The sequence below is a fragment of the Manis pentadactyla genome, chromosome 9, assembly GCF_030020395.1.
Source record: "Manis pentadactyla isolate mManPen7 chromosome 9, mManPen7.hap1, whole genome shotgun sequence".
Classification (NCBI taxonomy): Eukaryota; Metazoa; Chordata; class Mammalia; order Pholidota; family Manidae; genus Manis; species Manis pentadactyla.
In genome coordinates this window covers 43,430,775-43,502,863 of record NC_080027.1, presented here as the reverse complement: position 1 = coordinate 43,502,863, position 72,089 = coordinate 43,430,775, and the positions used below count along the sequence as shown (strand labels likewise).

The following is a 72,089-nucleotide window of genomic DNA, read 5'->3' as shown; positions in this document are numbered from 1 at the left end:
AGCTTCTACTGGAATGGGGGAACAAGACCCACCCAGGTACAAGTAAGTCATATTCAGATTAAAGCACATACTGCAGTGTCAATGCATTATGTAAAACATTCTGCCTCTCCTGTCCTTTCCACCCCTTTTTCTAATCAGTATCTTACAAGATGTTGAGTCAGAGTCTGAGGACATAATAATTAATACAGAATCAATGCAAAATGCGAATTATTTGATTCCCCAAAAAGGATGTCGTTCCTACGCACCACCCTCCTTATGCCCAGAATGCTCATGAAGGCAGTGGGTCATGCATCTAGGGCAGGGATGGAAATGCCCGGTACACATGCTTATGCTTCTGTTATGAGTACGACCCTCCTTCATTTCTCCTAAGCCCAGATGAATCAATCAGAATTAGTCTCAGTGTAGGAACCTCAGATATCATTTCTAATCATAGAAAATGAAATATATTTATCATCTCTAATCTAGTAAAATCTTAATAGAAGGGGGGGAAATTATACCTAGGAAAGCAACAATTGCAGTTCTTTCTTTTTTAGAACAATTCATTTTTTTCTAAAATGAAGTGAGAACACCCACACCTGGGGCTTACTTGAAAACTTTTTCAGGATCAGGATCATCTGGCAATTTCCTATTGATAAGGCATAGTAACCATTTGTAATTGGTTACACTCTGATTGAGGAAGCCAGTATAGAGACCTTTGTGGAGTTCTGGAAGACATGCTCATATTGCCAGAATCAGTAACTAATATTTATTCCAAAGGACACCCTGAGGGGGTCATTCAGCTTTAGACATGAACACAAGTAGGAGTAACTATACTCTCTTTGAGAAGCTCTCACCCTTAAGATACCCATTAGTTGCCTCATCAATTGACTGGCATCAAGCTAAGGAACAATGTAGTATTCAGGACATGGACTCTAGGTCTACACATCTTGTATTCAGATTCTCCCATACCTCAGAAGAGTCCTACATGTATAATACTGGGCAGTAAATACCTACCCCACAGTGGCAATGTGAAGATTAAGAGTGGAAAGGTCTTAGCAAAATGTATGCTTTTTATTATGATTACTTGGAATAAGAAGTTCTCTTCGTATGTTCTCAGTGTTGATACTGAGTTTTTTCATTTGTTTCTTTCTTACTTTTTGTTTGATTGTTTTGGATTTTTTACTCTAAGTTCTTTTCAGTTGGTAGAAGTAAAAACCACCAGATCTCTTCTCTCAGCAAAGAATCACATGTACTTTTCTAGCTCTTGTAATTTTTTAGTAATTTACCCTCTCTTCTGCAATTATTGAATATCTTATCCCCAGGCTATGTAAACCTTTCTGGCTGCTCATGCACATGATGAATCAAAAAACATTAATGTTTCTGAAATCTTCCAAAATACCCTTTTTGAAAGATTTCTGATTCATATTTCCCCAGCCTTAGCCTATTTTCTCTATTTCTGTAAAATATCCATTTTTTTCCCCATGGCATTATAAAAAACAGCCAAATATTGGTTCAAATATCTGGCTTATTAGATTGCCAGCATACATTTCTTTCCAGTAAACTGTTGTTTTAGTTTCTGTGAGTTGTATTGATTTTTGAGAAAGAGTTTATTAAGTTTTTTGAATAATTGTAATAAAAAGTGTAAATGAGAAAAAGTTTAAGAGGTAGACAAATAAGAGGGGAGAAGAAAATGAGGTGGGGGCAGGGAGAAGGAGAAGAAGATAGGAATAAGAAGAGAAAAACAAGATCCAAAGACCAGCAGAAGTAAAAGCTGATCTATTTCACATTTTACTAATACAGAAACTAAAGCCTCCGAAAAGAAAATAACTTGCCATGAATTAATGCATAGTTAGTAGCAAAACACATCAGAGCAGGGAGAAAGAACAGCCTTGCTGAGGAAAATTACAAGTAAGTGCAGTGGGAACTTGAGGGTTCAATTAGAGAACACCAAGTAAAATTGCATCCTGCAGCCAAGAGGCTTACTCCCTAATATGTGTCCTTAGCTTGTATTCTTTATCTATATTGCCCAAGATCTAGAAAACTGGAGGAGTTCCAGTCTATCCCTGAAGATTAGGCAGTTAGATCCCAAATTCTTCTTTTGAAACTTTCATCTAGTCCTGACCGTCTGCTGTCCATGCTGCTACATTTATGGAAAAACAGAGTAAGTGTTCTGTATCTGTCCCCAGACTATCACAAACTATAGAGTTTCATCATAGATCCTCGATTGTAGAGCAAGTGAAAAATTTTTTTTAATTACATTTCTCTAGTGGACAGCAGCAAGCAGACAAGTGAAAACCATACTTCCATTTGCTGTGAGTACTATAGAGGTTTCCAGATTTCTAGGCATTCTAGGGTATTTGTAGATGACAGAAAAAGATTGGGATGTCCTTAAAAGGAGAAGTTTACTCTTCATCATATCAGGATGTAAGATAGGCAAGGAGGGCCTGAGGAAACAGGAAGAAAACCCCTCCTGATGTAGACATTAACTTTGACCACCCCTCACCTGATAGGAGAGTCACAGATCCCTTTCTCAAGGGGAAAATTCCCAAACTCCAATCCTTCTAGGGTTTTAGATGAAAGGAATTTTTAAAGTCCAAAGCCTAACCAATACAGAAACAGCCATGCAGTGTTCTGAAGGCAACACTTAATTGTCTGCCTACATCACTTCCAGTGACTAGGAGGTCCCTACTTTCTAAGGCAATGAATTTACCGTGGAGGATCAGATATGTATCCATCTCTTAGAAAAGGTGACCTATTCACTATAAAGTCAGGGACGTTGTCCTTCTCTAATGGGTGTGAATGAGAATGAGGTGTGAGTGGAAAGACGGCAGGAATGCAAGGCCTTGGAGTGCTGGGGTTGGAGAATGAAGGACAAAGGAAAGATAAGGCGACTCAGAGAGAAGTGATTGGGAGACAATCAGCAACTTCAGTGACAATACCCTAAAATATTCTGTTGCAAGGCCAACCTTATCCTCTGGTTTTGCTCTAAAACTTACCTGGTTACTAGAATATCCCTAGCTGGAAGACAGTTCTTAAGCAGCCTGGCAAAACCATTGCTATTGCCCACATGAGGACTTTATTTGCTGAACTGCTGCAAAACACTCCCCATGGAGAGCTTCACAGACCAATGAACAGTGTTCCTCAGGAGATTCCCAGGCAGAGGAGCTCTCTCTCCAGGGCTGCAAAATCACCCTTGAGATTCTCACGTCTGGGAAATGAGATAGTATTGGAGAGACTATTAGGAAAAGGTGGGCTTGTTTATGTGTAAGTGTTTGGGAGGCAGGGAGTTTCAAAGGCTTGTTAGTGCTTAATCCCAGTCTCTCGAGGCCATCCTAGCCACCTCACTCTTTTCATGCCCTGAAATGAACAATAGTTGCCTTTATTTTTCTCAAAACACAGCAAAACTATCAAAAATATCCCAAGGAAAAGTGACTCCATGATTTTCCAATTTAAAAAGGATTAGAAAGTTGAAATGAATCCCTAATGACTTTTTCCTTACATTTCACCTGGATTTTTCAGTTTTCAATGTCATACTAATACACTGAATCATGTTCTGAGGAAAAGGAAAGCAAGAGGCCCTTCAGAGAGTCCTTAATAAATGCACCAATCAATCAGAAGCCAATGAATATTCCACAGTATCCAATTGCCACCTTCAGATAATGCTGTCCCTACTTGGCCTCTGAAGAATAACACCAGCAGCAATATAATTAATAACAATAATATCTAATATTAATTCTGAGCTTTATCAGTTATCTGACTTATCACACTTGATTTGTACTTAAAACATTATAACCCTTGCAAATTCTCATGATTTTAATACTCCTGTGAACTGGATATTGTTGAAAATTATCATCTTCATGTTCCAAAGAGAAAAGAGGACCACATTGGGAAGTGGCCCAGATTCTTGGTATAATTATAAGAATATAACTGTAGAAATTACTCAGGAAGGAAATAATAGAGCAGGGGCTCCTTCCTGCCCCAGGTGTGTTCTGGACTTCTGGGTCTTGAAGATCACCTTGACTAGGTAAAGAAGAAATGCTCATGTAGAATGAGGCTGATACACTAAAGCACTATAATTCACCTGCCATTTATCTACATGATCATCCTACTCTTCCAAAACTATAGACTGTCAGAGTGTGAAAATTCCTTTTCTCAAATAAAATTCATCTCAATTTCATATAACCAGTTTTTAATACTGTTTGAAGAAATCAACATGTGGAATTGCTCATCTTGCAGTATCTTAACCCCTATATTCCACTACTTACTATAAATGTGTCATTTTGTAGCACAGCTGTGCTCTAATTCACATTTTTCTTCTACACTGACAAATCAGGTTTTTGAGTAGTTGAATCACTGTGATTTTATTTCAATCTCTCAGCTTCCATTTATTTTTGTAATTTGCACAGGTTGATGTTTTGTATCTCACATGTATTCTGATTTCTTTTATATTAATTTTCTGTCATATACTGCCAGCACAAATACAGAACTAAACAAATGTTACTGTCTCTCTCTTTTTTAACACCTTCAAAGCTGAAAATGGATACATATTGGTCAGGGAGTATGAAGATAATTTTTTAAGTTCATTTCTGACCTAAAGAAGAATCTAAACCTTATTTAAGTGTATAATTGTAAATATAAATGTAGAACTATATATCTTAAGAAGCATCTTAAATCACTTTTCCTCTACTCAGACCTGTTTTGAAAGTTGTCCCTTAAATGGTCTTCCATGTTATGTTCTTCCTGCTTCCATGTTAATCTTCTGAACTCCATTCTTACTCCAAATGGTAGGTGGAAGGAACTTTTTAAAACCACTATTTGCATCTTTATATTCTCTGCTTTTAAAACATCTTAGGGTCTTTCCCTGCACTTAGAATAAAAACTCTTAACCATGTCTGGGTGTAATGTAACCATGACACTATAGGACATAACCCTGTAAGTATCTCCGACCTCTTCCTTTTTTAATCTCCTTCTCCTTCTGTGCCAAGTATACTGGCCACCTTCATGCTCCTTGGCAGTGCCAAGCTTAGCCCCGCCTCATCGCCTGAGTGTACCTGCCTGGGACACATTTCTTCCCTATCTCCACAGGCTAGTCATTCTCAATATTTAGGTCTTAGCTTATATATCGCCCTCAGAAATGTTACCCTTTCTATGGTATTCATCCACTCTCCATTTATTATCCCATGACTATTTTCTGTTTGATTCATAGATCTACTATATAGCCATCTAGAATTGTTATAATTGTTTACTCATGCATTGTCTATCATTCCCTACTGGAAGGTAAGATGGAGAGAAGAAGGGGTCTTACCTCCCTTATTTATGATTGTAGCCTAGAATACCTGGCATAAGTCAGGTGCTCAAAATTATCTGTTTCGAGAAAGCCTCTTTAGACAACAAAATGGGGAGATTAGAGAGCTGAGATTGATGCACAAATACAGTGCACAATAAGAGTTAGGCATTGTTCTGGACACTTCACTCGCCTTGTATCTAAACTCTTTCTACTAGTAAGGAAACTGAAGCTCAGAGATGTAAGGGAGCTTGTCCACAGCCTTATAGCTAGAAAGCGGTATAGTGAGGATCTTTCCCCACATGACCTAAATCTGAAAGCCATAGCACCATCCTGTGGGCTCCGGAAATATAATGTCCAATGACACACATGTTAATCTGAGGAAAGGAGGGAACCAGGGAAGGTTTAATTCTGTCCCTCCCTCCAACCCTTTTAGGCCATATTCATCCATCACATTAATAAATCGCTATACTGAACATCAAGGAGATGAGTGCTAAGAGCTGTGCAGCCCATTCTGTGGTTTAGAAGCCAGGGGAGAGAAAGCTCTGGGCCCCAGGTGATGAGAGGAGAGGGGATGGTGCACGCAGCTCAACAGCAGGCCTGAGACAGGACTTGATTTGGGGTTGTGGGTGGTCTGAGGAGCCAGGGCTCCCTTAGTCAGTGTCCTCAGCTCCCTTCACCATGGGGTCAAACTTCAGTTGGAGAGTCTGAGGAAAGCTTTCAGGTCCAATGGATCACATGTGCTAGAATTGTGTGGAAGGCAATGAAAGGAGGGATGCAGTAACCCGAGTGCAGGAGAAGTTTAGCTGGACCCTGGGGATAGAGATTAATGCACCATCTCCTGCAAGGGAGTAGAAGTTACAAGGATGAGCCAGGGTAATCCCAAATTGGGATCTGGTTACATAGGTCTGCTGCAGGGATTACAGGAACAAAAACACCACTGAACGATCTCAGGGAGGGGAGGGGCAAGAGATGGCCTGGCACACAATGAGTGCACAGGCTGTTTACCAGGATTTGGGCTGCTTGGGTGTGAAGGAAAAGCCACAAGCTGGCATGGGGATTAGGGGTGCCTGATGATACTTGATCCATCAGAAAACAGGGCATCTATAAAGAACAAGAAATGTCAGGGAGAACGACAAATATACAAAGTACAGGGAAGAAAGAATAAAGGAGTGAGCTACAATGACTGGGTCAGAGCAGCAGGGGTCTCGTCAAGCTGGCTGTCTTCGTTCAGGGAGCTCCGACAGAGTGTGTGTGCGGCCAAGGGCGAGGGAGCAGACCACAAGGATAACAGGCCATCCTACAGCCCAGGTAATCTCTGAATTCGTTCAAGCCTTAGCATGAGGATGCAAAGCAAAATGACAGATGATCTCTGCAGAGATGGGACCCATGACCTCAGAGCCGTTAGCACCATGTGGTACTCCACCTAGCTGAAGGCAATTACACAAAACAAAGAGCGACAGAGCGAAGGCGTCCCTGTGGACTGAGCCTGGGGCACTCTCTGGGGCTCATTATCTGCTCTCTGGAAGAAAAGGCTGGGGAGAGGTCATGGTAAGGACCAAAGAGCAGACAGGCCAGGACGAACCAGGACATCAGGAACTATCCGGCTCTGAACCCAGGATCAGTGTGGCTAGAGAGGACTTGCTTCATGGGCTGTGAGCGAAGGACGGGTGACAGAGATGGAGGGATTCTTCTTTTCCTGCTGTGGTTCAAAGGTCACCACGGTGCTTCCTCTGGGCAGAACAACAGCCCTCAACTAACCACAGCATTCTCACTGAGACTCCCTATGGGGCTGTGGCAACAAGGGGCTGGACACCTGCGCTCACCTTTCCTGTACCCACATTCCACCCACTCCCCCAGAAGGGGTTCAACAGGCTGCATAAAGAATACACCTGAAGCACTGCACTAGAGCAGCAAAGTGCATTAGGGTCACTGGGAGCACCAAGGGTGGTGAGTGAGCTGCAGCAAGGGAGGAGCAGGTGCGGGAGGGAGGCACTGTAAGACAGAGGTAAGAGTGATAAGGGAAATGGGGAGAGTAGAGTAAGTGGGGAGAGGAAACAAGGAAGAGAGGAAAAAGGAGGAGAAATAGGGGTGGAAGCTACTGTTTCTTTCTGGAAAGACAGAAAAGAAATAGGGCAGAGAATTTGAACATTCTCAGAAAGTCATTTCAATTTTGGAAGAGTTGAATATGAGATTGGGACTGGGGATGCGGGCTGCCAGAGTGGAGAGATCAGAAAGGTGCCACGACCTTTGTAGAGCATAGGGAACGTGGCGCTCAGAAACTGGATGAGAGAAACTTTTATACAAGCTGACTCTTTAAGGCAGCTCAGGAAATTCATCAAACTCATTTCATGTGTAATTGAAGGATACTGTTGCAGGAGGAAAAAATATAAAAGATAGTCTTTGCCTTCAAATAGCTCACAGAGTAGTAGAAAGGCATGGGAAGAGTAATAATAATGCACCAGTTATGCTAAAGGGATGCAGAGAGGTTCAAAAAAAGGGAGAGATTCTTTGAAGGGAGTAATATATTAGAAAGACTACGGGAGCTGGTAGCGTCTGAGTTCTAGTAAGGATGAATGCCTCCTGTGAGGGAAAATGGAGAGAAGGCAGAGATAACTAAAGGCACTAAGGCAAGAATTAATTATGACCAAGTGTGTAGTATTTGGAGTTGGGACCCAACAATTAAAATCAAAACTTCAGCACTAGGAAGTCACGTGGAAGACTTTGATAACCGAATATGTCACTGAGGATGTCTTAAAGCTGTAGAGTGCTATTCTAAGTTTACCAGTGACCAAAACCTCCGGAGGGTGGAATGTAGGGCCCTTGAAACCCCAGTGGTGCATCTTCTGTCCCCTCCATGTGGGCTGGCTTTCTGCCTATCTTGCCCAGTGATAATCTGCTGGAGTCCTTGTCCCTAGGTTCTCCAGGGCCAGGCTAAATCCCATAGGCATCCCAAATAAAGATACAGCATGAGAAATAATCTGAATATAGGGAGTAGCAGAACTGATTATTGCCACAAATATTTGAGACTAAGAATATGGGAGGTTATGATCTAAATTTGGGCTCTAAAACTTACCTAATCATTTCTCTTCCCTAGATCGCTTTATTCCTCCATCCCATATGCTATGCTTGTTGATTTTTATGATTCCTATATGTATCAGTCTCTTACAATATCCACATTTCATAATGTGCCTGATTTGATCTCACACTACCTGTCTCCAGCAGATTGCTTGGTGCTCAGCACTGTGCTTTCAGTACAGTCAGGGTTAAAGTGGAGACAGATGGGGGTCTCTCAGGGTATGAGGGACAATCATTGCCTTGGAGATAAGTTCACTCTCTTAGCCATTTCTTCCTAGTCTGGTTTATCCCCTATGGTCCAACTCCTGCAGAATTGCTGCTACAAATTTTCTTACATTGGCCACTTCTTGAAGCCACAGTCATCTGCAACCAAAGGTCCTGTCTGACACACACTCTTCAGTGCTGGTCTGGTAAGTAGCAGGGATGATTGTGGTGAGGGTCCCAATAGCCAGGACTAGGTCTGAACGCAAATGTAAAGTGAGAAAATTTGTTGAGAGTACTCTGTCCTCTCTATTGTGGCTGCTCAGATCTCTCCACTACACCAACATCAAATCTCCCCTATAAACAAATATCCCATGTTCCATCCCTTTAGTAATCTTAGCCGTTTGTCTTTCAGATGGCAGGGAATTAATCTGATAATGAGTGAAATTTTTGTCCTCTCCCAGGAAACATCATTCAGTATTTATGAATGTCTTGGTGACAATACTTCCACTTTTGGTTTTGAATTGCAGAATTAAATCCATAGAAAGCAAGATTTCAGTTTGAGGAAAAGGGAGCTGAATATTTGATGTAAAATAAGAAACTGCCTGAATGAGTGATATGAGATGTGTGTTTATGATCCATGTGCTGCATATTGAAGGGATGTTGGTGAACATCTGATGAATATGTATATGTGTGAAGGGAAAAGCGTTACTCATTGGCTGAATATTTTCAGCTTTGGAAAAATGAATGCATCTTTGAATTTACCTGCCTGTGATTGTATGAGGTAATAAAAGATTGATTAAGAGCATTTTCCATTCACAGTTTGTGGGGATGAGTGTATATATGGAAACAACATAAGTGTGCACACAGGTGCTTTTGTCTCCACCTGCCTTTTCATGTGACTATAAGCATATATATTAGTATATATTCAGAATTGCTTGTACCTTTGGGAATGAGAATTTGAATATTTCTATATCCTTGAATGCATGTATGACTATGAGTTACATTTTTATTTTAATACTTGTTAATTTAATAGGCATGTGCCTCAAATATTTCTGTTCAGAAATAGAAACTTTCTTTACATGAGTGTGTGAATGCATACGTGTTTCTGTGTGTTAATATGGATGAGTGTGTGCATATATGCATGTGTGTGAGAGCATGCATAGATGTCTATGTTATAGGTGGGCGTGCACATTGATTACAAAACCTGAGAATCCTTTTGTGTGTGAATAGTGTAAAAGAGAGATGATATCTTTGCTAGTTAGGTATGTATAATAGCACTTCCACAATCCTGGGGAGGAATGAGCCTGTCAGATATGAGTTTCCATGGAGCGGCTTAAATACCCCACAAAAGCCTCACAGGCTTTTTTCAACAGGCACCTGTTCCAAATCTCTTTCTGCTTTACCTTCTATTAAGCATACCTGCTACCTCACTGTTTTTAACACACAGGAGTGTTCTGTGGAGTATATATCAAGTAGGGTATATATCAAGAACCTCTCTTCTCTGGATGGCAAGCCCAAGCACTCAGAAGCAGCTCCCCCTAGAGACACTTCAGGTGGAGAGACGGAGACTTTGAGAGTCATAGGAAAAGAGGGTGGGGACAGAAATATGTTGGGAAGAAAAGATTCCACTAGAGGAAAGAATAACACTTTGGAGAAACTTATATGAGATGTGCTTAAGGGGTGGATGGGAAAGTTTTGAGAAAGGTGGTCATTATGGAATAATAAAACTAAGTGGGATTTCAGAAAGATGGATCAAATCCAGCAGAGAATTTAGATAAATAGAAGTGCAAAAGTGCAAAATGGAAGTGTAAAAGATTTGTGAAATGTATTTATTTGAACCTTAATATAAACCAGGAACTGGACTCAGAGCAATGAATAAAATAAAGAATCATCTCTTGAGGCAGTAACAGTCCATTGAGAAGGAAGGCACAGAAAGGAATATTAATAAGTGGTCAGAGAAGAGAAGAACTGAGCAGTTGTAACTTCCTGACATAAGTGAGGTATGATGGTACAGAGACAGAGAAAGAAATTCCAAAATTAAATATATTTTTTTTGAAAGTGTAAAAGTCTGAGGAGTCACAGTAGTACTGGAAGACTAAAGTGCATGGGTAGAAATACAGTAGAAATGGGTTAAGCAAGAAAGGTTGTTTGGGGCCAGATGGTGAAGACAGTTCCATGACAAACAATGGTATGAACTTTATTTTAAAGCAGTGGAAAATCAGACGGTTTTAAGGAATTATACCACAGCCACATTATCAGATTTCAAATTAGAAGTAACATTGTGGGGTCTGTATGGAAAAAAAGGATTGGAAGGCAGAAGAATTGGCAGCAGGGAAACCAATCCAGACAACGCAAATGAAAGCCTCAGCAAAGACCGTGGTACTGTTGGTGGGTATACAGGAGAAAAAACTGAGATGAGCCAATGGAGTTTACTGAATAATAATTGAGAGTTACTCATTTGATATGAGAATATATCTTTCCAAGAAAAAATAAAGTATGAGGGTTAAGGCCAAAATCATCCTTGAATCCTGTCCTCAATTCAGTATTAGTCCTTCTCCTGGACTTTGCTACATTAATCAGATCCATTTAATGCAAATCCTTCTAGGTCTTCTAAGCAATTACATACAAACATAGTTTTCTGGGAGACAGGACACTTTAGGAGGATTTAAAAACATATATGATACCAAGAGGCATAAATAATTATATATTTTTAAACTCAACAATATATCTTCATTTTAACTGTTGAGACTATTATGCATCATGACAATCTCTCCACTTAGTTATCAGAATATTAAAAATTATAAAGAACTCTACTTATTTTCCTCTTCCAAAAAAAATATATTTTATCCCTCTGTGTGCATATGAGATATGAGAGTCTTTCTCTCTCATCAATATATCAAAAAACAGAATCGCCAAATCAAGTAAATTTCCTGTTTTCATGGGTTTCCCCAAATTACTCTCAAAAGGGCTACAGTTTTATAATCTTGACAGCCTTGATTTAAAAAAGTAGTCTTTCACTGTCTTTTCCAACATATAATTTTATCAAATTTTATGACTTTATCCCATAAGATAGTAGAAAATGTTTTATCATTTTAAAAATATGTATTCTTTTAATAACTACTGAGATTGATTTTACTATACATTTGTTTAGCATTTGTATTCTCATATGAAAAGAATAAATTTTGCCAGATTTTATATTAGACTACACATCTCAGATTTATTTATAGTTCTTTATATATTTAAAATTCGAATCTGTTTAAAATAATGTAAGCTGCAAAAATTGTCCTATTCCGGGACACTCTGTCCCATTCTTTCCCTTATCTTTTAACTTCATATATGGTACCATGATTATATTAGCTTTTTTTAGCTTTGACTTTTTTGTTGTTGTTGTTGTAGGAACATTTAGGATAAGATCTAATCTCTTAACAGATTTTTAAATTAGTAACTCTAAGCACAGTGTTGTATAGAAGGTCTCTAGAACTTCTTGATCTTGCGTAACTGTAACATTATATTTGTCAAGCAGAAATCCACTGTTTCCTCCTCCCCTAGACCCTGGCAACCAACAATCTCCTCTATCTTCCTGTTAGTTTGACTATTTACATACCTCATACAAGTGGAATTATGCAGCATTCATCATTCTGTGACAGGCTTACTTCACTTAGTGCACTGTCCTCCAGGTCCCTCCATGTTGTTGCACATAGTAGGAAATCTATCATTTTTTTTAAAGTGAATACAATTCCTTGTGTGTATGTGTATACATATATAAATGTGTATGTGTATATTTATATATATATATGTATATGTATATATATATAACATGTATATATTATGTTTGTTATATAATATTTTTTAGTATTATACATATAACGTAATATATATAATATTTTCCTTAACCATTTACCCGTGGTTGACTTTTAAGTTGTTTCTATATCTTGGCTATTGTGGATAAAGCTGCAGTGAACATGGGACTGCAGATATCCTTTGAGATCTTGATTTTAATGTTTTTGGATATATACCCAGAAGCAAGATTACTTGATCATATACTGATTCTATTTTTAATTTTTTGAGGAACCACCATACTATTTTACCATAGTAGCTGCACCACTTCACATTCCCACCAACAGTGAATGAAGGTTCCGATTTTTCCACATCCTTGTCAGCTCTATTTTTTATAATAGCCATCCTAATAGGTGTGAGGTGATATTTAATTATGGTTTTGATTTGCATTTCCCTGATGATTAGTGACATTAAGCATCTTTTATGAACCTGTTGGTCATTTGTATGTTTTTGGAGAAATTTCTATTCAGTTCCATTGCCCTTTTAATAAATGAGTTATTTGTTTTTTGGTATTGAGTTGCAGAAGTACCTTATATTTTGGACATTAGATTTTCAGCTACATACTTTGCAAATATTTTCCCCTATTTTGTAGGTTGCCTTTTCACTCTGTTGATTGTTTCCTTTGCTGTGCAGTTTTTAGTTTGATATACTGTCACTAGTCCAATCATGCTTTTGTTGCTTGTACTTTTGGTACCATATACAAAAAATCATTGCCAATTCCAGTATCTTGAACCTCTTTTCCTACTTTTCCTTCTAGCAATTTTACACTTCCAGGGTTTACATCTGAATCTTTAATTCATATTGAATTGATTTTTGTTTATGGTATAAGATACAAGTACAATTTAATTCTTTTGCATATGGATATCCAGTTTTCCCAGTTTCAGTTTGTTATAGACTGTCCTTTTTCCATTATGTATTCTTAACATCCTTGTTGAAGAGCAGTTGACCATATATGTATGAGTTAATTTGTAGCCTTCCATTATTTTCCATTGGTCTACATGTCTGATTTTATTCCAGAACTATATTGTTTTAACTACTACGTTTTTGTAATGTGATTTGAAATTAGGAAGTGTGATGTATCCAGCTTCATTCTTTCCCAACACTGCTTTGGTTATTTGGTATCTTTCAGGGTCTCATAACTTGGATGAGGTATATAGCAAGGTGAGCTAAGAAGTTAATTCTGAGAGGCAGAATTAAAAAGAAAAGGAGAAAGCAGATTCGTAACAGTCAAAGCTGATTGATAGATGTCAGTTTAGCAAAAATGAGTGCCCCTTGATTTAGTAATAAAGGTATAACTGGTGAGTTATTTGAATGCAGTTAAAATGAATTGAAATGTGAGTATATTAAGGCAGCACAGAAGTTGGATTATCTGGGACTAAGAAAAGTATATACCTTCTCCCAGATGTTTGCCATTAAGAGAGGGAGATAATTTGGGAAAAAACTACAGGGAAAGGCAAGGTAAAAGGAGAAGGGAAAACAATTTAGGGAGAGGAACAGCTTTGAGGATAGCTAAGAAAAAGCTCCAAGACAAGAGATGACTATAGCACAGACACTAGAATATACGTGTGTGTAGGAAGGGAATGTGTATGTGCATATATGCATCGGGCAGGGGAGGGAGGAAGCAGGCTGTTTTAGAAAGAATCATACAAATGTGTCATAAGATTAAGTAAACATAAACCTTCTAATCAGTTTTCAGGTTCCAGATCTCAAAGTGGAATCCCAAACCATGCCAACATTCCAGGCAGCTCCCAATAGCAGCACTTCAATGGCCCCCATGTTCCTACTGGTGGGCATGCCAGGCCTGTCGTCTGTGCCCTCCTGGTGGACGATACCCCTCATCACTGTCTACCTTCTCTCTACCCTGGGCAACAGTACTATCCTCTGGATCATTGCCCTGGAGCCCACCCTGCACCGCCCAATGTACTTCTTCCTCTTCCTGCTTAGTGTGTCTGATGTTGGCTTGGCCACAGCCCTGATGCCCACTCTGCTGGGTCTTGCCCTTGCTGATGCTCACACTGTCCCTGCCTCAGCCTGCCTCCTCCAGATGTTCTTTGTCCACGTCTTTTCTGTATTGGAGTCCTCTGCCTTGCTTGCCATGGCCTTGGATCGGGTACTAGCCATCTGCCGTCCTCTCCACTACCCAACACCCTCACCAGTGATGTAATTAGCAAGATTGGCCTGGTCATTGCCTTCCGATGCCTGGGTCTCCATCTACCCCTGCCATTTCTCCTGGCCTACATGCCCTACTGCCACCCACAGGTTCTGACCCATTCATATTGCTTGCACCCAGATATGGCCCGTTTGGCTTGCCCAGGAGCTTGGGGTACAGTCTATAGCCTCTTTGTGGTCCTGTCAGCCATGGGATTGGACTCCCTGCTTATTTTCTTCTGCTATGGCCTAATTGGCAGGGTATTGCAAGGTTTGGCATCCGAGGATCGCTGGAAGGCTGGCCAAACCTGTGCCACTCACCTCTCTGCTGTGTTCCTCTTCTATGTGCCCATGATCCTCCTGGCACTCATTGGCCATTTTAGGGTGCCAATCCCTCAGTCTGCCCATTCTCTTCTTTCCTATGTCCATTTCCTGCTTCCTCCATTGATAAATCCTATTCTCTATAGTATCAAGATGAAGGAGATTAGAGAGAAAATACTCAAGAGGTTACAGCCCAGGAAGATGGGTTGTGCTCAGTGAGAATGATGTCCCTCCACATTTGGTGGCTCAAGGCTACTGATACAAAGGTTTCCATGCCTGAGAACTCAGTTCACAGTGCATGAAATGGTCATGCAGGTGTGAATGAGCACAACTACATGGACATATTTGCCTGTCCCTAGAAGTGTGCGTGTGTATACTGATTGAAGCTCCCAGAGAATGCCAGTGCTCTACCCACTGTTCCACTGCAGATCCATGGCAAAAAATGGACCAGAATCTAAGGCCTTGTCACAACCATCCAAGTGTGTGTCCATTGCTTTGTTTTGTTTATCTACCACCACATCTAACCCCTACTAACTGAGGAAAATGGAGGAGTTAAGCAACTACATGGCAAAAGAAAGAGAAGACAGAAACATTTCACTTATCTAGATGGAGGACTTTCAAGTAGTGTTGGACCTTTGCAAGTAGAGATTCTGACCTATTCATAGGAATTGGATGAATGAGGACACCAGTAAGTATCCTATTTAAGTTTTTCATACCAAGAGATACACTGTATAACTCTGGTCAGGCAAGGAAAAAGAAGATGGAAAGAAAATTTTTTTTCACTCTTCACTAAGTTTTGAAAATGTTACTATAATTTTTGAATATATATGCATATTTACAATTAAAATTTTAAATAATTCAGAAAAATAATAAAAATTATCTTAAATCATATCAAATATTTGATTTTTTACATTTTTAAAAAATTTGATTAAGCAAACATAATTGTTCTTTAGTGAACACTAACAAATGTGAAGTTTTATATAAATGGAAGCTTACACATAGTAAATTTAATTATTGGTCTTAATTCTTTACTTCCTGCTAGTAGTAGTATTATACATCTGCACCCAAATCATGAGGGTCAGAGAAGGCAGACTGAACACTCACTCCTTCATTTCCCTTTGAGCTTAGAGACATGATTTTCACTGTCAACTTAGTTCATATCATTTGCTTTGGTCAATAGGATGTTAGTGGATATGATAAGAGCAGAGGCCTGAGCGGGATTCTGCAGTGGGGTTCTTCTTGTGCTATCAGTAATGCACAGCTCAGGCTCTTCAACCCGGTCCCCAGGAAGAGACACAGGGTGCTGTCCTGAGCCAAACATACAGCCTGGAGCCAGTCCTACCTGACTGGGAGACCTGAAGCAGGGCCATCAAGTCAGAGCAACCTAGATCAAGAGGACCTCTGTCAACCTGATGATTAGGGAGCATTACAATAAATTCTGTAGCTGTAAGCAATGACAGTGTGGGGTTGGTATGCAGCAAAAGGAGAGTAACACAACATAATTACAGTTTTATTCTATCAACATGATTAATATCCTAATGCTTTTTCTTTTTAAGTTCTTACAATTATTAACACATATACCAGGAGCTTGCTTTGTATGTAACACAAAAGTTAAATACATTCTATATGCCTTTTTGCATGTTGTTTTTCTTATGGTGGTGGAAATCCCTCCAAGTAAATAAGTATGAATATAATTTATTTGAATATTCATAATATTTCATGGCATAGATGAAATGCAATTTATTCAACTATTTCCTGGTAAGGGGTATTGAAATTGTGTATGTGTACATAGCTTTACAGATCTTTTTACAGATTTTGATATATGTATATACATCATACAAATAATCACATATTACTGATCTATTAGAGTAGCTTCACATTTTGATGTAGCTAATATGTGGTATAAAGTGACGCTTTCTTACAAAACGAACAAGAGCTTTGTAATTCTAATATGAATTACATTATTTTTATAGATTAAATGTAAGAGAATCAACATTTGTGGTATAAGTTTTCACATCCAAGAATATATGATTCACTTAACACCTTCTTAATATATTTCAATAAAATTACTTGTTTTAAATTTATTTCTATGTGGTTTTTAAATGACTCCCTAGCCTCATCACTGTCAGTAATGGGATCCCCTAAGAAAATGCAGAGAGCAGATTCTGATTCACAGTCATAGATTTAACTCCTGTGATCCTGTTCCCACATCAGGGGCAGGCTTTGAGATGAGCCTGTCTTAGGTACTGGGGAGGCAGCCTATATCCAGTTGCAGCTCTAAGATTAAGTGTACATTAAGTAGAATCAACCTAAGACTATCACAGATTTTGTATGGAATTCCGCAGACAGATATATTCAATTTGTCATCACAATGCCTAATTTTATTTTAAATTTGAATGGATTCAGGGAGGTTACAAGCTCTCAGATTTATCAAAAACTCCTCTTTTCTTCATTGTCTGATATCCAGGTCTTCTACATTTTTTGGCCACTAAAGGCTTTTAAACTCAGAGAGGAGAAAAGAAAGCTGAGACACAAGCATTCCTGATATTGTGGACCCTGAAGTTCAGAAGAGGTATCAATTTTAATTTAACCCTCAACTTTGAAAATTGGAAATAAATAAAAGGTACAATTCTGGAGGTAACATTATAGAGGGATATATGATTTTCAGAAAGACAATAGAAAATAAGATCTAGCAAAACACCTTAGGCTGGAAACGAAGTAACAATAGATCGATGAACCAGTTTACCTAAGCCAAGGATGTTGACTCTACAGGTTAATACAAAAGGGCTTGTGCTGGAGGTTGAAGGCTGCAGTCAGCAAAATAGGTCAGATGAAAAATTTCAGAAAAGAGACCTATAAATTCATTTTGATCTTAAAAGGTAAATTTACTCAAGTAATTTTAGGCAAAAGAAGAAATAAAGTGATCATCTTTCTCCTATTTTTCTTTCTCCAATTGAAATCGCTGCCAGTCCCTTCTTCTTATTTATTGATGGTTAATATTATAATTTTAACATAAAAAGCTATGAATTTAATCATGACAAATTTTCCCTATAAATAAACCCCTCTCTAAGACGACGTCTATATGCTTTACCTGCTCATAGCACATTCCCATTGCCCTGGAGATACCTCCATCCTTAAAACACTTGGCCCGTGAAAACCTTTTTCTGAACCATTTATCTTCTCTAGTTGAGGTTTTATTTTATTTATTTATTTATTATTTTTTTTAGTGAAACAGAGTAAACGTTTTATTTAAAGTTACTTAGAGACGAAGTGCAGGCGACCTCAGAGAGAGGAGTGCCCTGAAGGTTGGAGAGAAAGAGTTTAAGATTAAAAAGTTACACACTTAGAAAGTGTGGGCAACCTCAGAGAGAGGAGCGCTCTAGTTGAGGTTTTAAAAAACAAAACAAAACATAAAGAAACAGAAGTTGATAAGTATGTCACCCTAATTGACTAATGGTATTAGAAGGGGAAATAGAGCTTACACCCAAAGGAGCAATAAAAAGAGAGCAAGGATGGCTTTTCTGTAGGACAAGAGATATCTGGAACCTCACTGGGCAAACTGGCCACCCAGCCTTCATCCCAAAAGCACAGCCTGGAGCTACCCTAGCCTGAGCCTCACCGTGGAAATGTAATACAGTCCTGCAGAGGGCAGCCTCTCCATATCTCAGTTCCAGCAGTGCCCAGAAGCCATAAGCTTCTCTGGCACCTAAGAGTTCAGAGACTTGGCACCTTCCAGTGGAAGCCCTTCCTGGCACTTCCAGGGGGCAGATTTTTGGCAAGCCTCACCCATAAGGAACCTTTGTAGCTTCACAGACTTAGTGGAGGGTGAGAAATGCTCTTCACTGGGTATTCTGCCTTAAGAGTAATGGTTGCTTCTTATATCTGCTTCTTATAGATTCTTTATAATTCTCTTTTAACTCTTACTAGCCAATTTCCACACTAGTCTACTTCCCTGTTAATATAACTATTTACATTAAACTTCTCCTTTTCAAATCATTGTGTGGTTTCTGTCTCTCCTGATTAGATACCAATAACACTGTCCAAATAGGTGAGAAAATTTTGTATCATTCTACCATCCTTCCCTCTTTGATTTCAGCTGGACCTCCCTCCTACTCCCTGGAATCGCATTATCAATAATATGGTCATTTGACAACTAAGAGCCTGTTGCCAGTGGTCAGTGTGCTAACAATGATTCCTAAAATGTAGTGGCATCACTGTTAGTAAGAGTCTCACTTATGGTTGATTGGATGGGATTCAGGTGGACGGTGAGATGTTAGGTTATATGATGACTGTGGATCTCAAATTTGGTCTCCCATTTGTACTTAAAACACTAACTGTAAAGACTATGGAATGAGCTAACTGTTGTTTGTATTGGAAAACTTAAAATAGAAAATGATAAGATTAGGATAGGCAACTGACAACTCGGGCCATGCTGTGAAAGTCAGAGGGCCCCTATGTACCTTTATCTTATTCAGCCAAAGATCATATAGTTCTAAAAATTCAGCAAATGATTTGACTGGAAAAGTAACAGAGCTGCATGGCAGACTGAATGCTCAATTTTGACAGATCTTTTTTTATAAAGGCAGAACAGTGAAAAACACCAGGAATAAAAAAATGGGGGAGTGGTACAATCCTCACTCATGGGATGTTGACATTTGCATGAATAAGCCTAAAAATCTTGAAACTTTTGAATATCCCAAAGCTGCAGGAGCTCTTTCCTCATATTACAAAGGGTATTTTTTTTTATCTGGTCTGGAGACTTTACAAATACAAACCTGAAGGAAATGTCTTATAAGATGATGTTTTTCCTCTGCGAGATCTGTTCCCTTCACTTCTCACTATACCCAAGTCAATAAGTAGTCAGATTTCAGCAAAGCCCGAGAAGAGAAATGCTATTAGCATTTTGGGGAAAAACAGCTTAACCACTGAAGTCATCACAGAACCTACCTAATGGTACTAACTAGAACCACATAAATGCATGCAGGAGTGGATCTCAAAGGTGTTAGATCTGGGACAGCAGCAGAAGTGGCTGGCAGTATGAACATGAATCAGCATAGAGAAGAACTATTTTTGAGAGAACACTCATCCATGATTTGGGGTTCACTATTGTATCAAGGATACCTGGAAACTGTGATAATGCACAGCTGTGAGAGGTGCTTGACAATTGAACATGATAATGACCTATAGCAAATTAGATGGAGATGCCAGATCCACTAGGCATACTATAGCCTATAGAAATCTCAAGGAGATGGACATGTCAAGACATAATTATTTGGATTTATTGTTTAGGATCAGAGAATTTATCGCATGACTATCTTCTCTGGGAGGAAAGTGAGGGCCCTTCTTCACTGAGGCAATAAACAATGCATTTGTAACAGGGTACCTGGTATCTTTGAATGGTTCAGTAGTTGCTGTGCTCTGCAGGCTGAACTTGACAATGAAATCTGTTTCTAGTGAACTGGACTCCCTATTAACAGGGAGGATAGTGGGATCCTGAGACCACATGGCTGCACTTAAGAAAAAAGTAAGGCATATGTAATACTGTGGAGAGTAGCAAGGCCAGAATGGCCATCAGTGTGACAGGTACCACAGCGATCTGTCATGATAAATGGAAATGTTCTTGGAGACAAGCTACGTAGATGGTGTGAAATACATTTAAAATCAAGAACTTCTGAGCATCAGACTGACATCCAGCACCCAAATGGGAAATTATGGTCCCTCAGTCTCTTTAAAGATTTAAGTCATTGTACATATCCAGAGCCCATTAACTGAACATGAGTCTTGGTGCCTTGATGAAATAATTTGCAATGCCAAAGTAAATATGGAATAAAAATTATCCAGATCTTCCCCAAAATGGACCAATGTCCATTTACAAATGCACTCATTCATTGGGGAAAGGAGAATACCCAGATTCTTTGAGGACTATGTGACAGAAAATATAATCTCTCACTGATAATAGGCAACCAAACATACCATTATGTTATTTTTTTGGTTAAATTATGAGATTATTGAGGCCAGATGTAATTAATGTAATTCTGGACAAAGTTTATGCCATAGTGAATCCAATGATTTTCAACTCTACCTGTGATTATCCCACAGAAGCCTAAGTATGTAATTGGCAATATTACACTTATAAACTAGGAAAACTCTCATGTTGTTATCACATCTATGAAATTTGAACAATTAAATTAGGAAGAACAAAGTACAAGTTCGAAAAAAACATAAATAAATTATGTGAATTGTTGTCCCCAAATCCCATAACACCTATCACTGTTATATTGATGTCTCTTCACTAATTCCTATCCATAACCTTACTGGGGGTTCCTGATAAGTTGCTGGAAAAGGTGGAAAATATTCAGGCTTGGTTCTTGGACGGATTGGTGGCCAATTTGGTGCTAACCAAAAATAGAATACAGGGTACAGAGCCCCACATAATGGGTTTCCATAAAATAAAAGAATAATGAAGGAAAATTCTCATAATTGGCAGTGCCCTTTGTTGTTAACTTTATGTAGAATAAAAGGCTGTTTGAGCTATGTGAGTACATCTGGACTTTAGTACTTTGCTAAAAGGCCTGGATAGCTGCTCAGTGGATGGAAGTAGCAACCTTGGAAAAAGAGGGATAAAGAAGTCTATAGAAGATGTATGTGAAGTACATATTGAAGTGGACATAGAGGGTGGAAATCTTTGTATTTCATGCTAATACCCACCAAACAATGCCCACCTCAGAGAAGGAACTTAATAACCAGGGAGAAAGAGCCTACATGTAAATGTCAGCCAGCCTTGGCTCCATCACAGCTGACCCAGCAGGCCCGCAGATGCAATCACAACAGCAGAGACAGAGATGAAACATGAGCCGGAAGTATGAGTTTGCTTTTATCAAGGTTACTCTTAGGAAAATATTGGGAAGTCTGTGATCCTCAGTCATGGGTTGTTAGTAATGTTATTATCAACTTTTAATGTTCAGCTAACAGCAACAATAACTGATCCTGAGCATTTGATATGCCATTTTGTAGCCCCTACACATAATAAAAGACAAAATAATTCTACCTACATAAGATCCTCTGTTGAATTACATTGTTTTTTAGGATTCACTCTACAGTACTGCTATTTTGGAGGCATGTAGAGAATCAAGAGTTTTAAGAAGAAAAAAATTCCAATTAATTGGAACACTTTTTGCAAAGCATTCAGAAAAGAACAAGTGGTTTATTAATAATGTTTCCTACATTAAATCCGGACTTTTAGAATTTCATGCAGATTCTGAATGAATATTTTATTGAGGTCTTATACTACTTGCAAATATGAATAGTTGAGTTGTTGACATACATTATCTCACTTTACCTTGAAAACAAAACCATAATTTAGGTGGTACTAATATGACTTATTGATAAGGAAACTAAGCAAATATTATACAATATATAAGTTGCATAATTTGGACTATTGGAGGCATATCTAGGCACTCCAGAGACAATTATCCCATTCAACCAAAACACTCATTCTTAATTGGCTTTATCTCTACTCTGAGATAACTAAGGATTAGATGTGGAGCTGCTTCTGAATTAAGATCTTGGCAATAGTCCTTCGAATCTTCTTAGTCTTCACACTGTAAATGATAGGGTTGAGCACAGGAGGGATAAGCAAGAAGACATTGGCCATGATGGTGTGGACAAATGGAGGTGCTGAATGGCCATAGCGATGAACAAGAGACAGGCTGATGAGAGGTATGTAGAAGATGGCAACAGCACTGATGTGAGATATGCAGGTGCTGAAGGCTTTCTGCCGACCCTCCGAGGAAGCAATGCTGAGGACAGATTGGATAATCAGGATATAGGAGAGCAAGATGCAAGGGCAGTCAAACCCAGTTGTGGAGAAGAGTGCAAAGAGGCCAAGGATGCTGTTGATTCTGTTGTCTGTGCAAGAGAGCTGAATGAGATCAACATGGTAGCAATAAGAATGCGAAAGGACTGTAGACCTGCAGAAGGACAGCCTCTTGACAAACAGCACAACTGGCAACATGACAGCAACATTCCTCATCAGCATGCTCATTCCAATCTGTGTAATCCTGGCATTGGTGAGGATGGTGCTGTATCTCAGTGGATCACAGATGGCCACAAAACGATCAAAGGCCATGGCCAGCAGAACCCCAGACTCCATGAAAGTAAATCCATGGAGAAAGAACATCTGGGCAATGCAGGCATTTAAGTTAATTTCCTGGGCTTCAAACCAGAAGACACCAAGGGTAGTAGAAAGTGTGCACAGAGACAAGCTCAGGTCTGTGGCTGAAAGCATAGAGAGAAAATAATACATGGGCTCATGGAGGCTCTGCTCACGGAGGACTACAAACAGGATCATGCTGTTCCCAGAGAGGGCGATGATGTACAGAAGACAAAAAGGAATGGAGATCCAGACCTGGGCTGCTCTCAGGCCTGGGATTCCCGTCAGAAGGAAGGTCACAGGCTGAGCATTGGTATTATTGAGGACCAGCATAGTGAGGGACTGAGAAGACAGGAATGTTTGAATAATTGACTATAACATGTAATAAATATATATAGCTAATAACTTAGAACATCTTTCTGGCACTCTGTCATTTGCTGAATTACTAGTGATGATTCTCCAAGAACTTTAGTATTTTCTGAGTTTTCTAGTTCTGGAAACCTCTCTCCCTGCCTCTCAGTATATCTCATTTATTGAGAAGACAGAATTCCCTGAATTATTTCACATCAAATTTTCTTACATCCTTAATTCTCTTTGGTGGCAAGAAAAATCACAATTAAGTCATCCCTGCTATAAAATTTCCCAGAAGAATACTTGAACAATATGAAAAATTTCATTTCCAGTACTTTTAAAATAAATTTTTGATTCTGAAGTAAAGCTCTGAAAATTCAAGTCACATTGGAAATGCATATATTATTAAGTATCCTGGGAAATATCCATAAATCTCAAAGACATCACCAAGACACACATTTATATATGTGATGACAGGATGGTCCAAACAGCCATCCTAAGAAAACTAAGTATAGCTCCCACTTATTGAGAGTTCCTTTTGTTACTGACATTTTACATGCATTATATAATTTTATTCACACATCAACTCCAGGAGGTGGGTAGTAGTAGACACATTTTTCATATGAGAAAATTAAGATTCAACAAATAATCCCCCAAGTTAATCTTTATAATGCACTGCATTAATTGTTGAGAGAAACCACATATACAACAAAGATAGAGAGAAAGAAGGAAGGAAGGAAGGAAGGAAGGAAGGAAGGAAGGAAGGAAGGAAGGAAGGAAGGAAGGAAGGAAGGAAGGAAGGAAGGAAGGAAGGAAGGAAAGAAGGAAGGGAGGGAGGGAGGAAGGAAGGAAAGAAGGAAGGAAGGGAGGGAGGGAGGGAGGGAGGGAGGGAGGGAAGAAAAAACTGAGAGACAGAGGCCAGGGAGGGAAGAAGGAAGGAGAAGAGAGAAAAAGAAAAAAAAGGCAAACCTTGCCATTATTTTAACCCAGCACAGTAAGCACTACATTTTGATAAACAGTAGCACAAATTAGTCCTGAAACACAAAACACCATAATGGCCAGCATTTCTTGAATACATACTATGTACCTGACACAATAATACTCATATCCATAATCTCATCCAATCATCACAACTATACAATGAAGTCCAAAAAATTGTTATCCTTAATATAGGGGAAACTGATATTTGAAGTGATTAAATAATTTGCCCCAAATTATGCAGGTAGGCAGTAGAAAAGCTGGAGTTGGAACCTGCATATATGACCTCAACACTTTCATTCATAAGGCTGAGGAATGCATAGGAGGAATCTCTAAACTAGTCTAACAAATATCCCTGAATTTTCACCTAAGATTCCTCATCTGTAAATCTTGGAGTTTAAAAATAGCCCCAATCTGTTTATTTCTGCTTATTTCTGTGAAGGTTAGATGCCAAGATGTATGTGAAGCACTCCATTCTAAATATGAATTTCATTTCTTATGAATGAAAAAAATAATTCAGTTTAAGAAATATATTATAGATTAAAGATGGGAAACTGATCAAGAGATGAAAAAATCAGAAAATTCAATGGTAACTCATGATAAAATTTTTAATATTTAGGAAGAAAATAAGTTCCTGAATGAAAGATATCTTCTAGAAATTTAAAACAAACATATTTACTGATGAAAAATTAAAAGAATTCCTATTAAAATCAGGAACAAAATAAAGGTAACTGCTATCACAACTACTATTCAACACTTAATGGAAAGTCTTAGTAAATGGAAAAAGACCGGCAAATAAAAAGGGAGAGTGCTACTTTTGAAAAGGAGTAAAAACGTCTCTATATAGATTTTGATTGATTTTCCCTATAAAATCCAAAAGAGCAGACTGCAATCTCTTAAAACAGAATTTATCAAAGTGACCAGATAAAAGATCAATATCATACATTAATAACTTCCTGGAATTAACCACTGAGAAAATTTTATAAAAATAAAGATTTATTTACAATTGCCATAAAACTGTAAAATGTATTGGTATAACAAAAAGTCTGTGATTGTCAGGGAGAAAAGTCTGCAAACATTTATTGAAGAATATAAATAAAGTCCTTTATCACTTTCCTAAATGTAAGACTTTTCAAAAGGGTAAAGATGTGAATTCTCCCATTATACTCTCAAAAAATTAAATAAATGCTCTCATAAATTAAAGCATTATCAATCAATAACAAACAACAGTTTTTTAATGGATAGTGACAGATGGATCCTAAAATGTATTTGGTACCCTAAAATGTGCAAATATATTCAGTACATATTGAAAACAACAGAGGGGACTTGTCCTTTCAAAATATAATATAAAGATGTTATAATTAACAAAGTACAATATTGCCAAAGATTTAAATATACATATCCCAGTAAAAGAATATCATTTCAAAAAAAGTATGAATGAGGATAGAATATAATGACAATGGCATCTTTTATCACTAAGATGTGTGATACATCACACTATAACGTGTGATAAATGATGTTTGGTCAATTGGCTGACAATTTATGAAATATTCTTTTTTTACACAGATCACTGTATTTGTATTAAGAATTTCAAGGCAAAACAAAACTCCTTTAATAGTAACAAAACACACAAGAGAAAATGCATTTATGACTTTTTTAAGGAATGCCTTCTTAAATAGGGTGAAATTAAAATATTGACATAGAATACTACATCAAACTTAAATACTACTGATTACAAAAGGTATCTGTAAACAAAACAAGAAGTACAGTATGTCATACATACATTAAAAGGCCAAGAACAAAGAATATTGCTGCATCTGCTGTAAACCAGATTGTGCATCTGTTTCTTTGGTGACAGCCTGTGGTTTAATTGATGGTGAGGGAGTTGGGAACAGGAAACAATAACATTAGATTTCTGTGTCCAGAGGTTTTGGTCATGAAGGAAATGGTGGACATTGGGATGTATTATTCTGGTCCAATAGCATAATAAAGGTGAAGATAGAAATTTCTGTTCCAACACTGACAGGAGTAGGATTTGGGTAACAAATTCCCATTTAAGATTCCTCATCTGTAAACCTTGGGTTTAAAAATATCCCTGATTTGCCTCTTTCCAGTTGTTTTTGTGGAGGGCAGATGCCAAGATGCATGTGAAGTACTTCTTTCTGAATATAAATGGTTTCTATTAAGACAGCTATTAGAAAACTCAGACTATGAGGATCCTGTAAAAATATGGAGTTGAGGCTAAATGAAAACTCAAAAACCTTATTTTCTAACAAATAGGGATGCAGAAATCAGTCAAATTCAAAGCCTAAGTGAAACAACAAAAAGAGTATACAATAAATGTTAAATTGGGGCCAGACAGAATCACAATTTGCTCCATTTCCTTGACATAAGTGACTTGATGTTTTTCTCCTGGAAAGAAAATTTGTTTGAAAACTTCTTGCGGATTTCTCACTTAATTCCTGCAACTTCAGCCTGTCCCTCTGAGCCTCTCTGATTTGCAGTCCTTTGACTCTAAGTACCTGCAACCCCACAAACAATCCCTTTCTCTGTTCTATCCCTTGCCTGCCAGGGTAGCTCTAACAGTTCCTCTTCTTGGTCTGCTCTTTGTGGTGCTGCATCTTACCTGGCTCCCAACAGAGGGAGAGCTGCCCTTCCCACTCACTGCCCAGCCGAGTATGTATGTGCACAGCTCTTGGACCTGGTCTTCTACAAGGAGCCCAGCACGTAACACAGGGCTGCTGCAAGGGTCTCTTGGGGTTTGGAGATGAACAATGTGATCCTAGGTATAAGGACTAGAATTTCTCAGGAGGCTCACCACACTAGACCAAAGTAGGTTAAATATTTCCCATCTTCCTTTATTTATCTTTATAATATTTTTCAATGAATATAAACAGTCTTTTTTTTCCTCCACCAACTTTAGATTCTATATGCTGCTCTGTAAGAAGCAGGCAAGAAATACACTTATACTTTCCTCCTTCTCTTCTTTTTCTGTTCCCAAATTTAGTCACTACAGCATATTTCCCTGGATAAGATGTAATAGAATTACATACAGTCTTACTGCTATGACTAAATTTTACATATTTGTATTTCAGTCATTTGAACCTCAAAGAAAATATATTTTGACTAAACTATGATTAACTAAACATGATTCAACATAGAATCTAGAATATGTATTAGGACAAAAAGAATGACATGTCAGCCTGTATCGCTAAACAAATACCACTGTAAGAGGAGGCATCCATTCATTTTACACTAATTTAATTGCCTATAATTATGTCGTTTATGTTTAATTTATATTGGACCATAGTTTTCTAGGACAACTTTCAGTTTTCTCTGGACTGTAAACTATCTTCCATTTTCCCTGCATGCAGGATAAAGACAGGTTTTCTTCATCATCTCACTAATGACTTACTGCTATTTACTCATAAATGGTAATTAGATGCTTATGAAATTAATTACCATACAAATAACTTCAAGATCATGTTAAAATAAATATTTCAATTCATTAGGTCTAGGATGGGGCCTGTGCTCTGAATTTCTCACACCATTTCTGTTCTGAGGTCATATTTTGCTCACAGCCTTAATACGTACTGCATTTTTTAAAGCATGTCAGATTTCCTTGGATTACTTCCTATGGCACCCCTGAGTAATTTCCTCTCAAGCTTGGTTACCAGTTGTTGAACTTTATTGGATATTTATTTCATTTTTCTGGACATGTATTCCAGTTTTAATAAGAAAAAATACAGATACAGAAAATGATGAATTTTATGTGTTCCAATTCATCTAAAATTTTTGTTTGCTCTTATACTTCATTGATAGATTGGCTATATAAAATTGTTTCAGTAATTCTGAATATTTTTAAGGTCTAGGTTAATGCAGTGAGTAAGACTAGAGATAACATTCTGGTTCTATATGTCGACAGTGTAAAAACTTAACTTCTCTGTGCCTTAGTTTCTCTACCTGTAAAATGAGGATGCTATTACTTATTTCATTTGGTTGTTGTAGAGAACATGTAACTATGCAGTTTTAAAACCTTTAGAATATAACCTGGCATGTAGAAACTACTGAAAAAATCTCAGCCATTGATTGCTAGACTTGTGTAGACTAAAACTAAAATTACTGGTCTTTCTTTGTGAGTCATGTGTTTCCTATTTTAAGGCATCAGGCTTTACTCTTTATCTTTTGTGTTTGAAATTCCACGATATTTTCTACATTTACTTTTTTCCCAGTTCTTTATTCTTTTTCTGTTTTTGCTGCATACTATGCTACTGGATAAGTGTACCAAATTTGATTCATCTCTGATTGACAGATATTTGGGTTGGTTCCATATTTTAGCTGTTATATATAAAGCTACTATAAACATTCTTAGACATTTTGGATGTATATATAAACCTCTTAATTGGGGTGTGAACTACAAGTAGAATTTATGGTCAAAAGATGCTTATCTTTATTAGAAATTGCCAAAATGATTCCTGATGTGCTGTACTCAGTGCATGAGTGCTTCAACTGCCCCACATTTTTGCCAATACTTAATGTTGTCAATGTATTTAATTTTAGTTATTTTAATGAGTTTATGATGGCATCTTATTGTGGTTTTATTTATTGTTCCCTATAAGTAATAATGTAGAGCACCTTTTCTAATGTACATTAGCTATTAGTCTAATAGTTGCTAAGTGGTACTGGGGTAGCAGGACATGATGATCTTCTCAATGCAGCTGTGATCAGTAGGTGTTCAGATTATTCATATGAATATGGTTGAAATAATGAACTGCGAGGATAGGATTTTATAGAAAAGAACTTTAACAGAAAAAAGTATTGAAAGGATTAGAAAAATATGTGGAGTTAAAGGAACTGATGGTGTAGAAAACATGGAATGAAAAAACAAGAAAGGTAAGATTCTGGACTGGGAATGAGGTGCTCAAGACTTCAGAGATAGAGTAGCTCTGAGCTGTAACAAAGTCCAGCCTATGTCCATAAATGATTGATTGAAGTACAGTGGATATAAACGTCAACCAAAGTGAGGATATAAGAACTATGAGGCTGTGGACCTGGACACAACTATACTGAGCTGACCCAGGAGGCTCATATCAATATCCTCAATAACATTTTCTTCCATCAGAACTTTCTTTCCAAACTTCATTCTCTATCTCAGCCTTTGCAACCCTAAGAAATGAAACTCACAGATTGGTGTGGCTAGAAGTTTACAGTAACCAACCTTAACTGGGTTCTCCATACTGCCCAGAAACTTTTACACATAGAGACTAGGGGTCAGAGCAGGGCTGTGAGCCAGGTAAACAAGTCCTCAATACAGCCTGCAGCCATCCTAGCTTGTGAAAGACACAAACCACAAAGGACCTTTAAAAAGATCTAACAAGAAAAGAGCAATCTTTCTGTTATACACTCATTTCAGCAAGCCATGCCTGACCAGACTTGAAAATCATTGTGGCTGTCCTAACAAGCAGTTCCACAAGAGCCTGGTGTCACATCACCTAGAGCCACCATGCCATTTGGGGCTGTGGAAGATGCAACAGATGAGGAAACTCAGGGCCTGTCCCAAATGTCACATTTTGGTCTAGGTTAATGCAGATTTTCTCCAGAAAAAGAAAAATGAAGAAGAAAAAGAACTGACCCTGTCTTCTACTTTGGTTATACAGAGTGTTTCATCTACCGCAGTTAGAAGCAGACAAAGAAAATCAATTTACAACCTGAGATAAATCCAAAATTACAATGTCAGCTTCATCCCCCAAATGATAAAAGCTTGAATATTTCCTGTAAACACAACTCCCTAACAAAAAGAGTTGAATCTCTAATTTCTGCTATGCTGATATCTTAACATAAACCATGAGCTTTGTGAATATGATGATCACGATACACCATACGCAGATTAATCTAAACCCAGTAAGCTTGGTAACTGTGTGATTTGTCCCTATAAATGAGCATTGGGTCTTGGATTTTGCAAGGCACAGCTTCTGGAGTCTGACTGCTCTGCACCCTTTGAAAGTAAATCCTTACTTTCTCTATTCAAATATTTTTTCTCAAATCTTCCTTTGACATCTTGCACAACAGGAAGAACTGAGAAAAAATGAAAAAGAGAATACTAGTAGAGCCTTATAGAGGGATTGAAAGAGGAAACTGCATTGCTTTAACTGGTAGGCTGAGTGAGGAGGACCTTCCAGCCTCATAGTTTCAAGAACAACTATGGGGAGGCCTCCTGGCAGAAGCCCTTTTGCTGTCCAGATAAGCACCTATGCAGAAATGGGGGTACCTCCAAACCACATCGAACTTGTCAAACTTCTGACAACAAATAGGTTGTCAGAAGCCTCACCAAACCCATCCACCTTGCATATACATATTCGTATATATATATACACTAATATGTAAACTCACACTATCAGGTTTGGACCTAGCATACGCCTTCACAAAGCATGTGTGTGTTCAGTGGCCTTGTATTCACAGAGCCATGCTGTCACACAAAATATGTATACTTAATGCAAATGATTATTCCTACTTGCACAGTTACACATGATTATACACACACATATTCACATGCAGATCTAGTCCCTAACAAATATATCTTTATATTTATTAACAAATAATTTATTGACATCAGATAAACACATCAACATATTCAGTGGCCTTGTATTCACAGAGCCATGCTGTCACACAAAATATGTATACTTAATGCAAATGATTATTCCTACTTGCACAGTTACACATGATTATACACACACATATTCACATGCAGATCTAGTCCCTAACAAATATATCTTTATATTTATTAACAAATAATTTATTGACATCAGATAAACACATCAACATATTCAGTGGCCTTGTATTCACAGAGCCATGCTGTCACACAAAATATGTATACTTAATGCAAATGATTATTCCTACTTGCACAGTTACACATGATTATACACACACATATTCACATGCAGATCTAGTCCCTAACAAATATATCTTTATATTTATTAACAAATAATTTATTGACATCAGATAAACACATCAACATATATAAGATTAACACAATTTCACATTGCACAAAATAGCCCTTCAATGATAAATATGCATATACAGACCAACAAAAATACATGAATACAGATAAACTCACACTCAGGTAATCTCAACAACACACATTCTAACACATGTATTCAAATCTCCTACTTTGGCCTTTGTGTGTACAGAGGAGAGAGGAAAGTAAGAGGTTAATGCTTCCAGCTTTAATCTCCAGTCTCAGAGGAGGCCAGTGTGACTAGAAAGTAGTAGGACTCAGGAGGAGGGGGAGAATTAATGCGTGAGAGAAGGGAAAAGCCAGACTTTAACAGGTCTTTAAATAGGCCCTAATCTGCAGCCTCTGCTAAAAGCTGAATCCCAGGAGCCAATTTGAGTGGCATACGGTCAAAATGAAGCAGAGCTCAGGGTGAGTGGTTTGCTGTCCCCCAGTCATCTCTGCCCTTCCCAGAGAGCAGTAGAACTCACAGGGGCTCCAAGAAGAGGAAAGGCAAGGCAGCACACTGCAGGGTGGCCTGACTCATGGGGGGGTCCAGGTCCAGAGCTTCATGATGGCTGGGTTTCCTTCTGAGATGGACAGAAGATTCACGGCACACTCCAGGGAAACTCTAGAGAAGTAAGAACATGTCCTTCATACACAATCCTGCCATGAAGGACACTGTATTTCAAAACCCCCTGCTCTAGCATTACTTGCTATACTTTAGTTTTAGATACTCCAAATGAGAAAACAGTCTACATCTCTCTGAAGTTTTCCATAGCAAGATCAAAGCCCATTGTATCTTTTCTCCCTTCAGCCTTGAGCATCATGATTGAACTGATGGACAAACTATTTCCACATCTTGACTGGAGTAAGTGAGAACCCGCAGAGCCAGTGGGTACCAATCACCTACTCAAAACCATACTCACAGATGAAAGCTGAGCTCCATCACTGTGAAAACATAGTTCTTATAAAGATATTTCCTGAACCAAAAGCTACACGGAGTTCTCACAAGTTAGACTATATTTTAGGATATAGAAAAAACTGAATCTGAACTTCAGTGTGGGATCGCCCCAGTCCTAATGCTTACAAAAGGTGACCTAACTTTGCTTTCCTATGCCCTGTGCTCAGAGGAGTTCTCACCATGGTGGGTGGGGGTGCAGACATATTTAAAAGCAGAGAAAGAAAGAAGGAAAATTATACCACCTGCCTAACCCTACCCTTTAAGGAAGGCACATTTCATCCCTCAACCCACCAGCAAGCTCACGCCCTGTGCTTTCCCTCAGGACTACGACTGAAAACTTCACACACCGCCAAAAGTGACCGAGGGTTGCCTAACATTCTGTCCCATCCAATTCATATGACTTGTGGCCTTAACTTTGCATGTGTTGAGTTCATAAGTCTGAGGGTAAAAAGAACAAGGGAATTGCTGATAGTGAGGGCATGAGAATCCATGGACAGCAGTGAAAGTGCAGAGAGGAAAAAGGCACCTGTCAAGGGCCTCAGCCCCAGCTACAAACTTGGGTCCCAGGGCAGCTCCACTCTTCCTCTGTCCACCCAAAAAAGAACATCTGGGAGCAGAAAATCAGAGGCAAAGAAGGGAGTGAGGAAGCTCACAGGCATCACATAAGGAGGATCTCCAGTATCTGAAAACAACATCAGAGAGTCTGGGATGTAGATGAGGGACAGGAGAGACCCTGTCTCTTGAAAGGGCCAGACAATATGACTCAGTGCCCTCAGGTTGAGAAGGGTCACCACCCCTAAAAGAGTAAGTACAATAGGCGAGCTCTCCACTAAGGCTCCTGGGCAGGAGTTAACAAAGAGGCCATTTTGATAAAGCAGCCCAAACCCAGAGATGCCAGAAGACCAACCCGAAGGGTATTCTAGAGCCAGTCCAGAGTAGTGTTAGGGGCTCCGGATTCAATGGCAGATCTGTCTATAACTCAGCATGTAATTTTGCAAGTCCTATTCACATCTGCTGTAACCATGATAGGGCAACAATCTTCATTTCTCAGCCAGGGGCCACTTCTCAACCAATCATTATCTAATGAAGGCAGTGGTGTGTTCCACCAAGAACAGTGGTGTGGAGTTGTGCCCTGGCACTAATTTATCACGTGGTAGTGGGCAAATCATGCAACTACCTTTAGCTCTATTTTTCTTGCTGTAAAATAAGCTTGCAGAGGTTTTGTGAGCTTTAGAAACAATAAAATGTAAGAAGTTATAGTGTTATATCTGCAAAAACAGCAATGCCTTTCATAATTAACCAAAGAGATTATTATATAGTTTGAGAGATGGAATCTTTAGCACACCTTCGCCAGTACCCAGTGAAGGAAAAATGATGGCTTATGTCTGGTTTTCCAGGTGCTGCTGGACTTCAGTACTGTATCCCCCCAAGTAGGGGGTGACATACAGGATGCAAAAGGAAGGAATGAAGACTCTGGCTCCAAAAGAATATCTAACTGTTTGGAAACACCTAGCCAGGCAGAGGGGGTAAAACAGAGTCTTAGACCCAGATAATATGGATGTTTTTGAATTTTCACCATGCCTCAGAGAGTCTACATTCTTCATCCATGCCTTTTCGTCCATGGAGTCTGGGGTGCTTATGGCTATGGTCTTGGGCTGTTATGTGGCTATCTGCTTCCCACTCTGCCACTCAGAGAGGCATGGTGAGTACTTATTTTGAGCAAATCTATAGCTATTATCTAGGTAGGATGGTAAGGTCTCCAATTTAGAGCAAGGCTTTTAAAAGACTGAGCCTCATTTCTCTCATAATGTTATAAATCTAGAGACAGTCAGACACAAGCCAAACCTAATTGGGATCTTGAAGACAGCCTTTAGGACCATTAGAGTGAAACATGTCTTAGTCCCCAGAGGACTGGAAAAGATACTCTTCCTGCCCAGTTGGATCTGTTATGGAAGATGTAAGAACTAAAGCTTTCAAACAAAGGCTCAGATCAACTGAGATTAAATAGTGAAAAGCTGTTCCTTAAGAATCAGGTAAGCTTTTTTGTCACTGACCCTGAAGTAGGTAGTGGTCACCAGTGGGTTCAGATATAGGATCAACCCATGTAATACAAGTTATGGGTAGAGAGTGGAGTTCACATAGTCATTCACTGACCAGCAAGGAGACCTCTACTATGAGAAACAGACACGACTGTCTGGTGGGTGCAGGGCCATAGGAGCGTTCAGAGCACTCTATCAGAACATTTTAAGATATGGATAACAGTTAATAAAGCCACTTTACTGAATAATGGTATTTATTTGTTATTTGCTTCAGCACATGTTTATTAAGCTCCCATTCTGTGCCTAGCACACAGATGCCAGGAATGGTGCACTATTCAGGGATGACTTCATGAAAATTGGTCATGTCGGGCAGAAGGTCAAGAACTATAGCCTGCTGACCAAATCCAGCTTTCAGCCTGTTTTGCAAATAATCTTTTTTGGGGGGAATATAGCCACAGTCAAACATTCAAATCTTGACTATGGCTGCTTTCCCACTATAATGGCTAAGCTGCCTAGTTGCAACAGAGACTATATGGCCCACAGTCTAAAATATTTGTGAGCCGACTATTGCAGAAACAAGTTCAAGGACTCCCTAATCCTGGAGGGGCCATACACTAAAGACAATAGTTTTATTTACAGGTGCACAACTGGTCAGTCAGTTATCTTCCAGCCCAAATCCCCGTCGTAACTGCCCTAGAGTCAAAGCTAACTCTACATCTCTACATACATTGCTGTGCTCTTCAGCCAAAAGGTTTCCCAAGCCTGCTTCCTACGCTGAAAATCTGCCCAAGTGGCTGAAAAAGAGGGATGAAAAGGACCAACAGAAAGGTTAAACAAATCAGTTATTGGTACCAAGGGACGAAGGGCAAGAATTACTATGACAGTATTTGTCAAGATAGTTTTCGTTAGCCGGTTCTACTTTCAAGACAAAGATTGATTCTTACGAAGAACTCATGCTTGCGCCTAGTATGTTCTCACCCCAATTTGAATGATATAATTAAAAATAAATAATACGGAATAGCATTACTTCACATTACAAAATTTTATTTACTAACACTATTTGAAATTATTCTAGGTTACCATTAAACCCAAATGCCTATGATTCCATTGTTCCTTCCAAAAGATTATAAACAATATTGTTCTGGTATCTCCTGCAGGAAGTAGATGAATGGAGAACAAGTTGACCATCTCATGATGCTGGCTTCTGGGAACAGCTCTTCTCATCCTGTGTCCTTCATCCTGCTTGGCATCCCAGGACTTGAGAATTCCCAATTTTGGATTGCCTTTCCATTCTGTGCCATGTACGTTGTGGCTATCGTGGGTAATATCACCATCCTTCATATAATCCGAACTGACCACACCCTGCATGAGCCCATGTACCTTTTTCTGGCCATGCTGGCTATCACTGACCTGGTCCTCTCCTCTTCCACCCAACCTAAAATGCTGGCTATACTCTGGTTTCATGCTCATGAGATTGAATACCATGCCTGTCTCGTCCAGGTGTTTTTCATCCATGCCTTTTCCTCCGTGGAGTCTGGGGTGCTCATGGCTATGGCCTTGGACCGTTACGTGGCTATCTGCTTCCCACTCCACCACTCTAGTATCCTGAAGCCATGTGTAGTGGGCAAGCTCGGAGCAGCTGTGATGGCGAGAGGGCTTCTGTGGGTGAGTCCCTTCTGCTTTATGGTCTCCAAGATGCCCTTCTGCCCCAACCATGTCATTCCCCAGTCATACTGTGAGCACATGGCTGTGCTGAAGCTGGTGTGTGCCGATACTAGAGTAAATCGTGCATATGGGCTCCTTGTGGCCTTCTCTGTGGTTGGTTTTGATATAATTGTCATCAGTATATCCTATGTGATGATTTTGAGAACTGTTCTGAGGTTGCCTTCTGGGGAGGCTCGACTCAAGACTTTTGGCACATGTGCTTCCCATATCTGTGTCATCTTGGCTCTTTACATCCCAGCCCTCTTTACTTTCCTCACACACCGCTTTGGACAGCATGTGCCCCCAGTGGTACATGTCATGTTGGCTAATCTCTATCTACTGGTACCTCCCATGCTCAACCCCATCATCTATGGAGTCAGAACCAAACATATCAGAGACCAGGTTATTCAAGGATGTTGTGGAAAAGACCCCTGGACCCAGGGGACAGCATCACAACCACCCCAACTACCCCTCTGACCTGGGGACATACATGTAGAAAGTTTGCCATGACCATCGTCACAAAGTCATCTCTGTGAACCAGTGGCCCGGAGGTCAGCAGCTCTCCAGAAGAGAAAGGAGCAATCTTAAGGAAGCCCAGAACAGGAGCAACCTGAGAGTTGTGATTGATAATAAATGTTGAGCTTACCTATGTTCATCAGAAGAAGAAAACAGTAAGAAAATATCTTAACCTTTCAAATTAGTGATGATAGGAAGTGGATGTCATCTTACACCTAGTAACGAGGTGGAAATTATTTTTATTCTGTTGGTTGCTCTATTTTGTTGAGAAAGAGTTGAGTATTTTCCTTCCAAACAGTTACAAGGTATATATATTTTCTTCAAATTGGAATCTTTTTATAGAAATAGAACTCTTTTTTAAAAAATGCAAGGACATGTATACATTCATTATTCACATAAACAAATTTTGATGTATAAGAAACCCATGAAGCAATGAATAATTGAATATCATGTATCATTTAACCACTATATTTGCAAAGAGTATCTAAGGATTTAAAGAGTATCAAGATTTATTATTAGAAAGAAAGCAAAAAAATGCCCATAAGCTGATGCCACTTTTAAAAATCAATACATATGCATAGAAAAAGATTCAGTAAATATTTCCAAATGATACTAGTAGCTGCTCAGAGTGGTGAGATTGTGGCTTTGTGTTTTCTTTGTGCACCTCTATGTATGCTTTTTAAATTATCCTCAGTTGAGGAAGTTTATTTATAGTGTAACAAAAGAGTAAGTCAAAGAACAACAAAGTGTACAGGGAAGTTAATTTAATGTCAAAGCTTATGGGAGTGGAGTTGACAATCTAAGAGAATGAGGGATTTTAGAGTAGAGTTCAGAAGTTCCAGAAGAGCTTCAAAATCTAGAAATAAATTGCCGCCAGATTCATGACTTCTGGATATTGCTAACAAAGAGGATTAAATATGCTGAGTGTTGGTCTCTCTTTGCAAAATTTGATTCCCTGATGCAATGAATTTCAGAAGGAAGAAGTTTTAGAAAAGATTTAAGGAGATTCTCTTCTGAAGGTAACCATAATGTACAGTAAAGGTAATGAGAATTTTAATAATGTTAGTTAATATTCAATTTCCTTTTCAGCTAAAACTTCAAAGTATTTTAGAAAATTTCATTTTTTTTTCAATTTTATTGAGGTGTTCTTAACATATAAAAAGTTGCACATATTTCTTGTATACATTTTGATGAGTTGAACATTGCATACACCTATGATACAATAGGTGTATGCAAGGCAATAAACATATCCATCACAGTCTGCATTTGTATTTTTATCATCATTCACCACTCTCCTGTCAAAGCCAATAGTGAAGAAGTTTCTAGAACTCAGGCTATTATGTAACTAAAACCAGCAACAGATGAAAGTACTTTGAGAGGAATCAGGAAGATGTTTACTTCCCTCAGGAGAAACAGCTATTGGAGCCTATAAGTGTCCCCAGAAATGAATGGGTATTCTGAAGGAACTTTAGAGTTGTAAAGAACCATGATTCTCTTATCAGCAAATCAATGAATTATTTTAAGTCTCTCTCTTTTTCTTTTTAAAATTAGCTTTCTTGATGTATAATTTGTGCCAATAAAATGCAAATATTTTAATTCCCAGTTTGATGAGTGCTGACAAATGAAAATGCCTATGCAGCTACCAGCCCAGTTAAGATATAGAACATTGCCATCACTTCGGAAACATTTCTCCTATGACTCCCTAGTCAATGACCCTCTCCAGCCCAACCAGGCAGCCCCTGATCTAATTTCTTTAACTATAGATTATCTTTTCTCTCACTAGAACTTTATAGAAATAAAAGAATAAATGATACATTATTTCGAGTCTGGGGGATTTTGCTCAGTATAGAGTCTTTCATACTGTTGCATGTATGAGTAGTTCATTTCCTATTATTTCTGAGTAGAATTATCTATTTTTTGAAATGCCTCAGTTGGTATGTTGTTACCTTTGCTTCAGCCCTTCTAGTCTTCTTTACTTCCAAAAACATCCACCTCTTACCTGTCTTAGGGCTTTGCTCCTAGTTTTCCATTTCCCACAATTGTTCTTTTCTAGGACATTCTAGCTTCCACTCATCATCCTTCGTATCTCCACTAATACCACCTTATTGACAAGATGTTTCTTAACCTGTGCATCCCAACTACATCCTGTCTCCAGTAATTTTCTTTCAACACAAATATTTTATTTCCTCCCTATCTTAGCACAATATTTATTGTAATTATTTTAATTACTTATTTACCATCTGTTCATCTGACTTGAATATAACTTCCATAAAAGTAGAGCATAGTCGTTCACTATTCTATCTCCAAACCTAGCTCGGTACAAAAGAACTAGTTACATGAATGATTGAATTTTTAAAAGAGTCTAACACCATTGTCCCAACAATTATAATACTGACAGTGAGGTGGAACTTGTGGGTCCATTTTTGCCTCATTCCTTGGATATTGGATACCACCAGACTTCTCAGTCCTAAGAAAGGGCTCCTCTCATTCCCATGGAAATTTTGAAGGATGTGTTGGTCAAACAATCTGTTATATAAATAATAATGTGTACCTCCCTCACTTCTTTTCATTAACAAATATCAAATATTTGAACATTTAAAATTTCTAATAGAGAAATATCTATTAAGCAATTATTCTGTACCAAACATTCTAAAAGAGGATGGGAATAGGGTGGAGAACAAGAGATGCTGGTAATCTCAACATCTAATTAGTATGAGATGACCAAAAGGAGCACATTGAATACTTATAATTCTAGCTCTATATAAAATTATATAAAAGCTACTTACTTAACCCATTCAGCTCTATCATAATTAGAAAGCATACTGAAGTGTTCTAAATCAGGGAAAATAGATGACTGACTTCATGTTAACTTTAAGAACCAGTGACTCTAGGATATGGAATTTGCAACTAAACTCAAGCTTGTCTGAGTCATTTCCAATAACTATCAAGTGAGCACTTTGAGTGAGGGACTCAACTTCCCATCTGTAAGATGGGCAGTTACCACAATGCGTCTCTCCTCAAGATGCATCTCTATTGTGACACAGCGCCTAAGACAGGCGAGACAGAACTTAATAAAAGCAGCCCCTGGAAGGTCAGTTCCTCTTGATTTTTAAACATTTCTCACAGCCACACTACGCTCTCAGGCCTCAATTCTAGATTTCAAATGGGGAATGCCTCATCAGTATCATCTACTCTATACAGAACCATACATGGTGTCATCAGTATGATGGTATTTCATACTCAACTTAAACAAGCATTTCTTCACTAAATATGTGTCAGTACTGTTCAATTCCAATGAGCTCCTAGAATTTTTCCTGTGTGAGTTATTCTAAAATGTATATGGAAAGGTGAAGGATATAGAGTTGCCAAGGCACTGTTACAGAAGAATAAAATTGAAGGGCTAAAATTAGCAGGCATCAAAAAGCATGTTATAAAGACAATACAGCATCAGTGCAAGAAGAGAAGAACAGACAAATAGGAAACAACAGAAAATTTAGAAACAAACCCACATACACTCATTTGATATAAACTAAAGTGATTTCACAGCAATGGCAAAAGAACGTTTACTTCAATAACTGCTGCCTGATCTATTAGATAGCCATATGGCAAAGAAACCTTTGAATGAATGAGGAGGAGGCAAAAAAACACAGCTCCAGAGAAAATAGGAAGAACCCTTGGAAAGGTCAGGCTTTGGTCTATGACCGCTGAAACAAGTAACCTTCTGCTGTGGGAATAAGTTACAATTATAACCACCTCTTTGTTTTCGTCACCATTCTGATTGTGTAATTTGGATTGGTTGCAAATATTTCTTCTATGAAGTTAAATTTCTTTAAAAAAACAAAACCTTGAAAGGCATTTTATAAAGGAGGTATCCAAACAAGATAGAATATATCAAAAATTGTTCCACTTGATAGTCACAAAAATGAACATTAAACATCCATGAGGTACCAGAAATCCCATCCATAGAGAAAGATGTGAATTAACTCGAACTGTCAAGCCCTGTTAAATGGGAGTGCAAATGGCTACAACTGTTCTGGAAATATTCTTGACCATATATACCAAAGTTGGACATACGAATACCCAGTGATCCAATAATTCCAATCTCATGCTTTAGATACTGGAAATGCATGCATATGTTTTATAAAGGCCAGGAAGCATGGTGTTCATAGAAAAATTATTTGCAGAAAACAAAACTGAGAAAAACAACAAATGTCCACTAACAATTGAATGGATAAATTAAATGAGATGAGGTACAGCCATTGGATGGAATTTCATACAGCAATGAAAATGAAAGAACTACAATAACACATAACTATGTGGATGATTCTCATAAACATAATGTAAAGCAAAAAAAGACAAACAAAAAACAAAAAGCAAGACAGACATTAAAGAGTATATTTATATGCAGCCCTACTCCACTCATTTAAAGTTCAAAAGCAGGTAAAATGAATCTATTTTGATAGAGGTCAGGACAGTGATTACTTTTGAGGGGAGAGGAAGAATGATTGAAAGATCTGGAAAGGTGGCTTCTGGGATGCTAGTAATTTCCTATTTCTTTAACTGAGTAAGTTACATCAGTATGTTCAAATGTGAAAATCCAAGCTGTACAATTATGAGTTGTGCACTGTAATGTATGTTACACACAAAATAAAAGGCTTACTTAAATATTTAAGGACAAGCTCTTTATTTCACCATCTACATTAGTAAGTCATCAGAAATGACCTGGTCATAAAATTTGCAACCTGGGCAAAAACCTTAGAATCTTTAGCCAAATCTGTGTTTGAATTTTACCTCTGATACTCACTACCATATAAAATTTAACAGGATCCTTGACTTTTTGATTCTTAATTCCTTAACATATGAAGTGAACATATTTCTGTTTACATGCAGGCAGCTATGGGAATCAAAGAGATAATTAAATCTCCTAACTCTCTAAGTCAATCAGATAATTAAATCTCACAGGTACTCAGTAAATACAATTACTATTCCCTACCTTCATTTTATGTCTGAGGAAACAGTTATCCAGAGAGGTTATCAAATTTTCCAACAATTGTAGGTACCTATTGGAAAAATCAGGTTGAGATATCCCTAGAATCCCAACCCTAGTACTCTTACATTTAAGAGTAATTCTCAATCCTTACTCTGCTTCACGATCAAATGGAACTCAAGCCCAATAGTCCCAGGCTAATTAAATCGGTCTGAGGTGAGCACAGTATAATGTTACAAGCTTCCCAGCTGATGCTACATGCAGTCAGGATTGCTAATGACTGCATTCTACTAAACATGTTCTATACTGCCAGTGTTAAGGCAGTTACTATAAAATTCATAAAAATGAGCATTTCTTCACTCGCAATCAAATAATAGTGTCCAAATTTCTAATATTCTAACACATCTGTTTTTCACTTAAAGTATATAAATTAAGAAGGTATTTCACAGTCAATATATATATAACCATTGCACTATTTTTATTTTTCTAAAACATTATTAAATCAATGTGTTTCTATAATTGACTGCATTTAAAATCAAGTACCTATATTAAAATAAACATAAACATAAGTAGAAAAATGGTCATATATTTTATATTTATAACAAATTTTAAACATATCTCTAAGAATTTTACACTTTTACTTTATCCCCCTTCTCATGTGCTTCTCTTAACATAAGTTTCTTCCTGGCATTGCAAGAATGCTCTCAAGGCTCAGCTTTACATTTGGGGAAAACATGGAATCAAAGGAAGAACTTGTAAGACTATATCCTGTGATGAATGGCAGAGGGACAAAGGAGAGAGAAAATATAAGTGAACATGTATTTACTGATCACCAACAAGGAATCCAGCTTGCAGGCAGTGTGACCAAAAAAGGGCTCCTGCCTTATGGAAGCTTATTTCTCCACAGACTACTTGAAAATCAATCCAGCATATGTGAAACAAAAGAAGGTGAGATTACATGCTCTTCTCATTACATAGAAATCAAAGAAAATTGGGCTTATTGTTACAGAGAGAACCCAAAAGTAACTTTGACCAGCAGAAAGAGCTTGACCTTCAGTTTCAGATAAGCCAATTAAATGCTTCCTCCCCCATTTGCTAGATGTTAAGGTACTTAAACAATCTGAGCTTCTGAAAATATATCTACACTCCCATGCTCATAGCAGCACAATTTACAATAGCAAGACAATGGAAGCAACCTAAGTGTCCATTGATGGATGAGTGAAAAAGAAATTGTGGTCAATGAAATATTATTCAGCTGTGAAAAAGAAGGAAATTCCACCATTTGTAACAACATGGATGGACCTGGAAGACATTATGCTAAGTGAAATAAGTCAGTCTCAGAAAGAAAAATACTATATAATCTCACTTATATGTGGAATACCCCCCCTAAAAGAAAGCCAAACTCAGAAAAAGAGATCCAATTTGAGGCTACCAAAGGGAGGCTGGGGCTATGAGGAGGGTGAATTGGAGGAATGTAGTTAAAGGTAAAAATATCTATTTGTAAGATAATTAAGTCCTAGGGCCATAATGTATAGCATGATGAATGTAGTTCACACTGCTCGATGATGTAGAGGGAAGTTGCTAAGAGAGTGAATCCTAAGTGTTCTTATCACAAGGAAAGATTTTCTTTTCTTTTTGTTATGTCCATATGAGATGATGAATGATAACTAAAATACTGTGGCAATCATTCACAATAAACCTAAATCAAACCATCATGCTGTACACCTTAAAGTTATGCAATGATGTATGCAAAATATTTCTCAATAAAAGTGGGAAGAAAGAAATTCTGAGTTTCCATTTGCACTGTAACAAAATGATGAAAAGGTGCCCCATATACCTGCCCATGCTCAATCTTCTGCCTTCTAATTGGTTATTGAAAGAACAATAATGCTCTTTTTAGCTTGCAGATGTGCTCTTTAATTGATTGTGGGACTTCATTTGCTAGATATATTCATTGTGAATATTTTCTCCATCTATGTTTGCGTTTTCACATTTAAATGGTATCAAGGGTGTCTTGCAGTGAGGCAGGAATTGAGTTTCATGGTGCTTTTCATAGAGATATAATAGGTTCTAGCACCATAAAGACATTTTTCTGTCACTGAATTGCATTGATTTATCTGTTGAAAATCACTTAAGTGGGTTTGGAGTTATTTCTGGTTTATCACTTTTGATAAATCCTTACATAAATACAAGGCCACCCATAGGATACATTGGACACTACAGGGTTCACATCTAGATAAACAATTTCATTAAAACTATTTAAAAATCCACTGACTCATGTGAGGTACAATTATTTATAGGTGAAGATTTAGAAAAATGAATAGAAATGTATTTATTGTAGTATTAGTTTTCTAGGGTTACCATGGGCTGAGTAGCTTAAACACCAGAAACTTACTATAATTCTGGAGCTTATTAGTCCAAGAGGAAGGTATCACTGGGGTTGGTTTCTCCTCTTGACTATGAGGAGAATCTATTACACGCCTCTCTCCTAGCTTGTGGTGGCTGACTGGAAACCAGCTTGTAGACAATTCATCCTGATCTCCACCTTCGTGTCCACATGGTATTCTCCTTCTGGACATGTCTCTGTCCAAATTTCCCCTTTTTTACAAATACACCAGTCATGTTGGATTATGGCCCACTCTACTCCAGTATAACTTCATCTTAACTAATTATATCTCAATGACCATATTTCAAAATGAGGTCATATTCTGAGATACTGGGGGCTAGAACTACAACATAAGAATTAGGGGAGAACACAATTTGACCCATACCAATTGTCCAATCAGTGCACAAACATTTTCTTGGCTTTTTACAGTGTCTAGGACCTTTGCTACAATGCTGACATCAACAAGGTTCTGAAGACTAAAGAAGGCACAACATAGACCTTGATATTTCCCCTCTAACAAGATAGATGTGATCTCCTTAATTGAATGTACTAATGAGCCCTGGATGCTGCTGAGAACACCATGCTTAGGTGAGTAAGAAGAAATGAGGTGGGAAAAGCCCTCTGGGATTACACTTTGACAGGTCAAGTAAAACGAAGTTTAGTCTTCAGCTTCATGGTTGTAAATTCTTCTACTGGACCAGATACAAAAAGTAACAAAAAAGTTTCTATAACTTAGGGGGAAGAATTTGCACAATACACTTAGCTAGAGAGATCCATTATCAAAGTTGTCTAACATCATGGCCCTGTACAATTAAAGAGAGAGAAATACAACACTAGTTTGGGTTGTTCTGAAGGCCCAGGTAACCACGAACCTGCAATGGCACCAATCTGACCATGGGTGATATTGTTTCTCTCAGCTGCTCAGTGGCACTGGGGCAGCAGGACATAATGATATTTCGATGTTTTCAATGGTAGCTATGATCAGTAAGTAGGTATTGAGGTTATTCATATGAATATGGTTGAAATGATGAACTATGAGGACTAGATTTTATAGCAAAGAACTTCTATGGAAGAGTGAAAGAAAAAATATACAATGTTAGAGGAACTGATGATGTAGAAAACATGGAATGAGTAAAAGCATGAGAAAGATAAGATGATGTACTAGGAGTGAGATGCTCAAGAATTCAGAGATAGAATAGCTTTGAGCTGTTACAAAGTCCCGACCATGTCCATATGTGATTGATTAAAGTACAGTGGAGATAAAGATCAACCGAAGTGAGGATCTAAGAACTATGAGGCTGTGGACCTGTACACAGCTATATTGAGGTGGCCCAGGAGGCTCATGTCAATATCCTCAACATTTTCTTCCATCAGAACTTTCCTTCCAAATTTTATTCTCTGTCTCGGCCTTTGCAATACTAAGAAACAAAACTCACAGATTGGTGTGGCTAGAAGTTTTACAGTAACCAACCTTAACTGGGTTCCCCATACTGCCCTGAAACCTTTGTACATAGAGACTAGGGTTCAGAGCAGGGCTGTGAGCCAGGTAAACAAGTCCTCAATGCATCCTGCAGACAGCTTAGCTTGTGAAAAACACAAATCATGAAGGGCCTTTAAAAAGATCCAACAGGAAAAGACTGATCTTTCCATTATACACTCATTTCAGCAAGCCATGCCTGACCAAACTCAAAAAACATTGTGGCTGTCCTAACAAGCAGATTTCACAAGAGCCTGGGTGTCACATCTACTTGGAGCCACCAAGTCATTTGAGGCTGTGGAAGATTCCACAGATGAAGAAACTTTGGTCCTGTCCCTAGATGTCACATTTTGTTTGGAGAAAAGATTTTCTCAGGAAAAGTAAAATGAAGAAGAGAAAGAAGAACCTGACACTCTCTTCTACTTTGATCATACTGAGTGTTTCATCTACCACAGTTAGAAGGAGACACAGAAAATCAATTTGAAACCTGAGATGAATCCAAAACTATAATATCAGCCTCATCCCCAAATAATAAAACCTTGATTCAATGATACCTTAATTTAAAAACTTGAATATTTCCTGTAAATATAACTCCCTGATTTTTGTTATGCTTATATCTTAAAATTAACCATGAGCTTTGTGAATATGATGATCACAATCCACCATAAGCAGATTAATGTAGACCTGATAAGCTTCGTGACTCTTTGTATGTGATTTGTTCCCTGTAAATGGATGTTGGGTTTTGGATTTGTGAGGAACAGCCTCTGAAGTCTGACTGCTCTGCACTCTTTGCAAGTCAATCTTTACTTTCTCTATTTAAATGCTTTTCTCTCAAATCTTCACTTGACATCTCGCACATCAGGAAATACTGAGGAAAAATGAATTAGAGAATTCTAGTAGGGCCTTTACATGAGGACTGAGAGCGGAAACTCTGCATTGGTTTTAGCTGTCAGGCTGAGGAGGAGGACCTTCCAGCCTAACAACGGTTTTTAAAAAACTATGACAAGACTCCAATCCTGGAGCCCTTTTCCTTGTCCAGACTACTTAGAAGTGGGAGTGCCTCCAAACCATATCGACCTTGGTACATATTAAAGCACAAATGGATTGTCAGAACCCTCATCAAACCCACACAGCTTTCATATACACATTTTATGTATGTATACGCGCTGAAATGTAATCTCACATGATGAGATCAGGAGCTAGCAAACAGCTCCACAAAGCATGCTTATCCCATGGCCTTGTACCCATAGCAAGTACTATCACATTAAATATGGATACTTAATGAAAATTCTTACTTATATTGGCACTTACACACACCATTATACATAAATTCACATGCATATCCAGTGTCTTACACACATATTTATTAAAATATCTCTCAGATACGTATGTTCAGGTACATGACATAGACACACTTTCCTATGGCATAAAATATCCCTTCAATTACAAATAAATTCTGACCAACAGAATATACATGCATATGGATAAGCTCACAACCATATAATCTCAACAACACACATTCTTGCACAAACATTCAAATCCCTGGCTTTAGCATTTGTGTATCCAGAGGAGAGAGGAAAGTTAACAGGTTAACACTTCCAGATTTAGCTTCCAGTCTCAGAGGAGACCATTCAGAATATGAGGCAGTGGAGCTCAGAAGGAGGGGGATAATTAATAACCAGGAGAAGGGAATGTCAATTTGAATAAGTCTTTAAATAGGCCCTAATCTATAGTCTCTGCTAAAAGAATCCCAGGAGCCAGATACAGCTGCGTATGGTTCAAGATAAAGCAGAGCTCAGGGTGAGTGGTTCCCTGTCCCCCAGTCATCTCTGCCCTTCCCAGAGAGCAGTAGGACTCACAGGGGCTCCAAGAAGAGGAAAGGCAAGGCAACACACTGCGGGGTGGCCTGACTCATGGGGGGTCCAGGTCCAGAACTTCATGATGACTGAGTTTCCTTCTGAGATGGACAGAAGATTCACGGTGCAATTCAGAGAAACTCTAGAGAAGTAAGAACACAGCCTCCATACACAATCCTGCCATAAAGGATGCTGGATCTGAACCCCCCACAAACTCCAGCATTACTTGCTACACTTTAGTTTAGATACCCCCAAGTGAGAACACAGTCTACATTTCCCTGAAGCTTTTCCATAGCAAGATCAAAGCCCATTGTATCTTTTCTCCCTTCAGCCTTGAGCAACATGGTTGAACTGATGGACAAACTATTTTCACATCACGACTGGACTAAGTGAGCACCCGCAGAGCCAGTGGTACCAATCACTGACTCAAACCCCTACTCACAGATGAAAGCTGAGCTCCAGAACTGTGAAAACATAGTTCTTGTGAACATATTTCCTGAACCAAAAGCTACACTGAGTTCTCACAAGTTAGACTGTATTTTAGGATATAGAAAAACTGAATCTGAAGTTCGGTGTGGGATCGCCCCACTCATAATGCTTATAAAAGGTGACCTAACTTTGCTTTCCTATGTCCTGTGCTCACAGGAGTTCTCACTGTGGTGGGTGGGGGTGCAGACATATTTAAACCAAGGAAAGGGGGAAGGAAAGGTGAGCAAGAAGGGAAATTATACCACCTGCCTATCCCTACCCTTTAAGGAAGGCACATTTCCATCCCTCAATCCACCAGCAAGCTGACGCCCTGTGCTTTCCCTCAGAATGATAACTGAAAACCTCTCACACTGCCAAAAGTGACCGAGGGTTGCCTAACATTCTGTCCCATCCAATTCATATGACTTGTGGCCTTAACTTTGCATGTGTTGAGTTCATAAGTCTGAGGGTAAAAAGAACAAGGGAATTGCTGATAAGTGAGGGCATGAGAATTCATGGACAGCAGTGAAAGTGCAGACAGGAAAGAGGCACCTGTCAAGGGCCCCAGCCCCAGCCACAAACTTGGGTCTCAGGGCAGCTCCACTCCTCCTCTGTCCACCCAAAAAAGAACATCTGGGAGCAGAAAATCAGAGGCAAAGAAGGGAGTGAGGAAGCTCACAGGCATCACATAGGGAGGATCTCCAGTCTCTGAAAACATCAGAGTCTGTGATGTAGATGGAGGAAAGGAGAGACCCTGGCTCTTGAAAGGGCCAGACAATGTGAGTCTGTGCCCTCAGGTTGAGAAGAGTCACCACCCCTAAAGGAGTAAGTACAACAGGTGAGCTCTCCACTAAGGCTCCTGGTAAGGAGCTAACAAAGACGCCATCTTGATAAAGCAGCCCAAACCCAGAGATGCCAGAAGACCAACCCAAAGGGTATTCTAGAGTCAGTCCAGGGCAGTGTCAGGGGCTCCAGGTTCAAAGATAGTTCTATCTATAACTCAGGCAAGTCCTGTTCACATCTGCTGTAACCATGATAGGACAACAATCTTCATTTCTCAACCAGGGGCCACTTCTCAACCAATCATTATCTAATGGAGGCAGTGGTGTGTTCCACCAAGAACAGTGGTGTGGAGTTGTGCACTGGCACTAATTTATCATGTGATATTGGGCAAATCATACAAGTACCTTTAGCTCTATTTTTCTCACTGTAAAATAAGCTTGCAGAGGTTTTGTGAGGTTTAGAAACAATAAAATGTAAGAAGTTATAGTGTTATATCTGCAAAAACAGCAATGCTTTTCATAATTAATTGAAGAGATTATTATACGATTTGAGAGATGGAATCTTTAGCACACCTTCACCAGGGCCCAGTGAAGGAAAAAAGATGGCTTACTTCTGGTTTTCCAGGTGCTGCTGAGCCATAGAGAGTGGAGTTAAAACAGTCATGCACTGACCAGCAAGGAGACCTCTACTATGAGAAATGGACACAACTGTCTGGTGGGTGTAGGGCCATAGGAGCGTTCAGAGCTTTCTATCAGAACATTTTAAGGTACCGTTAACAGTTAATAAGTCCACTGTACTGAATGATGGTATTTATTTGTTATTTTCTTCAGCAAATGTTTGTTAAGCTCCCATTTTGTGCCTGGGAGATGTTAAGAATGGTGCACTGTTCAGGGATGACTTCATGAAAATTGGTCATGTCGGGCAGAAGGTCGAAAATTATAGCCTGCTAACCAAATCCAGCTTGCAGCCTGTTATGCAAATAAAGGTTTTTTGGGGAATATAGCACAATCACACATATAATATTGACTATGGCTGCTTTCCCACTATAATGGCTAAGCTGCCTAGTTGCAACAGAGACTATATGACCCACAGTCTAAAATATTTGTGAGCCGACTATTGCAGAAACAAGTTCAAGGACTCCCTAATCCTGGAGGGGCCATACACTAAAGACAATAGTTTTATTTACAGGTGCACAACTGGTCAGTCAGTTATCTTCCAGCCCAAATCCCCGTCGTAACTGCCCTAGAGTCAAAGCTAACTCTACATCTCTACATACATTGCTGTGCTCTTCAGCCAAAAGGTTTCCCAAGCCTGCTTCCTACGCTGAAAATCTGCCCAAGTGGCTGAAAAAGAGGGATGAAAAGGACCAACAGAAAGGTTAAACAAATCAGTTATTGGTACCAAGGGACGAAGGGCAAGAATTACTATGACAGTATTTGTCAAGATAGTTTTCCCTTAGCCGGTTCTACTTTCAAGACAAAGATTGATTCTTACGAAGAACTCATGCTTGCGCCTAGTATGTTCTCACCCCAATTTGAATGATATAATTAAGAATAAATAATACGGAATAGCATTACTTCACATTACAAAATTTTATTTACTAACACTATTTGAAATTATTCTAGGTTACCATTAAACCCAAATGCCTATGATTCCATTGTTCCTTCCAAAAGATTATAAACAATATTGTTCTGGTATCTCCTGCAGGAAGTAGATGAATGGAGAACAAGTTGACCATCTCATGATGCTGGCTTCTGGGAACAGCTCTTCTCATCCTGTGTCCTTCATCCTGCTTGGCATCCCAGGACTTGAGAATTCCCAATTTTGGATTGCCTTTCCATTCTGTGCCATGTACGTTGTGGCTATCGTGGGTAATATCACCATCCTTCATATAATCCGAACTGACCACACCCTGCATGAGCCCATGTACCTTTTTCTGGCCATGCTGGCTATCACTGACCTGGTCCTCTCCTCTTCCACCCAACCTAAAATGCTGGCTATACTCTGGTTTCATGCTCATGAGATTGAATACCATGCCTGTCTCGTCCAGGTGTTTTTCATCCATGCCTTTTCCTCCGTGGAGTCTGGGGTGCTCATGGCTATGGCCTTGGACCGTTATGTGGCTATCTGCTTCCCACTCCACCACTCTAGTATCCTGAAGCCATGTGTAGTGGGCAAGCTCGGAGCAGCTGTGATGGCGAGAGGGCTTCTGTGGGTGAGCCCCTTCTGCTTTATGGTCTCCAAGATGCCCTTCTGCCCCAACCATGTCATTCCCCAGTCATACTGTGAGCACATGGCTGTGCTGAAGCTGGTGTGTGCCGATACTAGAGTAAATCGTGCATATGGGCTCCTTGTGGCCTTCTCTGTGGTTGGTTTTGATATAATTGTCATCAGTATATCCTATGTGATGATTTTGAGAACTGTTCTGAGGTTGCCTTCTGGGGAGGCTCGACTCAAGGCTTTTGGCACATGTGCTTCCCATAGTTGTGTCATCTTGGCTTTTTATATCCCAGCCCTCTTTACTTTCCTCACACACCGCTTTGGACAGCATGTGCCCCCAGTGGTACACGTCATGTTGGCTAATCTCTATCTACTGGTACCTCCCATGCTCAACCCCATCATCTATGGAGTCAGAACCAAACAGATCAGAGACCAGGTTATTCAAGGATGTTGTGGAAAAGACCCCTGAACCCAGGGGACAGCATCACAACCACCCCAACTACCCCTCTGACCTGGGGACATACATGCAGAAAGTTTGCCATGACCATCGTCACAAAGTCATCTCTGTGAACCAGTGGCCCGGAGGTCAGCAGCTCTCCAGAAGGGAAAGGAGCAATCTTAAGGAAGCCCAGAACAGGAGCAACCTGAGAGTTGTGATTGATAATAAATATTGAGCTTACCTATGTTTATGAGAACAAGATAATAGTAAAAAAATATCTTCACCTGTCAAATTAGTGATGACAGGAAATGAATGTTATCTTCCATCTAGTAATGAGGTGAAAATTATTTTTATCCTGTTAATAGAAATATAGGTTGGTATATTTTGTTGAAAAGGACCTTAGAAATTTCCATCAAAACAGTTAAAAATTACATATATTTTCCTCTTCTTGAAGTCTCTTTCTAGAAATAAAATTTTAGTAAGAAATGTACAAAGCTATCTATAGTTTCATTATCTTTAAATCAATGCATTTCTTATCATTGATTCTAGGAAAATCAAACAGCTATGGCATTGAAACACAAACATGAAGTTGCAAAATGTTCTTATGTTTTTTTATATTTAAAAGAAATTTTAAAGATATCCCAAGAATCATGAACTTTTGTTTTATCTCCTTCCTGATGTGCCTCTCAGGACATAAATAAGATACTTCCTGGTTTTGGAAGATTGCTCTTGAGACTCAACTTTACATTTGGAGAAAACACGGAATTAAAAGGAAGGACTTGTGAGACTATATTCTCTGATGAATGGAGGAGGGACAAGGAAGTGAGAAAATATAAGCAAACATGTATTTCCTGATCATCCAAAAGGAATCAGTGTGGATGCGTTAGGACTCAAACATAGTTCTTGCCTTATGGAAGTTTATTGCTCCACAGCCTACTTGCAAATCAATCCAACATATATGAAACAAAAGAATGTGAGGTTATGTGTTCTTCTCATTAACATAAACATCAAAGAAAATTGGGCTTATTTTTATGGAGAGCATCGAAGAGTAACTTTGGCCAGTAGAAAGAACTTGGGCTTTAGCTCCAGATAAGTCAATTTGAACCCTTCTCCCATTTGCTTCTTGTATCACCTCAATCAAGTTACTTCAACAATCTGAGACTCTGAAAAGATATCTGCACCCCCATGTTCAAGCAGCACTATTCACCATAGCCAAGAGATGCAAGCAACCTATGTGTCCACTGATGGACAGGTGTTTCCAAGGGGTGGAGAGAAGTAGTCCATCTCCATATCAGTGGGTAATTACATGGGTGAGGAGGGCTTATCTCAACCTTGGAGTTTGGGGGGCGGTTTCTCTCGCTTCTGCTGCAGCAGTGGAGAGAGAGACATGGGACGATGGCTTGTAAACAATAAATGGGTTTTAAACTTTATTTGTCCCTTTGACTGATTTTGGTTTCAAAGCTAATTTGCCCTGGGATTTCCCCTCCCTGGAGTTACACTAGGGATGTAATGTATAACACAATCAATATAGTTCAGCTGTGGTATGATGTATAGGAAGTTGTTAGTGGAAGAGATCCTAAGTGTTCTCAACTTTAGCAGAACATTTTTTTCCTTTTCTTCTTATTATGTCCACATGAAACGATGAATATTAACTAAACCCATTATAATCATTTTACAGCATTATGTAAATAAAACCATGAGGTTGTACACCTAAAACTTATACAGTGATGTATGTCAAATGTTTCTCAATAAATCTGGGGAAAAAAGACAGCTTGACCTTCCATTTGCACTATAATAAAATGATGAAAAAGATGCCCCACACTCCTGTTCCATGCTTAAACTTTTGTCTTCTAATTGGTTATTGAAAGAGCAACAATTAATCTTTTTAACTTGCAGATGTGTGCATGTCTCTTCCGTGATTAAATCCCTCTGCTGCTTTCTCTTGTTTGAGAATAAAATGAGAACCTTCACATGGGCTTTCCTTATCCCCAGGCTTCTCTCCTGCCATGCTCATCATTGCCTCCCTGGGCTCCAGCCACAACCTTTTCTTAGATTCTTTCATCTTCTGAGTCTTAACCATACACACCCTCTGCTTGGTCCCCTTTCTCATTTTTTCCCTTTTCCTCCTTGAGATCCAAGCACCAAAGCAAGTTTAAATAAATTTAATGTATCTGTTTACCTCATTATCAGGCCTCACTGTGAGAACAGTGCCCTACATGGTAAGTACCCAGAATAATCATTAAATTAAAATCAATTTGTTTATTGAAACAGCTACAAATGGATGAATAAATTAAGCCATAAAATACAGCACACTGTAACTGGTCAAAAATGATGGTCATCCTTTCAGAAAATGCCAAAAAATTCTATATATTGAAGACTTGTTTTCATGCTTTCTTTTGGTCTTTTTTCATTCTTTTTTTTCCTTCCTAAATTCATTGAAAAAAAAATTTACTAAGGGCTTACTTCCTTCTGCTTAGTTTAATGAGTCTTTCTTTTAATGCAGAATGAAACGAATGAAATCCTAAATTAATATTAGGTAGTGTATGTAGATCTTCCCTATGCCAGCTTGTATGAGATACTCAATTACATTGCTTCCTTTCCTTTGCCCTCCAGTGGGCTTAATACAGAACAAGAAAGATTTGGTTTATGTCTGAGCAAGAATTTACTTTAGTGAGGTTTTCCTCAAGTGTATCATGTGCCTGAGGATATTCATGTACTTTTCTCTGTTGTAGATTAGGAGGCCCCATTGGCGCCAGGGATTCTGCTCTTGATAAATCAGTCATCTGGGAAAGCCACTTAATGGTACTTTGCTTTTGCCAGAAAGGGCTGTAATTTTCCCCCACAAAGTTTCTCAGAAAGCATTTCTCTCTGAGAGGGTCCTATGAACAGCAGGTTAAAGAGACGAAGAAAAGAGGTGTAGATGCAAAGGTGAGAACTAGGGTCATCAAGAGATGGGAAAAAGTGGAGGAGACATTTGGAAGAGGAAGAATATCTCTTTTCTGCTTTTCTAGGCTTTGTAGGGAGGGAGATAGAAATGGAAGTGAGTGGGGAGAAAAATCCTGCAGAAACTCTCTAGAAGTTTAAAATAAACATGAGTACTCAAACTTGACCCTGAAACTCATTATGAAAATTCTTCATAGCCTCATTCATGTTGGGAGGGAGAATCATATCAAGAACAGCAATTGCTAAGGGCCAAGACTAGAGTGAGGAGAAGGCAAATTTGGGGGAGATCAAAAACTTCAGTACTCATAACTAATGTTTTAATGCAATATGTTTTAAATCAAAATTATTTTTTAAATCCATGATCAATAAAATATCAAAATTTTAAATACAGACCAGTGCCATGCCATGCTGTATTAGTGCCTGAAGCAAAAGGGAAAATGTGCCCCCCTAGTTTTAATGGAAGCAAACTCATCAACACTATTTTCAAAATCCACTTCTCGTTTTTCTCCATTTTCAACTGAGAAAATTGCCATATTGAAAATTTTCTTTTGACTAACTGAGAATTCTAAATAACCTTTCGTTAACTTTAGCTGAGGCAAGTTATCATAAATTCTATTTTGGAATAAATAAAATATTTAAATTTAAAATACAGTTTTGAAATTTAATTCAATCACTTTTAAATTTTTCAATATTTTAAGTAGTTTATTGTTCCAGAAAATATTAAATATTGAAAAACACATTAAAACAGGTACATGGGAGTACACATTTTTCATTTTGTCTCAGACTCAAAATGTGGCTAGGTGCAGCTCTGGGATTTATTCAGAATTTTGGTGTTCTGTTCATCATGGATTTTTGCATTTATTTTTATTCTTTAAATATCGCATTTAAAATGTTATTTATCTGGTTGCTGAGTTTTTTTAAGCACCCTTCTTATTTTCATACCCAAAGCAAAGGTCTTACTTAACTCACCCTAGTTTCAGCCCTGCTGCTCATAGAGTGTGTTAGACACAATGTAGTAGGAAGAGTGAAAGCTCTGAGTCAGCAATACTTGCTTTTACTTGTGTTTAATGAATTAACTTAGCCTGCCTGCACCTCTGTCTACCTCTACAAAATCAAGATAGATAAAAGCTACCTCTAAAACAGCTGTAAGGACTACATGATATATAATAATTAAAACAACTATCAAAATGCCTAACAGAGAGTAGCTTTAACTCAATGAAATGTGTCATTGCAGGAATTTACTGAAGGGAAGCACCGTCTCATGCAGTCCACCATGCTATCCATTGATAACTACACTTCTGCAACTTTCTTCCTGACCAGCGTTCCAGGGCTAGAAGTTTTCCAGTCTGGTTTTCCATCCCTTTTTCCTCCCTCTGTGAGGTCACCCTTCTGAGGAAGAGGACTATCCTGTATGTGGTGATGAGACACTACAGCCTTCATGAGCCATGTTCTATTTCTTTTCTATACCTTCCACCACTGACATGGCATCACTATTTCTTCTCTTACCGCAACATCAGGTGTCCGCAGTTCAATGCCAGGATCATCAGCCTGGATGCCCGCATTGTGCAGATGTTCCCACATGGATTTACCCTCACAGGATCGTCTGCACTTTTGGCCATGGCTTTTGACTGCTTTGTTGTCATCCACGACTCCCTAAGACATGCCATGATCTGAACCAGTTCTAGAACCATCAAAGTTGGTGTGGTGAATTTTATACAAATGCTGGTCAACCTAATGCCTTCGCTCTTGCTCCATAAGAGGTTATCCTCCTATGGTCTTAATGTGCTTTCTCACTCCTAATGCCACCACACTGAAGTGACTAAGTGTTCTTGCTCAAGTACCAAGGTCAACAGCATTTGCAGCTTAGTTGCTTTCATTCTAACATCAGGTATTGATATTCCCTGGATTTTTCTCCTATGTGCTATTCATTAAGTCCATTCTCAGCATCGCTTCCCCAGAGAAGAAGCAATATTTTAAGTAGTTTATTGTTCCAGAAAATATTAACTATTAAAAAACATATTAAAACAGGTACATGGGAGTACACATTTTTCATTTTGCCTCAGACTCAAAATGTGGCTAGGTACAGCTCTGGGACTTCTCAGAATTTTGGCACCTGTGTTTCTTACACTGGTGCTTTTTCCATCTTCTATATCCCCTGGGTCCTTTTGGTATTGATACATTGCTTTGGTTATAATGCTCCTCCATACGTCCATACATTGATGTCAAGTCACCATTTCCTATTTTCCCCAGTGCTGAACCCCATCATATATAGTGTAAAGACCACACAAATCCATAAAGCTTTCCTCATGCTGTTTTTTCAAACACAGAGTAGCCAGTCTGACCATGCAATGACTTAGACAGAGATGGCCTTCCTTCCTTCCTGTCTTCTTTCCTTCCTTAGGCTTTTTCCTAGTGGAGGTAATACAAGATCACATAAGAAACATTGCTGACCTCTCAAATAGCTTGTATAGTCAGTCTAGTGGCAGGGACATAAAATAAAATAATAATGAATGAGAAGTATTATCACAGAATTATATTCAAGAAGCCATATGGACACTGAAGAAAACATCTAAATCCTATTGGAGACTCAAAGAATTATTAGAGGAGGTGACTACTTGGACTAAGAAGAATGTGTAATAATGATGTAAAGGGCCTTCCAGGCCCAGCACACAACACTATGAAGTCAATTAAATATGACACCGCCTGATATGCCAAGAAATTGCATATGGCTAGTATAACTGAAGCAAGGGGTGTGTGATATAAGAACAGGGAAGAGAGTCTATATAGGAAATTATAAAATGATCTTTGTGTTAAGCAAAGTTAAAGTATGGAAAATAAAAAATAAAAAGGAGAATGATCAACTGAAATTAGGAAGCTTTAGTAGATTCCCTCTTAAGTAACATACATTCTGCTCTGAGGAAAAACATTTTCCCTTTATTCTTATGATTTGAGCCAATCTTTAAGAAATCTTGTAGTCTACTGTTGTCCCTCCATTGTTAATTTGGACTGCCTTGTGATAACTCTCACTCCCTTAATGTTATATAATACATTTTCCATTTGTTCTGCTTTATATGTAGGAATTACTTCTGGTATTATAATCTATGGTTTCTGGACTTGAAATGGATTCTAAGGTCTGAAGTACAAACTCAGATTCTTAAGTCCTCAAGGGCAGATAATGAAGATCATAAGATTTAAAAGATCAAAAGAAGACAGAATTGGTAGTAAATTTGGTGACTTTTTATCTAGAAATTTTCAACCCTTTCTCCCCTCCCAAAGTTCTTCTGACATAAGATATAAAAAAGGAGGCTCAAAATTGGAGGAAGAGGATGAAATATTTCACTGAAGGAAAGATATTTCTGTGACTTATTTTATAACTTGTAGAAAAATTTACATCTTAGAGTGATGTGTAGCTCACTGGGTTTAAGAGCATAATGGCAATAAGAGCATAATTATTGTAAACAGTATTAATTTTTTCCTTTGTTAAGTTTCCCCAAAAGCAGAAGCAATTTTGAATAAATAATAGTAGATAGAGTAGTGATAAATTAGAAGAATTGTAACATTAATTATGTACATATAAGTATGCTTCTGATAACCCACTAGTAGGGTCTATTATGCAGCTTCATCCTCCGTAAATTAAGTCTCACCATTTTATGTTTCCTTTCCATCACTAAGTCCTTATACATAGCTCTCTTTGCCATTTCTTCTCCAACAAACCAATATTTGGAGATACAACTAAAACCAAGCTTATAGAGAAGTTTTCAGTATACAATGCATATATTAGGAAATAAAAGAAAGGATGAGAACAATTATTTAAGTATCTCTCTCCAGAATTCAGAAGAAAAGTTTTAAATATAATAGGTGAAAAAATACATACAGGTGCAAAAATTTACTTAAAAAGCCATCATTCAATAAATAAGACAAAAACACAAAAGTTAACTCACCAGAAAGACTAATAAACTTGAATGGCAAGAATATTCAATTATACCTAAGGAAAAGGATAAAAAAAAAATCAATGTCAGGAATGAAGAGGTGATGTCATTACTGATCTTACACCACTTTTAATAAGGTAAAAGAAAAATTTTTAAACCTGATGCCAATATTTTTAAAATGTATATGAAATGAACAAATGTCTAAAAAACACAACTTAGAATAGTAATGAAAGAAAAAGAAAGGCTCAGTAATCCCACAGATATTACATACATTATACTCGTATTTATAAACCACTACAAAGACACACAATAGGAAAAAAAGAAGGAAGGGAGGAAGGAAGAAAGGAAGGAAGGAAGGGAGGGAGGGAGGGAGGGAGGAAGGAAAGGAGGGATGGAGGGAAGGAGGGAAGAGAGAAAAAAACAGAACAACTGACTTGAATCTCTAACTTACAGGCTCCAACTTTACACAAACTCTTCAAGAGAATAGGCAAATGAGGAACATTCCCTAATGCAATTTATAAAACAAGGAGATGGATTTAAGATGGCGGCATGAGAGGAGAGATAGAGGCTTCCTCCTAAAACTGGATATAATTAGAAAATATAGTTGGCACAACTAATCCTGAGAGAACAAAGGAAAGAGGACAGCATCAGACTGCACACACCTGGAGAAAAGAGCAGACCTCAGTGAACAGGGTAACGTACCAGAGCTGTGGCTCAGCGGGACCCGAGCCCTTGCCCCACCCCAGCTCACTGGTGGAAGGAAGAGAAATGGAGCAAGGAGGGAGTGGAAGGCTTGGGACTGCTGAATACATAGCTCTGGAGATCGCTGCTGGGAGCACAAACCTACATTTCATGGTGCTTTCATGAGACTCACATGACTACCGGGTTGGAAAGTTAATACAGGCAGAGTTCCTGAGGAGACTGGGATTCCGGCTGCTTGTGGAAAGCAGGGATCCATATCCAGCTGCTCCAGGATAAAAAGTTATACCTGTGTGCTCGGCCCACTGGCTCAGGCAGTGGAGACAGGCAGAGCAGCTGCGAGGCGGGAAACAGTTTTTTCCTCCCCCCAGGCACCAGTACCGCTCCCCTGCGACCCCCGACATTGCTTCAGGGGCTGAGCAGCTCCAGAATGGAGCTTCTGGACACTAGAGGGCGCCATATACAAATATGAAACACCAAAGGAACCTTGTCCAGAGTAAAATTATTAATACAACTTCTGAGAAGATTTAAATGATATGGACCTTGTGACTCTTCCTGAAAGGGAGGTCAAAATAAAAATCATCAACATTCTAATGGAGGTACAGAAAGACATCCAAGAACTCAGGAATGAATTCAGGTCGGAGATCCAATCGTTGAAGAGCACGATGGAAGTTATTAAAAGCAGGTTGGATACAGTGGAGGAGACAATAAATGAAATAGAAACTAGAGAAGAGGAATACAAAGAAGCTGAGGCACAGAGAGAAAAAAGGATCTCTAAGAATGAAAGAATATTGAGAGAACTGTGCGACCAATCAAAGCAGAACAATATTCACATTATAGGGATACCAGAAGAAGAGAGAGAGAGAGAAAGGGATAGAAAGTATCTTTGAGGAGGTAGTTGCTGAAAACTTCCCCAATCTGGGAAAGGAGATAGTCTCTCAGGCCATGGAGATCTACAGATCTCCCAACACAAGGGACCCAAGGAAGACAACACCAAGACACATAGTAATTAAACTGGGAAAGATCAAGGATAAGGACAGACTGGTAAAAGCAGCCAGAGATAGAAATAAGGTCACATACAAAGGAAAGCCTATCAGGCTAACATCAGACTTCTCAGCAGAAACCTTACAGGCCAGAAGGTAGTGGCATGATGTATTTAATGCCATGAAGCAGAAGGGCCTGGAACCAAGACTACTTTATCCGGTGAGATTATCATTTAAATTTGAAGGAGGGATTAAACAATTTCCAGATAAGCAAAAGCTGAGAGAGTTTACCTCCCACAAACCATCTCTACAGTCTATTTTGGAGGGACTGCTATAGATGGAAGTGTTCCTAAGGTTGAATAGCTGTCACCAGAGGTAATAAAACCACAGTAAAGAAAGTAGAACAGCTAATTATGAAGCAAATGCAAAATTAAATTAATTATCCCTAAAGTCAATCAAGGGATAGACAAAAAGTACAGAAGTTGATACCTAACATGTAAAGAATGAAGGAGTACGAAAAGGAGGAGAAATAGAAGAGAACCTTTAGATTGTGTTTGTAAGAGCATTTGAAGTGAGTTAAGTTAGACTCTTAGATAGTAAGGAAAGTAACCTGGAACCTTTGGTAACCACGAATCTAAAGCCTGAAATGGCAATAAGTACATACCTATCGATAATCACCCTAAATGTAAATTGACTGAATGCACCAATCAAAAGACATAGAGTCACTGAATGGATAAAAAGACAAGACCCATTTATATGCTGCTTACAAGAGACTCACCTCAAACCCAAAGACATGCACAGACTAAAAGTCAAGGGATGGAAAAAGATATTTCATGCAAACAATAGGGAGAAAAAAGCAGGTGTTGCAATACTAGTATCAGACAAAATAGACTTCAAAACAAAGAAAGTCACAAGAGGTAAAGAAGGACATTACATAATGATAAAGGGCTCAGTCCAACAGGAGGATATAACCATTATAAATATATATGCACCCAACACAGGGGCACCAGCATATTGAAACAACTACTAACAGAACTAAAGGAGGAAATAGAATGCAATGCATTCATTTTAGGAGACTTCAACACACCATTCACTCCAAAGGACAGATCCACCAGACAGAAAATAAGTAAGGATACAGAAGCACTGAACAACATACCAGAACAGATGGACCTAATAGACATCTATACAACTCTACACCCAAAAGCAACAGGATACAAATTCTTCTCAAGTGCACATGGAACATTCTCCAGAATAGACCACATACTAGGCCACAAAAAGAGCCTCAGTAAATTCAAAAAGATTGAAATTCTACCAACCAACTTTTCAGACCACAAAGGTAAAAAACTAGAAATAAATTGTACAAAGAAAGCAAAAAGGCTCACAAACACATGGAGGCTTAACAACACGCTCCTAAATAGTCAATGGATCAATGACCAAATTAAAATGGAGATCCAGCAATATACGAAAATAAATGACAACAAAAACACAAATCCCCAACTTCTGTGGGATGCAGCAAAAGCAGTCTTAAGAGGAAAGTATATAGCAGTCCAAGCATATTTAAAGAGGGAAGAACAAACCCAAATGAATAGTCTAACGTCGAAATTGGGTAATTATCGAAATTGGATAAAGAAGAACAAATGAGACCTAAACTCGGCAGAAGGAGGAACATAATAAAGATCAGAGGAGAAATAAACAAAATTGAGAAGAATAAAACAATAGAAAAAAATCAATGAAACCAAGAGCTGGTTCTCTGAGAAAATAAACAAAATAGATAAGCCTATAGCCAGACGTATTAAGAAAAAAAGAGAATCAACACACATCAACAGAATCAGAAATGAGAAAGGAAACATCATGACGGACCCAACAGAAATACAAAGAATTATTAGAGACTACTCTGAAAACTCATATGCTAAGAAGCTGGAAAACCTAGAAGAAATGGATAACTTCCTAGAAAAATACAACCTTACAAGACTGACCAAGGAAGAAACACAAAATCTAAACAAACCAGCAAAGAAATTGAAGTGGTAATCAAAAACTTTTGATTTACCTCGGATTTTTATCAGACATACAGAGAAAATATAATACCCATTCTCCTTAAAATTTTCCAAAAAAATAGAAGAGGAGGGAATACTCCCAAACTCATTCTATGAAGCCAACATCACCCTAATACCAAAACCAGTCAAAGACCCCACCAAAAAAGAAAATTACAGACCAATATCCCTGATGAACGTAGATGCAAAAATACTCAACAAAATATTAGAAAACCGAATTCAAAAATACATCAAAAGGATCAGACACCATGACCAAGTGAGATTCATCCCAGGGATGCAAGGATGGTACAACATCCAAAAATCCATCAACATCATCTACCCCATAAACAAAAAGAAAGACAAAAACCACATGATCATCTCCATAGATGCTGAAAAAGCATTCGACAAAATTCAACATCCATTCATGTTAAAAACTCTCAACAAAATGGGTATAGAGGGCAGATACCTCAACATAATAAAGGCCAAATATGATAAACCCACAGCCAACATCATACTCAACAGTGAAAACCTGAAAGCTTTTCCTCTGAGACTGGGAACAAGACAGGAATGCCCTCTCACCCCACTGTTATTCAACATAGTACTGGAGGTCCTAGCCACGGCAATCAGACAAAACAAAGAAATACAAGGAATCCAAATTGGTAAAGAAGAAGTAAAATTGTCACTATTTGTAGATGACATGATATTGTACATAAAAAACCCTGAAGACTCCACTCCAAAACTACTAGAACTGGTATCAGAATACAGCAAAGTTGCAGGATGCAAAATTAACACACAGAAATCTGTGGCTTTCCTATATACTAACAATGAACTAATAGAAAGAGAAATCAGGAAAACAATTCCATTCACAATTGCATTAAAAAGAATAAAATACTTAGGAATGAACCTTACCAAGGTAGTGAAAGACCTATACCATGAAAACTATAAGAGAAATTAAAGAGGACACTAACAAATGGAATCTCATCCCATGCTCATGGCTAGGAAGAATTAATATCATCAAAATGGCCATCCTGCCCAAAGCAATATACAGATTTGATGCAATCCCTATCAAATTACCAACAACATTCTTCAACGAACTAGAAAAAATAGTTCAAAAATTCATGTGGAAACACCAAAGACCCTGAATAGCCAAAGCAATCCTGAGAAGGAAGAATAAAGTGAGGGGGATCTCGCTCACCAACTTCAAGTTCTAATACAAAACCACAGTAATCAAGACAGTTTGGTACTGGCACAAGAACAGAGCCACAGACCAGTGGAACAGAATAGAGACACCAGACACTAACCCAAACATATATGGTCAATTAATATTCGATAAAGGAACCATGGACATACAATGGGGAAATGACAGTCTCTTCAACAGATGGTGCTGGCAAAACTGGACAGCTACATGTAAGAGAATGAAACTGGATCACTGTCTAACTCCATACACAAAAGTAAATTCCAAATGGATCAAAGACCTGAATGTAAGTCATGAAACCATAAAACTCTTAGAAAAAAACGTAGGCAAAATCTCTTGGACATAAACATGAGCGTCTTCTTCATGAACATATCTCCCTGGGCAAGGGAAACAAAAGCAAAAATGAACAAGTGGGACTATATCAAGCTGAAAACCTTCTGTACAGCAAAGGACACCATCAATAAAACAAAAAGGTACCCTACAGTATGGGAGAATATATACATAAATGACAGATCCGATAAAGAGTTGACATCTAAAATATATAAAGAGCTCATGCACCTCAACAAACAAAAAGCAAATAATCCAATTAAAAAATGGGCAGAGGAGCTGAACAGACAGTTCTCCAAAGAAGAAATTCAGATGGCCAACAGACACATGAAAAGATGCTCTGCATCGCTTGTCATCAGAGAAATGCAAATTAAAACCACAATGAGATATCACCTCACACCAGTAAGCATCGCCACCATCCAAAAGACAAACAACAACAAATGTTGGCGAGGTTGCGGAGAAAGGGGAACCCTCTTACACTGCTGGTGGGAATGCAAATTAGTTCAACCACTGTGGAAACAGTATGGAGGTTCCTAAAAAATCTCAAAATAAAAATACCATTTGACCCAGGAATTCCACTTCTAGGAATTTACCCTAAGAATGCAGCAGCCCAGTTTGAAAAAGACAGATGCACCCCTATGTTTATTGCAGCACGATTTACAATAGCCAAGAAATGGAAGCAACCTAAGTGTCCATCAATGGATGAATGGATAAAGAAGATGTGGTAGATATACACAATGGAATATTATTCAGCCATAAGAAGAAAACCAATTCCGCCATTTGTAACAACATGGATGGAGCTAGAGGGTACTATGCTCGGTGAAATAAGCCAGGCAGAGAAAGACAAGTACCAAATGATTTCACTCATCTGTGGAGTATAAGAACAAAGAAAAACTGAAGGAACAAATCAGCCTTAGAATCACAGAACCCAAGAATGGACTAACGGTTACCAAAGGGAAAGGGACTAGGCAGGAGGGGTGGGAAGGGAGGGATAGGGGCAGGGAAAAAGAAAGGGGGCCTTTTGATCAGCATGTATAATGTGGTGGGGGCGTAGGGAGGGATGTGCAACACAGAGAAGACAAGTAGTGAGTCCAGAGCATCTTACTATGCTGATGGACAGTGACTGTAATGGGGTTTGTGGGGGGGGACTTGGTGAAGGGGGGAGTCTAGTAACCATAATGTTCTTCATGTAATTGTAGATTAATGATAATAAAATGAATAAAAAACAAAAACAAAAAAATTTATAAAACAAATTTTACTCAACATTACAAAGAAGGAATAAGCCAGTGCAGTAAGAGAAAAGAAACTCATACATTTACACACACACACACACACACACACACACACACACACACACACATGCTTACGTATATAGAATAAATAGGAAGAAATATGAATACTGTCATTTATAGAAAGCCTGATAGGTTATGTAGAATATCAAGAAAAATCAATAAATAAGCTTTTAAATTAGTGAGTGGATTTAGCAAGATTTATGATACAATGTCGCCATACAAAAAGTATTTTCATATATTCCATTAACAAACATTTAGAAGGGTAGATTTAAAGGGTTATCATTTAAATTACACAAAAAAACCAAACACCTAAGAATAAATTTTCTGAAACTGTAAAACACCTCTACCCTGAAAACTATAAAACAGAATTAAAATTAAATAAATCCTAAATAAATGGAAGGATAAACTAAACCCATGGACTGGATGATTCAGTACTTTAAAGTATTGTGAAATATTTTACCTAGTTAGTTTGAAGATTCAGTGCAGTCCTGTCAAAATCTCAGAACTTCTGTGTGATGCATCTGTGTGTGTTAATTAACAAGCTGATTCTAAAATCCATAGTCAAATTTAAAAAATAAAGTTTGAAGTCTTACTCTACTCAATATCAGAATTATTAAAGAGCTACAATAATTAAGACAATGTGCTTTTTGCTCAGAATTAGACAAATGGGGTAATAAAATAGAATAGAGTCCAAAACAAAAACATTAAGTACATGGATGCTCTATTTATAATAAATGTTACCATGTAGCAATGTGGAAAAAACAGTCTCTTCAATGAAAGATCCTGAGCTAATTTTATATTCATGTTCAGAAAATAAACTTGACCTCCACCTCATACCATAAACAAAAATCTATTCCAGATGGATTATAGATTTAAATATAAACAACAAAAAACATTAAATTCCTATAAACAACATTGGATAATATATTTAGGTTGTTTTTTAACAGAACATAGAAGGCACTAAATATAAAGGGAAAACAGCTTGCTCTAAATTAAAACAGGATATTCTGTTCATCAAACAGCACTTTCAAGAAAGTGAATACTAAAAAGAGGATGTGTGTCCTATATATATAAGAAAATCTGAAAAATCAAAAAAGGCAATGAAGAAATAGAGAAAAGTTTGGAACAGGCACTTACAAGAAGCTATATTCAAAGTGCCATTAAATATAAAAATTTATATGATATCATTAGTTGGGAAAATGCAAATGAATACTAAAATCAGACTACAAACCCACAGGAATGGCTAACATTGGAAATACTGATAATACCAAATATTGATAAAGATATGAATCAACAGGACCACTCACATCCTAATGGTGTGAATGTAAATCAGTACAAACTCCTTCTGAAACTGTTTGATAGTGTCTCAAAGTTGGCCTAGCAATTTAACTCCTAAAATAAAATCAACAGAAATGGATATATGTGTGCTCCTAAGGTCATAATAAATAATTATTGTAGCAGCATAATTATTTATAACCAAAACCTGAACACAACAGAAGTGTCCAGGAAAAGAAAAATGGGCAATCTGGGGTATGTTCATACAATTATAAAAATTAAAAAGAATGAAAAACTCTCATATTCACCATGAAAAAATCTCATAAAGATTATATGAAATGAACCAAATAAAGAGGCATACAAACTGTTTTATTCAACTTATATATTTTTATTTTATTACATTATAGATGCAAATTGTAGGTAAAACTAATCTAAGGTGTGGAAGTGAGGACAGTACTTTGCATACATACTGTTTTATTCAACTTATATATTTTTATTTTATTACATTATAGATGCAAATTATAGGTAAAACTAATCTAAGGTGCAGAAGTGAGGATAGTAGTTACTTTGGGCGTAGAAGGAGGGTACAGTTATTGGGATGGGATAGAAGAGGATAGCTAATAAAGTTGTATATCAGGACAGGCAAACTATAGCCCACTGGCTAAATTTGGCCTGCTGCCTGTTTTTTTTTTTTTCCAAGAGTTATTTTTTATTGTAGTATAGTTGATATAACACATTATATTGATTTCAAGTATACAACACAGTGGTTCAACAGTTACACACATTAAATCCTCACCCCAGCTAGTGCAGTTACTATCTGTCAACACAGGAAGATGTTACAGAGCCACTGACTATATTCTCCGTGCTGCACTTCCATCCCCATGACCAACTCATATGATGATTGAGATTTTTGTGCCTCATCCCCCTTCTGCACCCCACCCGCCTGCCCCACCCCCACTGCTCCCACCATGGTGACCACCCATCACTTCTCAGCGTCTCTGAGTTCACTGATGTTTGTTCATTTTGTTTTGCTTTGTTTTTAGATTCCACATGTAAGTGAAATCATACGGTACTTGTCTTTCTCTGCCTGGCCACCTGCTTTTATGAATGGAGTTTAATTTGAGCACAGCCACACTGATTCAGAACTGTCTATGGTTGTTGCCCTGCTACAACATTAACTTGAGCAGTTAAGACAGAGAACTGAATGGCCAAAAAAGCCTAAGATATTTACTGTCTGGTCCTTATAGAAGGAAAAACAACTTGCTGGTCTCTATTATGTATCATTGGCTGAGTTCCAGTTTCATGGGACAAACCTGTGAGCAGCACACAAATGAAATGCATAATTTGTTGAACGCATGTTATTACTTATATTAGCATTTTATTTACAATTCAACAAATTATTATTTGCTTCCTATGATGCATCCAGATGTGTTCTGAGTGTTATGGATAATGCATAAACCACAAAAGCACAATATTATCCTCAATAACTTCGAAATCTCAATAGTCATGACATGTCACTTAGGTCAGAAGTAAATGTCACTCTTCTATGCTCATTAGGAACCTGAGACAGAGCAGTGAAAAACAACAGAAATAAATTAATCATTCAAATAGAAGTTATCTATTGCTACAAAACAAATTACCACAAACGTGGTGGCTTAAAAGAACTCAAAACTTTTATGTCACAGTTTCTATAAATGAGGAGTCTGAGTACAGCTTAGCTGAGTTTGCAAGGCTGTAATCAAGGTGTAGTCAAAGGCAGGGGCTCATCTGAGGCTCTAATGGGGAAGGATGTACATTCAAGATCACACGGTTACTGGCAGGAGTCAGTTAATTCCTTGTGTCCATCTGTAGGTTATATGGATCCCCAAGGACAGAGTGGATCTTGCTGGCTGTTGACAAGTTTCTTGCTGGCTGTTGACAAGAGGAGGCCACATTTATTCCTAGCCAGTTGTTGGCTGGAGAGAACCTTCAGTACACTTTGCTGCAAAGCAACACGCTGTTGCTTCATTAAAGCTAGATCTCAGGTAACATAAGCGCAGCAGTGACATCCTGTCGCCTTGGCCATTTCTATTGATTAGAAGCAAATCACAGGTCCCACCCACACTGGAGCAAGAAATTACACAAGGGCTCAAAGCATCAGGAATAATCAGGGACTATCTTATTATTTTATTATCTACCACAGAAGGCTTTGGGTAGAAACTCTGGTTAAATTATCAGCTCTTAAAGGCAACCATGGTGAAACTTCCAATTCTTTCACACTAACAAAGTTTTGCACAATTATTTGCTCATACTCCATTTTTGTCATTGAAGTGCCAGACACTTGATAGGGGTTCTAGGTAGAGTTCTAGGGCTTGAATTGAACCCCTCACACTTCTGTGTTGGAGTTCTCAAACAAGGAAGCATAGGAATAAGAGCCAAGTAAAATTAAAGAAAAATAGCTAACTAGGAGCAAATTACTGGTTTTATGGGTATCTAGGCAAACACAAGACTCTCAGCCAATGTGGGGCCCCTCTATAAAGAAGAAACATAATGTTTGGTTCTGGGTCTTCTCCTGTCCTATGAATCTAGAAAGTCTATAGGCCTATAAAGCAATCTGCATCCATTACTCAAGTGCCCACATTGACAAGGACAGCCACACTCCCCCAGGAGTCTAGGCCCTTGAGTTCACTACCACAAGTAAACAGCAAGTAGGAGAGCAGGAACACATACATGTAAGAATTTATTCACCACAGTGACCCAGCCACTAGCAAACTGGGGACCATTTAATCAGGAGCTGACCCATTTCCTGGGGAAAAGCTAGTGAGTGGCCGTACAGAGATGGATTTGGGAGTGAATGCACCATCCTCCCTCTGGGTCAATGTGGCAGTGTATGGACAGGGTCCTGGAGAAAGGGGTGCATATTTGCTTCTCTCTTCATTGTCACCATAATTATTCCAGTGAACACTGGTGTTCTCCTATCTTCCCAATATACTGATAACCCATAGACAATGGCATGCATCTTTCTATTGCCCAGTGCCTAGAATAATAACTAAACTTTCCATCTATATGGATGATTTGGTTTATTTGCTTTGCATTTAATGTCCCTGTGAACATTGGTTACTTGAAAGTTAGTAAGTAAAATCCTTCTGAGATCATACAGCACTGTCCTGTATTTATAGATAGAGAGAGAGGGATTTAGGTTTTTCTCTTTACAGCCCCAGGGAGAGTTACATTTCACCAATGGCCCCACAGCTCAGTCCCACTTTACTATAAAGTCCATGGCTCCAGAACTGTAACTTGCATCCTCTCTGCTGGTGAAGACAGAGAAGCCTCTTCTTTCCACATGAAGCTGATAAGAAGGTAGAAAAAGGTATTCACTGTGTTGACTTTGTGTTTTGATTATTCTCTATTCATCAATATTCATATGAGTTTTTAGAAAAGTCAGGTAATATTAAGATCCACTCTGTCCTTGGGGATCCATATAACCTACAGATGTCTGTTCCCTACTAGTTCATAATTAACTATTGTAATGTTTTTTCTCAGACTGAATAGAAACCCTGAGTTTAAAAAGGAACTACAGAAAACTAGCATAAAGAGAATGGTAACATGTATCCTTAATACAGAGTTTTTACTCTCAGGCAGTAAACTTTACCTAGTATTTTTAAAAGCCTGATTTAAAAAAATTATAATAACTAATGTTGTTATCACTTGTTTGTCTTCCTAGAATAGACTTTAACAAGTTAAATGTGTTCCTTTAAAAAATATTTTTAAAATTTTAATTGAACAAGGATTTCTTTATAACATTTCTGTGTGTATTGATCCAACCACTTTTCTGATTCCTGCCATGTCTACTGAAATCCACTTTCGTATCTTCAAATCGACATCTATCACTCCACATTCTGAGTGACAGTAAGTTTCCCCCTAATAATTCACAGGGGGAAAAGCAGGCAGGTTAAAAAAGGAAGGAAATTCTGACATATGTGACCACTGTTGAGGACATAATGCTAAGTGAAATAAGCCAGTCACAAAAGAATTTATTATATGATTCCCCTTGCATGAGATGTGTAGGGTCATCAAAATTACGAAGTAGAATGGTGGTTACCAGAGGTCGGGGAAGTTGGGGAATGATAAGTTAGTATTTAATGGCATAGAGGTTCAGTTTTACAAGACAAAAACAGTTATGGAGATGGATGGTGGTGATGGCTGTGCAACATTATAAATGTATTTAATACCATTGAACTGTACACTTAAAATGGTTAAGATAGTAAATTTCATATTAAGTGAATCTGACCACTTTTTTAAATTAAAAAAACAAAACAAAACAAGCAGGCACTGCATAATATTTTCCTCACAAAACCCTCCACTAACCAATCCATTTGCCACTTCTTCTCTAACATCAGTGGAAAAGATGATCCTCATCCTCATGTTTTTTTTTTTTTTTTTAATAATTATTTTTTTATTGAAGGGTAGTTGACGCACAGTATTACATTACATTAGTTTCAAGTGTACAACACAGTGGTAGAACATTTATATACATAATTTGAGGTTCCAGCTATCACCCTACCAAGCTGTTACATTATCTTGACTATATTCCTTATGCTATACATTACATCCCGGTTACTTTTTTATTTTACCATTGGAAGTCTGTTCTTTTTTTTTTTTTTTTTTTTTTTGTGAGGGCATCTCTCATATTTATTGATCAAATGATTGTTAACGACAATAAAATTCTGTATAGGGGAGTCAATGCTCAATGCACAATCATTAATCCACCCCAAGCCTAATTTTCGTCAGTCTCCAATCTTCTGAGGCATAACAAACAAGTTCTTACATGGAGAACAAATTCTTACATAATGAATAAGTTACATAGTGAACAGTACAAGGGCAGTCATCACAGAAACTTTCAGTTTTGCTCATGCATTATGAACTCTAAACAGTCAGTTCAAATATGAATACTCATTTGGTTTTTATACTTGATTTATGTGTGGATACTACATTTCTCTCTTTATTATTATTATTTTTAATAAAATGCTGAAGTGGTAGGTAGATACAAGATAAAGGTAGAAAACATAGTTTAGTGTTGTAAGAGAGCAAATGTAGATGATCAGGTGTGTGCCTGTAGACTATGTGTTAATCCAAGCTAGACCAGGGCAATAAAACGTCCACGTATGCAGAAGATTTCTCTCAGAACAGGGGGGGTGAGGTTCTAAGCCTCACCTCTGTTGATCCCCAATTTCTCACCTGATGGCCCCCCTGCGACTGTGCCTGTCTTAGGATGTTCCTCCCTTGAGGAATCTTACCCGTCTCTGGCTAACCAGTCATCTTCCGGGGCCATACAGGGAAATGTGAAGTTGGTAAGTGAGAGAGAAGCCTTATTGTTTGAAAAGGTTAGCTTTTTACATCTTTGCATATTTATGCCCTGTGGCTTCTATGCCCAGCATTTGTCTTGAGGTATCTTTACCACTTGGAAGAATTATGATACTCGATAATTTTCGATATGAGGAACGAATTCTATTTAAGGGTTGTAATTAGGAAGGAAGAAGAAAAGCTATAGAAGTAGCAGGCGGAAGAAAACATGGGAAGATTGATTATTTCTCTGACATATCTTCTTGTAGAGTAACTTCAGCATGAATAGGTTTTAAGCTACTACTTAAATTGCACACACACATTAACATAATAGGAGTATAGTTACATAACCAAAGCATATCTGTAATTACCAGCCATCTCCAGTGAAACCAAGAAAACCAGTTAGGCACCCTAGGCATTTGTGAAAACTTATCTATGATATGGTGGATATTGTCCAACTGAACTTGAACAGTCTGAGAGAAATCAGACAAATTAAAACAACCCATTCCTGGGGACTGTTCACATGCCATATGTTCTTTTAACAGTAAATAGTCTGTAGTTGTAAGACTTTGGAGCGCTACAATTAGCACTTCTCCAAATTCTTGGTTGAGTTCCAACAGTATAGATCCAGTCTAATTTGTTGTTTTACTGTATGCACAGGCCAGCTTAGATATCTCCTTCCTCATTCCCATGGCAAGTCCAGGAACGGGTGGGATGAGTGCATCTACAGCTGTAGCAGTGCGTGGATCATTGTTGGGGTTTTTTGATGATCATCTTCTGGCATGAGTCTTTCAGAGAGTGCTGATGTTGGAAGTTCTTTTTCATATCGTATCTTAGTTCATTTTTCGGGTAGCCCAATTAGGCTTTGATCCTCTGTATAAACACAAACAGACCCTTTGCCTACACTTTTATATGCCCTTTATACCCTTGTG

At 38.3% G+C, this 72,089-nt stretch overlaps 4 protein-coding genes and 1 pseudogene across 4 annotated transcripts; 4 read left to right on the top strand and 1 right to left on the bottom strand.

Moving 5' to 3' along the window:
• The first annotated feature begins 14,108 nt into the window (after positions 1-14,108).
• LOC118912110 (olfactory receptor 51S1) lies at positions 14,109-15,070 on the top strand. Its single transcript, XM_036884892.2, is given in 2 exon segments — positions 14,109-14,526; positions 14,529-15,070. Coding segments are annotated over 2 exon segments (960 nt in total).
• A 7,315-nt stretch (positions 15,071-22,385) lies between these two features.
• Positions 22,386-23,366, bottom strand: LOC118912143 (olfactory receptor 51F2). Its single transcript, XM_036884942.2, has one exon. The coding sequence runs from the start codon at positions 23,334-23,336 to the stop codon at positions 22,386-22,388; it is 951 nt and encodes a 316-aa protein (XP_036740837.2). The 5' UTR covers positions 23,337-23,366.
• A 12,151-nt stretch (positions 23,367-35,517) lies between these two features.
• Positions 35,518-39,878, top strand: LOC130685029 (olfactory receptor 52R1-like). The gene is made up of 2 exons (XM_057508197.1): positions 35,518-36,432; positions 39,846-39,878. Exons 1-2 carry the CDS (start codon positions 35,518-35,520, stop codon positions 39,876-39,878), a joined length of 948 nt encoding a protein of 315 aa, XP_057364180.1.
• Positions 39,879-50,238: 10,360 nt separating this feature from the next.
• LOC118912159 (olfactory receptor 52R1) lies at positions 50,239-51,192 on the top strand. The gene has a single exon (XM_036884957.2). The coding sequence runs from the start codon at positions 50,245-50,247 to the stop codon at positions 51,190-51,192; it is 948 nt and encodes a 315-aa protein (XP_036740852.2). The 5' UTR covers positions 50,239-50,244.
• Positions 51,193-55,378: 4,186 nt separating this feature from the next.
• On the top strand, positions 55,379-56,462 carry LOC130685028 (olfactory receptor 51F1-like; annotated as a pseudogene).
• The last annotated feature ends 15,627 nt before the right edge of the window (positions 56,463-72,089 follow it).

Excerpts from the sequence above, each read along its gene's own strand:
- LOC118912143 (XM_036884942.2), bottom strand. The coding sequence starts at position 23,336 with ATGCTGGTCCTCAATAATACCAATGCTCAGCCTGTGACCTTCCTTCTG.
- LOC130685029 (XM_057508197.1), top strand. The coding sequence starts at position 35,518 with ATGATGCTGGCTTCTGGGAACAGCTCTTCTCATCCTGTGTCCTTCATC. Across the intron at positions 36,433-39,845 it reads CCAAACATATCAGAGACCAG|CTCCTAGAATTTTTCCTGTG; the intron begins GTTATTCAAGGA and ends AATTCCAATGAG.
- LOC118912159 (XM_036884957.2), top strand. The coding sequence starts at position 50,245 with ATGATGCTGGCTTCTGGGAACAGCTCTTCTCATCCTGTGTCCTTCATC.